Genomic DNA, 72,089 nt, shown 5'->3' with positions numbered 1-72,089 from the left:
TTACTGTCTCCTTAATAATCGACTCCAAAATTTTACCCACCACAGATGTTAGGCTAGCTGGCCTATAATTTCCAGCCTTCTGCCGACTACCCTTTTTAAATAACCGTGTTACATTAGCAGTTTTCCAATCTGCCGGGACGTCTCCTGAGTCCAGGGAATTTTGGAAAACTATCACCAAAGCATCCACAATCCCTACTGCCACTTCCCTCAAGATCCTAGGATGTAAGCCATCAGGTCCAGGGGATTTATCCGCTTTGAGTCCCATTATTTTACTGAGTACCATCACCTGAGTGACTTTAATCGTATTTAGCTCCTCCCCCCGTAGAGCCCCCTGTTTATCCAGTGTTGGGATATTCTTAGTGTCCTCTACCGTAAAGACTGAAACAAAATATTTGTTCAGCATTTTTGCCATCTCCATGTTTCCCACCATTAATTTCCCGGTCTCATCCTCTAAGGGACCTACGTTTGCCTTCGCCACCCTTTTTCTTTTTATATAACTGTATAAACTCTTGCTATCTGTTTTTATATTTTTTGCTAATTTCTTTTCATAATCTAACTTCCCTTTCTTAATCAATCCTTCAGTTACTTTTTGCTGTCTTTTGAAGACTTCCCAATCTTCTATCCTCCCACTAAGTTTGGCTACCTTATATGTCCTTGTTTTTAGTCGGATACTATCCTTGATTTCTTTACTTAGCCACGGATGGCTGTCATTTCTTTTACACCCTTTTTTCCTCAGTGGAATATATTTATTTTGAAAGTTGTAAAATAACTCCTTAAATGAACACCACTGCTCATGTACCGTCTTACCCTTTAATCTATTTTCCCAGTCCACTTTAATCAATTCCGCTCTCATACCATCATAGTCTCCTTTATTCAAGCTCAGTACGCTTGTTTGAGAATCAACCTTCTCACCCTCTAATTGGATATGGAATTCAACCATGTTGCGGTCACTCATTCCAAGGGGATCCTTAACGAGGACATTATTAATTAATTCCGACACATTACACAGGACCAGGTCCAAGGTTGCCTGCCCCCTTGTAGGATCACTGACATACTGCTCAAGAAATCCATCCCTGATGCACTCAATGAACTCTTCCTCAAGGCTGCTCTGCCCAATTTGGATGGAATACTCTCCACTTGCTTGGATGAGTGCAGCTCCAACAACACTCAAGAAGCTCGACACCATCCAAGATAAAGCAGCCCGCTTGATTGGCACCCCATCCACCACCGTAAACATTCACTCCCTTCACCACCGGCGCACTGTGGCTGCAGTGTGTACCATTCACAGGATGCACTGCAGCAACTCGCCAAGGCTTCTTCGACAGCACCTCCCAAACCCGCGACCTCTACCACCTAGAAGGACAAGAGCAGCAGGCGCATGGGAACAACACCACCTGCACGTTCCCCTCCAAGTCACACACCATCCCGACTTGGAAATATATCTCCGTTCCTTCATTGCCGCTGGGTCAAAATCCACGAACTCCCTTCCTAACAGCACTGTGGGAGAACCGTCACCACACGGACTGCAGCGGTTCAAGATGGCGCTCACCACCACCTTCTTGAGGGCAATTAGGGATGGGCAATAAATGCTGGCCTCGCCAGCGACGCCCACATCCCGTGAACGAATAAAAAAAAGGTGTTGGGGATGAACCGGGATGGATACCAATGCATCTCTCTCCATGCCTTCTGGGTGAATGGGGCAGTCCATCGGGAGGTGGATGATAGTCTCGCCATGCTGCAGTCTCGAGGTCAGCTAGCGGTGGTGCTCAGATCCGTGCATGTTGGAAGGACTGCACTGGTAGGACTTTCTCACCACCGTCCAGGACACACCCTGGCGCCTTTTGGTCAGTTCCGGCGATGAGACGTTCTGCCAAATGGCATCGGCCGTCTGGTGGAGGAACTTCCCGTTCGGATCCACCCCCTCCTTTCCCTGCAGGATACCGAGAACGTTCCGTCCCGATCACTGTGTGAGGGCTTTGTGGTCAAAGTGGCTCCTCCTCAGAGACTTATCCACCTGGGACAGGTGGTGGGGGATGGTCTGGCTGGACGGGACATCCTGCTTCCGGTCGGCCAGTGTAGAAACTGAGAACGGTGATTTTTCCGCAGGCTCGGCCTCTTCTCAGCATCATTCCTGATTCCTGAAACTTCCCGTTCTGCTGTTCTGGGGAATGAGGTGGGTCAAGCAGAGCAAGTTTCAATGGGGAAACATTTAGGGAATGGCAATCATAGCATCATGAGGTTTCGATTAGTTATGGACAAGGACACGGAGCAATCTAAATACATTCATTGCAGGATTGACAATTTCAGTGGGTTGAGATCGGATCTGGCCCGAGTAAATTGGATTCAAAGGTTGGCAGGCAAAACTGTAATCGAACAATGGGTGGACTTGAAAGAGGAGATGGCATGGGTACAGTCGAGGTACATTCTCACGGGTAGGAAAGTTAGGTCAATTAAAGCCAGATCTCCCTGAATGAGGAAGGAGATAGACACTCGTTCCAGGCACTCACCACTCAAAGGGTGGTGAGTGTCTGGAACGAGCTGCCAGAGGCAGTTGTAGAGGCAGGTACAATTTTGTCTTTTAAAAAGCATTTGGACAGTTACATGGGTAAGATGGGTATAGAGGGATATGGGACAAGTGCAGGCAATTGGGACTAGCTTAGAGGTATAAACTGGGCGACATGGACATGTTGGGCCGAAGGGCCTGTTTCCATGTTGCAAACTTCTCTGATTCTATGATTCTATAGACAGTAAGTTGAAGCAGAGAAAGTGGGCGTATGACTGATTTTGGTTGATAATACAAGTGAAAACCAGGCTAAATATAGAAAGCTCAGAGGGGAAGTGAAAAAGGAAATAAGGGGGGCAAAGAGAGAATATGAGAGTGGACGAACACAAAATGGAATCCAAAAGTCTTCTGCAAGCTTGTAAAAGTAAACGGGAAATAAGAAGAGGGGTGGGGTCAGTTCGGGACGAAAAAGGAGATCTCCGCATGGCGGCAGACGGGATGGCTCAGGCGCTAAATGAGTACTTTGTATCATTCATTATCAAAGAAGAAGATGCTGCCAAAGTCACAGTTAAAGGGAAGGTAGTTGATACACTGGATGGGCTAAAATTTGACAAAGAAGAGGTAATAAAAAGGCTGGCTATGCTTAAAGTACATAAGTCATCCGGTCCAGATGCGATGCATCCGAGGTTACTGAAGGAAGTCAGGATGGAAATTGCTGAGGTGCTGGCCATAATCTTCCAATTATCCTTAGATACGGAGGTGCTGCCAGATGACTGGAGAATTGCAAATGTTACAGCCTGTTCAAAAAAGGGTGTCAGGATAAACCCATCAACTACAGGCCAGTCAGTTTAACCTCGGTGGTGGGGAATCTTTTAGAAAAATAATCAGGGACATAATTAATAGCCACTTGGACAAGTGTGGATTAATAAAGGGACTAATTGGACAGCCCTTTCAAAGAGCTGGCGTAGGCACAGTGGGCTGAATGGCCTCCTCTTGTGCCGTACCTACTATGAAAATATGAAACTGTGAACAACAACTTGAACGCCATAATCCTGAAACTAAATGGCAGCCAGTAAGGCAGCAATCTCACTGAGGGGCAAGCTGGACATCTTACCGAGGGGCAAGGTGGCCATCTTACTGAGGGGAAAGGCAACAATCTTACTGAGGGGCATGGCAACCGACCTACAGGCGGGCAAGTGGGCAATGTCAAACAAATTGTCCGCCATGAAGCTTAAACAAAATGCTCCCCCTAATCCTGAAACAAAAAGGCCAACGGTAAGGCAGCCATGAGGGGCAAGGTGGAGCTTGTTATGGTGAGAGACAAGGAGAGGGTTCATTTGCTGTTCCTGTTAAATCACTTTTGCACTCTAGTTAAAGATAGAAACTGAGTGAGTTTGGCATTAGCTGGTGTTTAACACAAAGACAGCGGTGCAGTGATGGAATTAAAGACCAAAATATGAACTTCTGCAAAAAAAATGGATCAACATTTGGTTATTCGGACATAATGGTTACCGAGAAGGAGAGACCAGACATTCGGATGAAAGGTCAAATGCGCCATTTTGTGTAGCGAATGCAATTCTAATTGTATTAAAGAAATGAGAATAAAATTGGACTCAATCTGAATGTAGTTCTGATCTGGGATTTGGTTAATTTCTCCATTATTCATATTTTTCTGTAATCTGAAACAATAACAGTATTTGTAACAGTAACAGATCAGGAGAGTGCTGCGGGACCCTGTCCAGTTTAGTAACACAGCAGAAGGGGTAAGAATACAAAGCGATTTATTACGGAAAACAGCAGATCACTGGGAAAGTGACACATGGTACAGATGGAGGAGCAAAAAGGTGCAAAGTGATTTTACACTTTAATTTGGGGCAATGACTTTTTATCTCCACGAGGTTTGATTTTATTATTAACTTAATGAGCTCTTTTTACTAAAGAAACTTCAGGCACAAAATAACGGCGTCATAAAGTAAACAATCATTTATTATTATTAATACACTAGAAAAATTGACATGAGAATTTAAACAACATCTTGGGTTTATGTCCGATTTAGAATTGCTTTAACACCAATAAAACAACAGAGTCTGAATTCCGAAACTGTATAACCGCTTGGAAATCAAATGTCGATCTTAGACTAAGCCGATAACAATAGTTACATCCTTATGATTAGCTCAAGCCTGCCGGGAAGATTCCAGGTATTTTGATGGATACCATTGTAGTTATCTGCTTCACAGGCAATCAAAAAACCAGCATCGAGGCATCAAGCTATGATTTGGCGAGCAGTCATGAAGGTTCCAGGTGAGGTGGTGCTGCCAGGAAGCGAAAGGTTGGAGCAGATGTTGTGGATCTGTGTCTCTCTCCATTTAACTTCTGCCCAGCTGCTAAATACCCTTTTAACACAGAATCACACCTCTGGGACGGTGGCTTATCAACAATAGGTTCCTACAAATACAACTCACGATTGATTGACACTTCACTTGCTTTCTCTCAGTGTCCACAAAATAACCGAGTTAAGTCGGCAGGTGTTCAAACCACCTCTAGCCCTTCTGGAATCGTTCTTGTTGCTATGGTGATCTATCCTCTGCGATGTGATGTTTTACAATGTGTCATTAACAATCCTTTTAACAGCCCTTCCTCCTCTTAAGAGTCCTTTTTCTTCAGACACACTGAAGCCGATTTAGTCTCAGCCTTTCGTTTTGCAAATGAATATTTACTCCACAGAGCAGCTGGGAAACTCCTGCAGTAAGTAATGGTCAGGGTCAGGTACACAAGACTGAGTGACTTTATTGTGTAGTCTCCAAACATCACCTCTCTCTTTGTTTTCCACTGTGGACCTACCTTTTCCCCTTTCCTTCTCTATATCTGTCTCGTCCTCCTTCACCTTTCAACTATTTTTGTTCTATTCTGTTTGTTTCTCACTCTCTTCAGCTGTGCTTCTGTCCACTCCTTTTTCTACGTTCCTATTTGACTTCTCGATCTCTTCTTTGCATCTGTTTCTGTATTTCATTCCATCTCTCTCAGTCTCTGTTTTAATCTTTGTAGGTCTCCCTCTCTCCTGTTCTCTATTATTCTCCCTGCTTTCTGTTCCTCTTTCTCTCTTTCTCTTACTGTCTTATTAGGTCTGACACTCTCCTGCTCTGACTGTCTCTCTCAGTCTCTAGTTATTTTGAATTGATTTCTTCTGTCTATTTACCTCTCCGCTCCTATCACTTTGTAATTATCTGTCAGTGTCTCCCTCTCATTCCATCCATGTCTGTGTCGTCTCTCTCTCGTTTTATATATATGTATATATATATATATACACATAAATACAGATACTTTCTTTCTCTCTTTATTTTTCTCTCCTGTCTTATTAACCTACTCTTTATTTCTCTCCGTCTCCGAGTAACTCTGTCTCTGCCCCTCTTTCTTTCTGCACTTTTGTAATTGGGTACATCTATTTTTTCCTTGTGTTCTCTCTCCCACTGTCTCTTTCTCTGTCACTCTTTCTGTCTCTCTCATTCACTCTCTCCCCCGCTCTCTATCTCCCTCTCTGTCTCTCTGTCTCTGTTTCTCTCTCTCCCTCACTCTCTCTCCCCCTTTCTCTCCCTATCTCGCCCTCTCCCCCTCTGTCTATCTTTCTCTGTCTCTCTCTCTGCCACTCTCAATCTCCCTCTTTGTCTTTGTTTCTCCCTGTCTCATTCTCTCTCTCTCCCTCTTTCTCTCCCTCTTTCTCTCTCTCTCTCTCTGTCTGGCCCTCCCCCTCTCTCTCTCTGTCACTCTCTCTGTCTCTCACGCGCTTTCTCTCTCTCTGTCTCCCCCTCTCTCTCTCCCTCTCTCTCATCATTTATGTGGAGCAAACACATTCTGATCAGGTCCACAGAAGTGACTTTGATTTCCAGCTTTGCGGTCAGTTAATTAAAGTCCAGCTGAGCTCTTTAGTGCCGCCATTTTGAGCAACAATTCACGTGCCATCTGCAAAGCAAACCCTGCCTCAATCGGTCAGATTATCAATAAAATATCATCTCAGAATCAGACTTAAGATCATGTCAGGACTCTGTGCAGCGAATATAAAATGCAGTGTCCATCCGCGGGAATTGTAGTGGATGGAATATGAAATGGGATGTCGTTCTAGTGCTTGAAACCCTTCAGCTGATTCTATGATTTCAATGATTTAACAATTAGATTGAGTGGGTATTTCACCGCGTTCTTCAGCTCTTCTCTGAATTTATTCTGGGTCAGGACATAAATACACGTGTTTGTGCAGGAACTGAGAAGCTGTAGCATCTTTGATATTTGTTGTGTGATATAATTTGGGTCAGTGTAGGAGTAATAAAACCGAATGCCTGCAATTCGCAGATAAATGTAAAATACAGCCTGTGTCAGCCACAACAGTATAAAACTGCCCGATATACTGAAGAGTAAAATGATGGATTTCTTTCGGTTCTCCATTTCTGGATCACTCTGATTCTCTCCATTGCTGCGGCCCCGGAGTCCCCTGCGGACTCGACTGGACATTAAAATACGCCTGACCGTCAGAACATTGAACAGTAAGATCAGACAGAACGGGATAAAAGGGGTTAAAATGAGGTGAAACATGTCAAATGCGGCCCATGCGGGGGAAGTACGGAAGCTCAGCATCGTCTCACAACCCCAGGGAACATTATCAATTATATGTATAGGTGTAAATGTAAAGCACCAGGGCACACATTCTAAACAGCCCAGCACACTCACTGTTCCCAATACCACAGCCGCCGTTCTCTCGGTGCAATATTTAGATTTCAGCTTCTCACAACAAATGGCCACAAATCGATCAAAAGTGAAAGCGACTGTGAACCAGACAGAAACACCCGTGGCTGCAGAACCCAAGAAGGTAATAAAACTACACACAGGAGTAATATACAGGAATGGCCATGGATTATACATCGAATTAATCCACACCAATATCACACTAATGATAACGACCATGAGATCGGCCACTGCCATTCCCACCAGGTAGACACTGATACATTTGGAGAGACCGCACTTTCCTCGGGACAGGACCACAATCGCCACCAAGTTAACTGTAAGAGAGAGAAAAGGAAGCAGAGAAATTACTGATCAGACCTGGAGCCAAAGCAGTAGATTGAGAGGGTCTGGGGTGAAATTTCCAGCATTGTACCTGCATCGAAGAGTTGAAAGTGATTCATTGACCTGGGCGGCGCTTTCGGACAGAGAGATGTTTTGAAACACAATGATCAATAATGAATTGGGAGATGGACACAGAAAATGAATAATGTGAGCACCGGATCCACTGGAAGGCCTGAGTGAGGGCACAGTGCCGGTGGGGAAGGGAGAAGGGGTTTTACATACCGGGAATCCAGCGGATTAAAGCAGGATTTGGGCTCCAGACTGACGGGAAAGAGAGGGTCAGGAAGGTGAGGGGACAGGAGGAGGTGCAGCTGGTTTGTTGCTCTGGGTTAAGAGGGTCGACAGGGTCTGGCACTAATCGGGAAAGGCAGCTGGAGACCGAGCAAGTGAGTGGGATTGGGAGGGACACAAGAAAAATGACATGTAGGAGCTGGAGGGGAATCAGGAGTAGATGGTTTGGGAAAGCGTATGAACTGAAGCAAGGGATGAGGAGACAGAGGATTCAATGCAGTGGGAGGAGAGGCTGGGATTCACAGGGAGAGACTGCAGCAGAGTGTGAGAGGAAATCTAATCTATAGGTCCCACGAACACAATCCAAATAATACATTCAAAAGTTCATTCCTGTGGTTAATGATATCAGGGAACCTGTATGGTTATAAAATGTGTTCAATAAATTTACTTTGTGCATTCAAATAAAATTAAATTGATATGTATTAATTAAATCAACCTCATTGTTTACTGAATTCAGCCGAGCTTTAAAAATACAGCATCCGAATAATTCATTACGATCAAAAAATTTCTGATTCTATTCTTGAAGTAAATTGTAATTATATTTAGTGTTAAGTTGGAAAACAAGGAACATTCACAAAACAGACTGAGGACCTGACAGGGATATAAACACGAGGAGCGAGTCCCACAATAAAAACTCACCCAATCTGACCACATCATAATAACACCTTCAAATCACATTTTCCCTGTTTAATTGTACTGGGAGTTTCAGCAGTTCATTCTGATGAATTATTCACACCACAGCCTTTCGCTTTCCCTCTCAGTCGCCCTCTCTATCACTCACTCTACTCTCTTTCTCAAGTCCATTTTCGTATCCGATTAAATCCTATCATCCTGTGCCTGCATTCTGTTCACCAGTCCCGTGTTCTACCGATCCTATTCTCAGTGTTAGTTTGTTCAATAGTGAAGCCTCTGTGGAATAGTTTAATGTTTCCACAGATCATTCAATTCTTCCCCAGTTCATCTACACTGTTCATTTCATCTACAAATCATGGAATAAACACAATCTAATGCCTCTTCCAGACAGATCTCATTATAATTGAGATTATTCTCCTGTAATTATAAAGTAAAGGGAGAGATGGCGGGATTGTTCTTTTAACAAAACGCCAATATCATACTTGTAATCTACAGATAAATATAAGGGATCCTGATTACAACAGGAACAGTGGAAACTGATACATCATATCATCAAAACATTTCATTTTCCAATCAAGTCCAGGAAGAGAACGTGAATTCATCCACAGTGAAGCAGAGAAGGAGATGTGAAAGAGTCAGCAGTAAACTCAGTTCAGTAACCAGACATCTGAAGCGGCGTCAGATACACACACAATGAAATAATATTTCTCAACAGTGATCACCAATAAATACATTGAAATCCCAGTTAAGCTGAAGCATGTTATTGGGGAGGGGAACACTGCACTGCCTCCTTGTAACACTGAGACTGTGAGGTGTCTCATTATCAATCACTAAAAACACATTGATGAAAACATATTCTATTGCAGGTTCGTTCCACAACATGAAACTATTAACAGTTCCTGATGGTCTGATACTAACTCTTAACCCAGACACCTGATTCCAATGCATTCAGTGCAGAGAATAATTCAGTAACAATGCCAGTGTTGGATATAGAAAGATCACGACAGTTATAATGTAACTGCTTCAGACCGAGCTTTTAGAAGTTAAGGACATGCCATTATTCAACAATACATTCAGTGCAGAGAATAATCCAGTAACAATGGCAGGGTTGGATATACAAAAATCATTACGGATATATTGCAGCAGCTGCAGTGCTGAAAGAGCAGAGACTTAACACATTCCATCACTCAACCGATAGTACAGTACAGGCGACTGCGTGGAACACGCAGGGAGAAAATATAATTTGCCAAGCACAGCAGCAAAGTTAACAGCGATTTACACAATTAACAGATGAGATAACGGCTCACCCGGAACTCCAACGGCTGCAAGAACAGGATAATAAATGCGTTGTATCTGACCAAGCATTAAATCATGCATTTCTGTGAGAAGCACTGACTTCTGGCAGATGTAAACCACGGCTCTAGCAGGCACTCTGAGCTGATCCATTCCAACAAGCCCTGATTTATACAGGGGATAAGTCTCCACTGACACGGTTTTACCCCTGACCATTGCTATTAGTTACAGGCAGTTTAACAAACATATTACATCAGCAGCTTTGACTTCGATGTAAATAATGTGGTGAATAAAACACTAACATCTCAAAGTCCAGGTCATTATCTTAATCAGATCTCTCCAATGAATAAAGTTTAAATCTGTTCTCATACAGGACTGATCCAATAATAATGAGCAGCTCCATTTACAGTTTTTATATCATTGTATTGACCATGTTCACTCCTGGTGATTTATTTATAAATGTTACCGATTCTCTGCAGTGTCGACTGAATCCAGCAACACAAGCAGACGCGTTTAAATCTGTTCCTGCAGTTTCCCAGTTAAAACATGAATTGTGAGTCTCTGACACGAGGACAGGTAAAGGGCAGGTTGAGGATTGCAGCCTAGAAATGACTGTGGGTGATATTAGGGGACGGACACTGAACGTGTCCCATTGACATTCCTCTCTCCGCTATTTTACTGCAGATGTTTACCCGTTTATTCTACATTGGTTAACGGCTCAAGTAAAATTGGTCCCGTGTAAAACCGAGCTGAGATCGTGACCCGATTTGACCTCCATCACAAAGGCCCCGTGATTCCCTCACCCAACTCCATTTCTTCCTCAGCCCATTGCCCATTCAAACCCTCATCAATGCCTCTGTCCTCTCCAGACTCCATCACTCCAATGCACTCCTGGCCGGCCACCCAACCTCCATCTTACATAAACGTGAGCTCGCCCAAAACTATATAGTCCGTGTACAACCAGCACCAGGTCCTGCTCGGCCTCACTGACCCTCACTGGCTCCCAGTTCCATATCACTTAAATTTAAAATTCTCATCCTTGGGTTTAAATCCATCCATGACCCACCCCTCCCCATCTCCATACCTACAGACAATCCACCCATCACCTCCTCATTCACCGGACAATGGCCTCTTTTGCTGGGACTACCCTCGCTTGGTTCCACTCACCTATCTGATCAGAGCCAGGAGAAGCTTCTCTTCCCACCCTATCACCGTTATCTCTGATCTTTCTAATGGTTCAATCCTTGGCTCCCTCCTCTTCCTCATCCACATGCTGCCCCTTGGTGACACAGTCCGCAGACATGGACCAGCTTTCAGATGGGCGCTGACCAAACCACCGCCTCGCTTGACCCTTCCAATCTCTTTGTGTTGTCAGACCCACATTCTGTTTTAGATGAGCCACAATTCCCTCCAGTTAAAAAGTGCGCAGTCATGACCTTTTCCCCCAAAATCTCCACATCCTGGCCACAGAATCCATCCCCACCGCTGTTTTTTTGATTGGTGAGTTGCTCACCAATCACCAAAGCCCTTTCTGACCTGCACTTGATTCCAGTATCCAAAGCCTGTAGTTTATTTTTGTTCTTTCTTACACTTCAATCAATCAGGGCCTCACCCCTCCCTATCTCTGTAACCTCCTTCATTCTGACACCCCCTCCCAAACACTTTGCTCCTCCACCTGTGGTCGCTTGTGTATCCGTAGTCCATTTGCCCTACTTTTCACAGCCGTGCCTTCAGCCATATCCACGTTCCAGAAAGCACAACCTGAGCCCCTCCATCTCCCTCTCCCACTTTGAGGTTTCAGACGTGGCTCAATGATAGCAGTCTCGCCTCTGAGTGAGAAGGTTGTGAATTCAAGTCTAACTCCAGAGACTGAACACATAATCCGGGCAGATAACACAGTGCAATTCTGAGGGAGCTCTGTACTGTCGGAGGGTCAGTACTGAGGGAGTGCTGCACTGTCGGAGGGGCAGTACTGATGGAGTGCTGGACTGAGGGAACACAGTACCGATGGAGGATCAGTACTGAGGGAGCGCAGTACTGTCGGAGGCTCAGTACTGAGTGGGTGTTGCACTGTTGCAGGGTCAGTACAAAGGGAGGGCTGCATTGTCGGAGGGGCTGTATGGACGGAGTGCTGCACTGTCAGAGGGGCAGTACTGCAGGAGTGCGACACTGTCATAGGGTCAGTAGTGAGGGAGTGCTGCACTGCCGCAGGGGCAGTACTTAGGCAACGCTGCACTGTCAGAGGGTCAGTGCTGAGGGAGCACTGCACTGTCCTAGGATCAGTACGCAAGGATCGCTGTACTGTCGAAGGGGCAGGATTGAGGGTGTGCTGCACTGTCGGACGGACTGTACTGAGGGAGTGCTGCACTGTCGGTGGGGCAGTACTGAGGCAAAGCAGCACTGTCAGATGGTCAGTACTGAGGGAGCGCTGCACTGTCGAAGGGACAGTATCGAGGAAGTGCTTCACTGTCAGAGGGTCAGTAGTGAAGGAACGCTGTACTGTCGAAGGGGTAACATTGAGGAAGTGCTGCACTGTTGGAGGGTCAGTGGTGAAGGAGCGCTGCACTGTCGAAGGGGTAACATTGAGGAAGTGCTGCACTGTTGTGGATGCCGCCTTGCAGACGAGACGTTAAACCGAAGCCCCATCTGCCTTCCCAGGTAGATGTAAAAGATCCCACGGCATTATTCGAGAAAGTGCAAGCGAGTTCTCCCCGGTGTCCTGGGCAATATTTATCCCTCAACGAACATCACTAAGACCGACTTTCTGGTCATTCATCTCATTGCAGTATGTGGGGCCTTGCTGTGTACAAATTGGCTGCAGCATTTACTACATTACCACAGTGACTACACTTCAAAATCAGAGAATCATAGAATGGTTACAGCACAGGAGGAGGCCATTCGGCCTATCGAGCACGTGCTGGCTTTATGTAAGAGCAATCCAGTTAGTCCCAATCCCCTGCTCTACCCCGTAGCCCTGCAAAATTTTTCACTTCAAGTATTTCTCCAATTCCTTTTTGAAGGCCATGATTGAATCTGCTTCCACCAACCTTTCAGGCAGCGCATTCCAGATTATAAAAAATTGCTGCGTAAAAAAAGTTTTTCCTCATGTCGCCGTTTGTTATTTTGCCAATCACTGAAATGATTTTGAACGCTTTTATCAAATCACCTCTTAACCTTCTCTGCTCTAAGGAGAACAATCTCAGCTTCTCCAGACTCTCCACGCAACTGAAGCCCCTCATCCCCGGTACCATTGTAGTAAATATTTTCTACATCCTCTCTATCTACTTCACATCCTTCCTAAAGTGTGGTGCCCAGAATTGGAAACAATACTCCAGTTGTGGTCGAACCAGTGTTTTATAAAGGTTCCACATAACTTCCTTGCTTTTGTACTCCATGTCTGTATTTGTAAAGCCCTTGACGCCACATGCTTTTTTAACCGATTTCTCAAACTATCCTGCCACCTTCAAAGATTGGTGCACATATACCCCCAGGTCTCTGTGTTCCTGCAAACCCTTTAGAATTGTACCATTTAGTTTGTATTGCTTTTCCTCTTTCTTCCTGCCACAATCGATCACTTCACACTTCTCTGCGTTAAATTTCATCTGCCACGTGTCCGCCCATTCCACCAGCCTGTCTATGTCTTCTTGAAATCTATCACTGTCCTAATCACTGTTCACTACATTTCCTATTTTTGAGCCATCTGCAAATTTTGAAATTGTGCACTGTACACCAATTCTAATTCATTAATCTATACCAAGAAAAACAGTGGTCCCAGCACCGACCCCCGGGGAACACTTCCTCCAGTCAGAAAAACAGCCGCTCACTACTACTCTCTGTTTACTGTCACTTAGCCAATTTTAAATCGATGCTCCCACTGCACCTCTAATTCCATGGGCTTCAATTCTGCTGACAAGCCGACTATGTGGAACATTATAAAGCAACTTTTAAAAGTCCATATACACATCAACTGCATTGCCCTCATCAACCCTCTGTTATCTCATCAAAAAACTCAGTCAAGTTAGTTAAACACGATTTGCCTTTACAAATTCATGCTGACATTCCTTTATTAATCAACACTTGTCCAAGTGTCTGTTAATGTTTTCCCGGATTATCGTTTCTAAAAGCTTCCCCAACACCGAGGTTAAACTGACTGGCCAGTAGTTGCCGGGTTTATCCTTACAAACTTCTTTGAACAAGGGTGTAACATTTGCAATTCTCCGGATCTCGGGCACCACCCCCATATCTAAGGATGATTGGAAGATTATGGCCAGAACCTCTGAAATTTCCACCCTTACTTCCCTCAGCATTCTTGGATGCATCCCAGCCGGACGGGGTGACTTATTTATTTAAATACAGCCAGCCTTTCCAGTAGTTCCTCTATCAATTTTTTAGCCTATCCAGTATCTCAACTACCTCCTTTTTTCTGTGACTTGGCAGCATCTTCTTCCTTGGTAGCGACAGATGCAAAGAACTCATTTAGTACCTCAGCTAGGACGCGGGGACATAGCCTAACAATGAGAGCCAGGACTTGCAGGATTGAAGTTAGAAAATGCTTCTACGCACAAATGGTGGGTTAAGTTTGGAACGCTCTTCTGCAAATGGCAGTTGATGTTAGCTCAATCGAGAATTCAAAATCTGAGATTGATGGATTTCTGTGAACCAAGGGTACTAAGGGATGTGGGGCTAAGTCGGATATATGGAGTTAGCTCACAGGTCCACCCTGATCTGATCGAATGGTGGAAAAGGCTCGAAGGGCAAAATGCCACCGCCACTTGCTGCCTCATGATATGTGCCAGCTTCTCCTGCAAGAAAGCGGGACGTGTGTCTGGGTGATGTTCCTATCATGTTTGAATAGCTGCCAGTGTGTGTGGCCTGTGAGTTGTGGGTGGGCGGCTTGCAACGGTGGTAGTGGGTAAGGGTGAGAAGGTTGAGTACTGATGGAAATAGTTTGTTGGTATGTGGGTGATGGGGGGTGTAGTGCGTGGAGCAATGGGTGCAGCTATACATGTAGTTGGTAGGAGACGCCACTTGACAGTTGACCTCACTCATCTTGACCACTCATGTCAAAGCATTTAACTTCTTCCTGTACTGCATCCATGTTCATGATGCTGTGCGCCTGACATTGACCTCATCCCCTCGTGCCTCCCACTACCTTTTGGATGTATGTCTGGAGGATATCTTGCCCTCCGCTGATACAGGATGTCCCTCCTTCAGTCCACCTCTTGCACCAAGGCCTCTGGTGAATCAGCAGAGAACCTTGGTGCACGGACTCTCAGACCGGCGGATTGGTGAGGTCTAGCATGCAGATTTGGAGGATGTGGGATTTAGTGGTGCACAACCTTTATTCAACATTTTAAATTAACTCATCAGTATGTAAAAATAGGGATGGGACCTGCATCTGTGCTTTCCGTGTGCGATGTCTGATCTCTGTTCAGACTCTGTGCAGATATATTCGGCATAAGCTGCACAGAGAGACGTCTGGTGATCAGCAGCCTGAAGGAGGAAGAGGGCTCGGTGCCATCTTCACAGACCAACATGCTGAGGATCAGCAAGTCCTTTTATGCCGGGCTGTGTGACGCGAAGCCCAGAGACAACACGGCCTCCCAATCCTTCTTGTCCTCTCTCTCTTGGAGGAGAGCGAGCGGGAGAGCCTGGATTGGTCACTGACCTTGGACGAGCTAACAAAGGCCGTTTGGTCCTTCGAGAAGAGTAGATCTCCCAGGAGCGAAGGTTTACCCGTTGACTTGTACTCGGCTCTGAGGAACTTGATAGACCCAGACCTGCTGGAAGTGTACAGCGGTACGCTTCTGGCAGGCAGCATGTCAGAATCCATGTGGAAAGGCATCATCACCCACATCTACAAGCGGAAGGGAGAGGGGAAAGAAATCAGAAATTGGCGAACCATTTCCTTGCTAAATGCTGACTACAAGATTCTGTCGAAGGCCATCGCCGACAGGCTCGAATCTGTTCTGGAGCTGGTGATCCACCCAGATCAGACCTGCACTGTACCCGGCAGGAAGATCTCTGATAGCCTTGCGCTGCTCAGGGAAACGATCGCCTACGTGCAGGGCAGAGGGGTGAACACCTGCCTCATCACCCTGGACCAGGAGAAGGCCTTCGACAGAATATCCCACGCATACATGATTAACGTGCTATCCAAAATGGGGTTTGGGGAGTGAATCAGCGATTGGATCCGACTGCTCTACATGGACATCCATTGCACAGTCCTAATCAATGGGCGGGAGTCGGAGAGTTTTCCGATCAGATCTGGAGTCAGACTGGGTTGTCCTCTCTCTCCGGTCTTGTTTATGTGTTGTGTCGAGCTGTTTGCTGCGTCCATCAGAAAGGAAACAGTAATCAGGTAGGGTGACGATCCCAGGCAACGGAGGCTCTCAGGTTAAGGCCTCCCTGTACATGGATGATGTCACCGTCTTTTGATCCGATCAGCAGTCGATCCACAGACTGATGGACATCTGCGATCGTATCGAGCTGGCCTCGGGGTCCAGAGTGAACTGCAGTAAGAGTGAGGCCATGTTCTGTGGCAGGTGGGAGACCCGATCCTTTGTTCCTTTCACCGTCACGTCCGACTACCTGATGGTGTTGGGGATCGGGTTCGGGGGCCCCAGGACTCCACCAATAAATGGGAAGAGCGCGTCGCCATGGCCAAACAGAAGCTTGGTATGGTGGGAGGGGGCGCTCCCTCTCCATAACCAACAGGAGCCAGGTGATAAAGTGTGAGGTTCTCGGGGTCTTGTTGTACGTGGCCCAGGTCTGGCCCATTCACCACAGCTCCGTCACCACAGTCACCCGAGCTTTCATCCACTTTGTCTGGAGGTCCGATGTAGAATGCGTCCACAGGGACACCATGTACAATACACTGAGAAAACTGTGTGTGGCCAACCGAGCAGAACAGGAGGTCCCGTTCAGCTGGACTGTCCCCCACCACCTGTCCCAGGTGTAGAAGTTCCTGAGTTGGAACCACATCGACCACATGACCGTCAGACATTGTAACGTTCAGCGGGCTCTGCAGGAAAAGGAGAGGGTGGATCCGATCGACCAGTTCCCCGACCAGATGGTTGATGCCATTTGGCAGAACATCTCGTCGCCAGAACTGACCAACAGGCACCAGGATGTGGCCTGGATGGTGGTGAGAAGGGCCCTCCCAGTGCGGTCCTTCCAACACACATGGAATCTCAGCATCACCTCGAGCTGCCTTCAAGGCTGCGGGAATGGGACCGTCGTCTGTTTCCTGGTGGACTGGACCTTCATGCAGAATGTGTGGGGAGAGATGCGTTGGTATCTGTCCCAGTTCATCCCCAGCACCTCGGTAACACAGGACGCTGTGCTCTATGGACTGTTCCCCGGGAGGCACACCGAAACAGATATCAACTGCTGCTTGAAGACCATCAACTCGGTGAAGGAGGCCCTTTGGTCCGCCCGAACCTGCTGGTCTTCCAGCTGAAGGAGCTGTCCACGACCGAGTGTTGCCGACTGGCACACTCCAAGGTCCAGGAGAACGTGCTGCAGGACCCACTGAGGCGCGTTGCGACCTACGCAAGGGCCCTATGGGAAAGAGCACCGTGTAAAGCCATCCTACCTTTTATTATACAGAATGTACTCTGACACATGTACTGTGTTTTGTATTGAAATAATGGGATCATAGTGTGTACGATTTGTTTTGTATTGTTTTGAATTGAAATTGTGAACTTCAACCGTGAACTGTATGTATCATTAAATATTATGAAATAAAGTATATTTTGAAAATAAAATTCGCGCTCAACGGCACTCTTTTGAGCAGCGAGAGACCTGTCCGAAAGACTGACAGAAGTCTTTTTTGCCTGAAAGTGAGTCCGGTTTGACGTGTTGTTGCACAAAGGCGCTCCCTGCTGGTGAGCAGAGGCAAATGCTCGAGCAAAACAGCCGTGTTCGGACAGACACAGAAAGCTTTCAGGTTTGAGAAAGGACAAGTGCCAACATTTTGAGCAGTAAGCAGTCTGTAACGTTAAGAAAGCGGCCTTGAGCTCAAGACTGCTTACTCCAAAAGCACGTTCATTATTTTGAGCCAGAATTAAACCAACGATTTAAGAGTGATTGTGCTTTCAAGTTTGAATCTCTCCAAGTTTTCCACACTACCAGCTGAGCTATCGAAGGGAAGCAGCAAAGGTCTCTCTCTTTGGTGATTGTTCACCGTGCGCCTTTTGACACTCCCGGACTCGTGGAGTCGCGTGGGCATGACCGAGACTGACTCGGTACCTGCTCATACCGCAGCGCTGTGAGCGTGTGAGCTCCGACTTACTCGACACACCTTTGGCCAGTCGAGCAATGGGGAACGTGTCTGACCAAAATTCAGAACATTGTTGGTTCGATTTCCACCTGGATGGAGAGTTTTTGCAAACTGCCGATTAGTTCATGATTTTACACCTTGCAAACTGTCCTACTTGATAGAGCTGCCTGGAGATTTATACATCAAGTGCCTTCTTAGCGCAGTTGGCAGCGCGTCAGTCTCATAATCTGAAGGTCCTGAGTTCAATCCTCAGAGAAGGCATCATTAAGCTTTTTTTTTCAATCTTTGCCGAAGACCAAAATCATGAATTTTTGCTTCCTGCAGCACACCAAAAGATTTGCTGCCCCTTGACCTCTCTGTACCGCAGCACGCAGTGAAGCTTAAGAAGTACATGGACCATGGGCTCGCTGAAAACTGACGCCACTTTTGTTTCTGGACAATTGACCCAAGTCAAAAGGTGAGTGGAGAATGCAAGAATCTATCTTGCTATCTCTCACCTGCTCAGCGAGCATTCGACTTGAATCATAGAAACATTCCAGCACGGAAGGAGGCCATTCGGCCCATCGAGACCACACCAGCTCTGTGCAAGAGCAATCCAGCTGGTCCCACTCCACCGCCCCATCGTTTTTCCTGATGTCATCTATGGTGCTTTTGCCAATCATGTTACATCTATGCCCTCTGCTCCTTCACCCTTCTGCAAATGGGAACGATTTCTCTCTATACACTCTGTCTAATCCCTTCATGGTTTTGACAATCTCTATCAAATCTCCAGCTTCTCCAGTCTATCCACGTAACTAAAGTCCCTCATCCCTGGAATCATTCTAGTAATTCTCTTCTGCACCCTCTTTAACGCCTTCATATCTTTCCTAAAGTGCGGCGCCCAGAAGTGGACATAATACTCCAGTTGTGGCTGAACCAGTGTTTTCTAATGACTTCCATACTTTAGTGCTCTCTGCCTCTATTTATAAAGCCCAGGATCCCGTATGCTTTTTGAACCACTTTCTCAACCTGCCCTGCCAATTTCAATGATATGTGCACATATACCCGCAGATCTCTCTGTTCCTGTATCACTGTTAGAATTGAGCCCTCTAGTTTATATTGCCTCTCCTCGTTCTTCCTACCGAAATGCATCAATTCGAATTTTTCTTCTTTAACTTTCATTTGCCATGATTCCGCCCATGCAGCCAGTCTGTATATATTCTCCTGAAGTCTATCACTATCCTCCTCACTGTTTTTAACCCTTACAAGTTTTGTGTCATCTGCAAATTTGGAGATTGTGCCCTGTACACACAAGTTCAAGTTATTAACATATATAAAGGAAAGCAGTGGTCAAAGCACCGACCCCTGGGGAACATCACTGTCCTCCTCCCTCCAGTCCCAAAAACAACCGTTCACCACTACTCTGTTTCCTGTCCCTTAGCCGATTCTGTATCTATGTTGCTACTGCCACCTTTATTCAATGCCCTTCACAGTAGTTGTTTCGCACTCGCCTCCAAGCAGCTCCACGATCAGCAGAGAAATCTTGCCTTGGGTTGGCCCCCTCCCTGACGACAATCAATACTTTGTTCCAATCGGTGGTTTCGAGCATAAACAAGTGAGCAACAGCAGAACGGGAAGCCACAGTAATCGTGAATGATGCTGAGAAGAGCCCGAGCATGCGGAAGGTAGATGAGATCACAGGAAAGGAACAGCGGCCCCGAGCTTGAGGGAGCAGCGAGAGCCCTGTCTGTCTGCCTGATCGAAGACAATTTTGCCTGAAAGCGGTTTGAAGTGTTGTTGCTCAAAGGCACTCCCTGCTGGTGAGCAGAGGCAAATGCTCGAACAAAACAGCCGTGTTCTGACAGACACAGAAAGCTTTAAGGTTTGACAAAGGAAAAGTGCTCTCCTGTGCCTCAGCGCCAACATGTTAAGCCGTAGGCTGCCTGTAAAGTTAAGAGAATGGCCTAGAGCTACTTACTCCAAAAGCACGTTTATTACTTCGAACCAGCAAACTTTGATCTGTTAATTGTACTATAGTTCTCCGCTCGACAAGCTGAGCGATCGAAAGGAAGCAGCTCATGTCTCTCTCTTTGGTGATTGTTCACCGTGCACCTTTTGACACTTCCGGACTCGTGGAATCGCGTGGGCATGACCGAGACTGACTCGGTAACTGCTCATTCTCCAGCATTGTGGAAGTGTGAGTTACTGCATGCTTTTTGAAAACTAGGCCAGTGGAGCAATGGATAACGTGTGGAGGTTCAATTCCCGTTTGATTCGAAAGTTTCTGCGATTTTTTTTTTGTTACAAAACATACATTACTGCATAAAATTTAAGAATACAGAGTTAAAACTAAATTTCACAATTTCGAAGCAATACAGTACAATACAGACCGTATCTCACGGTATGAAGCGTCCAGTTAAAGGGGCCTCATGCTGTGATCTCACGGTGTGAACCGTCCAGTTCAGGGGGCCTCATCCTGTGATCTCATGCTGTGAACCGTCCAGTTAAAGGGGCCTCACCTTGTGATCTCACGGTGTGATCCATCCAGTTAAAGGGGCCTCAAAGATTATCTTTCATTCCAGAGTCCGCTCCGTGGAGCAGGACGAGAAGTGCTCGCGCTTCTTCTTCCAGAAGCTGCTCAGGGAGACTTCTGTGATCAGCAGCCTGAAGAAGGAAGAGGGCTCGGTGACGTCTTCACAGACCGACATACTGAGTCCACCCCACCTTGTAATTTGCTAATTTACCTCATGCTCATGCTTTAATATTGCATTTTTTTGATAAAGATTAGAAAGCTATTTGATAAACTTGAGTAATGAAGAAGGAGAGACAGAAAGCGATAGAGAAACAACAACAGAGCAATAAACAGGTGGAGGGAGAAACAGATAAAGAGACTTCGGGTGATAAAGGTAAACAGATAGATAGCTATATAGATAGATAGATGGATAGATAGAGATAGATCGATAGGTAAGTAGATATATCGATAGATGGCGAGAGAGATGTATCGATAGAGAGAGTTGGATAGAGAGATATATAGATAGATGGATGGATAGATAGATGAATAGAGAGATATATAGATAGATAGATGGATGGATAGATAGATGGATGGATAGATAGATGGATGGATAGATAGATGGATAGTTAAATAGATGGATGGATAGACAGAGAGATATATAGATCGATAGATGGATGAATAGATAGATGGATGGATAGATAGATTGATAGACAGATAGATAGATAGGTAGGTAGTTAAATAGATGGATGGATAGATAGATGGATAGAGAGATATATAGATAGAAAGATAGATAGATAGGCAGATGGATAGAGAGATAGATGGATAGAGAGATATATAGATAGAGAGATAGATGAATGGAGAGGTAGATGGATAGAAAGATAGATAGATAGAAAAATACATTTAAAGCAGTGGAGAGACAATGATACATTCGAATCGGTCGAAGGAGATTGATATTGATTTTTAATAAGGTGAAAATAACAATGGATATAGTTGAAAGAGATAAAGAAACATAAAATTAGTAGAAAGAGAGCACGATGGACAGATTCATAATTAGAGACAGAGTTAGAGATTGGCAGAAGCAGCGATGGAGAAATGGAATAAGTTGGAACATTGGTGATGGCGGGGGTGGGGGCCGGCGGGGAGTGGGTGCAGGAATAGTCCGTCTTTTTGTGATAGTTTAATTGAAATGTATTGTGTCAATTGAAGATCAATTAGCAATGGACAGCTACAAATTGCCCGGGACAAACTCAAATACCCCTCGCCCCAATGAAGCTGTGCTGGTAAAGAAACAACTCAATTCAAACCCAAAATGAACTGCAACAAATCAGCAAAGGTTACTTGAAAGGCATTGAGTGATGAGTTTCAGACGAAATGTTCTGGGGATGTTGCACTGAATTAGGCCGACAATGGACGGCCCTGCGGTGATATTACGCACCACGTGTTTCTCTGCTCTAATGTTGAGAAAAGACTCGAAATTAATTGAATACAATTGCAGTTCCTCAACGGGACTTTCTCCTGCAGCTTAATATCCTCTTAACAGATCCGCCGCCTATCAAGGTCAACCTGCTTCTCCTGTTCGGACTTTGACATTTCAGTTAATGGTTAGTTTTGGGGTACTGTATTAGTTTGAGGTGCTGGATTGTTTGAGGAACACAATTAGTTTGAGGTGCTGTATTAGTTTGAGGAACACTATTAGTTTGAGGTGCTGTATTAGTTTGAGGAATACTATTAGTTTGAGGTGCTGCATTTGTTTGAGGAATACTATTAGTTTGAGGTGCTGTATTTGTTTGAGGAACACTATTAGTTTGAGGTGCTGTATTAGTTTGAGGAACACTATTAGTTTGAGGTGCTGTATTAGTTTGAGGAACACTATTTGTTTGAGATGCTGTATTTGTTTGGGGAACACTATTAGTGTTAGGCCACAGCTGGAGTACTGTGTGCAGTTCTGGTCGCCACACTACAGGAAGGATGTGATCGCTTTGGAGAGGGTGCAGAGGAGATTCACCAGGATGTTACCAGGGCTGGAGCGCTTCAGCTATGAAGAGAGACTGGGAAGATTGTGTTTGTTTTCCTTGGAGCAGAGGAGGCTGAGTGGGGACATGATTGAGGTGTACAAAATTATGAGGGGCACAGATAGGATGGATACTAAGGAGCTTTTTCCCTTCGTTGAGAGTTCTACAACAAGGGGACATAGATTCAAGTTAAAAGGCGGGAGGTTTAGAGGGGATTTGAGAAAGAACTTTTTCACCCAGAGGGTGGTTGGAGTCTGGAACTCACTGCCTGAAAGGGTTGTGGAGGCAGGAACCCTCACAACATTCAAGAAGCATTTGGATGAGCACTTGAAATGCCATAGCATACAAGGCTACGGAACAAATGCTGGAATATGGGATTAGAGTAGACAGGGCTTGATGGCCGGCGCGGACACGATGGGCCGAAGGTCCTCTATCCGTGCTGTATAACTCTATGACTCTATGACTCTATTAGTTTGAGGTGCTGTATTTGTTTGAGGAACACTATTAGTTTGAGGTGCTGTATTTGTTTGAGGAACACTATTAGTTTGAGGTGCTGTATTAGTTTGAGGAACACTATTAGTTTGAGGTGCTGTATTTGTTTGAGGAACACTATTAGTTTGAGGTGCTGTATTTGTTTGAGGAACACGATTAGTTTGAGGTGCTGTATTTGTTTGAGGAACACTATTAGTTTGAGGTGCTGTATTTGTTTGAGGAACACTATTAGTTTGAGGTGCTGTATTTGTTTGAGGAACACTATTTGTTTGAGGTGCTGTATTTGTTTGAGGAACACTATTAGTTTGAGGTGCTGTATTTGTTTGAGGAACACTATTAGTTTGAGGTGCTGTATTTGTTTTAGGAACACTATTTATTTGAAGTGCTGTATTTGTTTGAGGTACAGTATTATTTTGAGGTACAGTATTATTTTGAGGTACTGTATTAGTTTGAGGTACTGTATTTGTTTGAGGCACTGTATTAATTCGAGGTACAGTATTAGTTTGAGGTGCTGCGTTAGTTTGAAGTGCTGTGTTAGTTTAAGATGCTGTACTAATTTGAGGTAATATATTAGTTCGAAGTACTGTATTAGCTTGAGGTGCTGTATCAGTTTGAGGTGTTGTATTAGTTTGAGGTGTTGTATTAGTGTGAGGTGCTCTATTAGTTTGAGGTGTTCTATTAGTGTGAGGTGCTCTATTAGTTTGAGGTGTTGTAGTAGTTTGTGGTGTTATATTATTTTCAGAATCTGTGTCATTTTGAGGTACTGTATTCGTTTGAGGTACTGTATTAGTTTGAGGTACTTTATTAATTTGAGATACTGTATTAGATTGAGATGCTGTATTAGTTTGAGGTATTCGATTAGTTTCAGGCTCTGTATCGGTTTGAGGTATTTATTAGTTTGAGATGATGTATTAGTTTGAGGTACTTTATTAATTTCAGTTTCTTTATCGTTTGAGGTACTTTATTAGTTTGAGCTACTGAATTAGATTAAGATGCTGTATTAGTTTGAGGTATTATATTAGTTTCAGGTTCTGTATCGGTTTGTATTAGTTTAAGGTGTTGTATTTGTTTGAGGTACTGTATTAGTATGAGACGACGTATTAGCTTGAGGTATTATATGAGTTTCAGATTCTCGAAACGTTTGAGGTACTGTATCAGTTTGAGGTACTATTTTAGTTTGAGAAACTCTATCAGTTTGAGGTGTTATATTAGTTTGGGATATCTGTATTATAAGGAAAGAGTTAGTGTTTATATTGAAGTAATATTAACCTTTAGCTTTTGCCTCTTAAGGAAGGAAGTATAAATCTCTGTTGGGAGAATGAAACTACAATCATAAGACGGATTTGCTTCATTTGATATGCATGCATATCTTTAACATAGAGACTAGTCGATTCTGAAGTCCAGAAACGCTTGGATTGCAGCTGATATCATAATACTCGTCAGTTAATTGTCCTTTTGATATAAACAATTCTCTGACAATCATAACAAGGCCTTTAAATCATTCAGAGCTGGTGTTTATGTGTGTCAGACAGCATTGTGTGCTATTCGTCTTACCAACTTCACAGGGAAGCAGGAGAGGTGTGACATCTGTACGATTGCTCCGTATCATTCCATACTGACGCAGCGGGAAAGGGCTGTACTGATGAGAGATAAACAACATTCTGCTTTCTGGTCAATGGGCAAGGCCATATGTTTCAACCAACAAGTTCAACAGTTATAGTTATAATTAATGCCCGAAGCAGAACACCTGGCTGTGTGGAAGGAGCCTGTTTGCACCACAAGGCTGCATCTAGTGGAGGAGTGTAGTTTGGTGATGAGGGAAGTGATACTCTGATAACATCGAAAATGCTGGAAACCCTCAGCAGGTCAGGCAACATCTGTGGAGAGAGAAACAGAGTTAATGTTTCAGGTCAATGACCTTTCATCGGAACCAAGTTGGCCAGTTGTGTTAGGTAATAGTATGAAACATCGGAATTGTTTCACTCATATGTGCTGATTTGGGGACTTTTCTGTCTTTGGACGTTCAAGATAAAAAGTAAAATAAGGGCTCGTCCGGGATCTCTCACATATTTGGACAAACAACCCCAAAGCTAGAATCATACCCCTGGACCAACGAGCCTACTGATAAGGACCAGTGCACTCAAGAGCCAGCCATCATAAAACCCTTTTTGTTGGCTATCCTTGATAAGCAATTATGAGGACAGGTTGCATGGACCAGACTTGCATTCCCTTCAGTATAGAATATTAAGGGGTGATCTAATTGAGGTGTTTAAGAAGATAAAAGGATTTGACAGGGCAGATAGAGACTATTTCCTCTGGTGGGGAGAGTCCAGAACAAGGGGGCATAACCTTAAAATTAGAGCTTGGCCGTTCAGGATTGATGTCAGGAAGCACTTCTTCACACAAAGGGGAGTGGAAATTTGGAACTCTCTCCCCCAAAAAGCTACAGAGGCTGGGGGTCAATTGAAAATTTCAAAACTAAGATTGATCGATTTTGGTGCGAATTCGGGAGTTTAATAACTTTGACATTTTTTCCCTGTGACTTGTATCGTTTCGATCGATGAAATGATGGCGAAAAGAGTCAGTGTAAATAGAGTCAGCAGTTCATGTTTTCCCGAGACACTTCCTTCAGACCGGAGATCGAAAAGTTTGTCGTTTCCACAGTATAGCGGTTATCACGCAGAAAGTCCCCAATTCGACCTCGGAGGGATGCATTTTGTTGGGACTTGCTCCCCACAAACCTCCAGGGTCGAGTTTCTTCAAGCGTGAAAGGGGCGACAAATCTTTTTAAATTTAACAGCGGATGCACCAGATTCATGGTATAATAAGCACGAAACATTTTTAAGCAGACTCCTAAAATAAAGTATGTAAAATGGGAAGGGAGAAAAGTTCATAACATGCAAAGCACAAAGATTTATTGACGTTTTAATTGTCACTTGGCAAACAAGTTAGCATTTCCTTCAGTGTGCAACAGAACGTATTAATGGTGATTAAAGAAAACATTAAATGTCTCACAGACTTCAATTATTTTTGTGCAATGAACTATTCCCAACCACAAGGGAAAACCGCATCAAACATATATATTTAAGTATATAATAAGTATATATACATATATAATCCATGTCGTGAGTGGAGCTCGTGACGCAACTGTAGTGCATCTGATTCCCCATCAGAAGACTGTATATCAAAATCACTATTTATCTTATCATTCATAGGAGCCTGGATAATTTCGGAATTAATGCTTTTTAACAATAAACGGAACATTGGTCACCAGTTCTGCGGTGTCAGGGAGGGACGCGTCATTTAAAAATAAACGACTGGTAGCGGTGAGCAAGTTAAGGCACAGCAGGTGTTGGGACAAGTGAGTGAACCGCCTTAGTTCAGTTGGTTGTTGCTTAAATGCCCGGGTGCTTGATTCTGACAAATTGATGGGCCCGAGGGAATTTTACAAGTGATGGTCATTGCTCCCTGTCATTGATAATTGAAATGAAATGTTAATCTGGCAAAGCCGGCGAACAAAATATTAAACTAGCGAAACAAATGCTGAGCAAAATTAATTGCAATGTTTGGGGGGAAGTGCAGCTGAAAAGCAGAAGATCTGAATGGAATGATCAATGATTGAGCGGAATACATTGCTCGACTTGTTACTCGATTGCCTTCTACACCATGGAATTCAGGAGAACCTGTTTCATGGTTTGTACTGAACCCTTGGAGCGGAGCCAACAGCCGGCTCGCTGCAACAACAGACAAGGAACTAACAGTTTCCTCAGGCTTGGCTAGCTCAGTCGGTCGAGGCATTCACCTCCTGATCGTGTGTGCGAGTTTCAACTTTTACGCTACACGTTTACGGACCCCAGCGCTCCATTTTCGCTGAAATGGAGAATTACGACGCCACCTTTTTCTTGATATCACAATTGCTGGCGTGCACGGAAGGGGTCCGTGTGATGTTCCAGTCAAACCCCCCGTCCGGGAACGCAACGATTTTAAAATACTCATCCTTGCTTTCAAATCCCACCATGGCCCTCGCCGCCTCCCTATCTCTGTAACCTCCTCCAGCCCGACAACCCTTCGAGATCATGTGGCTACAAGAGTAGGTCAGAGGCTGGGTGTTCTGCGGCGAGTGACTCACCTCCTGACTCCCCAAAGCCTTTCCACCATCTACAAGGCACAAGTCAGGAGTGTGATGGAAGACTCTGCACTTGCTTGCTTGGATGAGTGCAGCTCCAACAACACTCAAGAAGCTCGACACCATCCAGGACAAAGCAGCCCGCTTGATTGGCACCCCATCCACCACCCTAAACATTCACTCCCTTCACCACTGGCGCACTGTGGCTGCAGTGTGTACCATCCACAGGATGCACTGCAGCTGCAGCAACTCGCCAAAACTTCTTCGACAGCACCTCCCAAACACGCGACCTCGACCACCAAGAAGGACAAGGGCAGCAGGCACATGGGAACAACACCACCAGCACGTACCCCTCCAAGTCACACACCATCCAGACTTGGAAATATATCGGCCGTTCCTTCATCGTCGCTGGGTCAAAATCCTTGGAGCTCCCTTCCTAACAGCACTGTGGGAGAACCTTCACCACACGGACTGCAGCGGTTCAAGAAGGCGGCTCACCACCACCTTCCCAAGGGCAATAAATTCTGGCCTTGCCAACGACGCCCAAATCCCATGAACGAAAAAATAATCTCTGTGCTCCTCCAATTCTGGCCTGTTGCGCATCCCCGATTTTAAACGCTCCACCATTGGCGGCTGTGCCTTCAGCTGCCTCGGCCCTAAGCTCTGGAATTCCCTCCTTAAACCTCTCCACCTCTCTCTCCTTTAACACATACCTTAAAACCTAACTCTCCGACTAAGCTTTCGGTCACCTGTCCCAATATCTCCTTATGTGGCTTAGTGTCACGTTTTTTTTAATAACGCTCCTGTGAAGCACCTTGTGACGTTTTACCACATTAAAGGCGCGATATAAATGCAGGTTGTGTCCTCTGGTTATCGACCCTCCTGCCAATGGAAACAGCGTCTCCCCATCGATTCTATCAAAATCCACTCATAATTTTGAACACCTCTATTAAATCTCACCATAACCTTTTTTTGCTCCAAGAACAATCCCGGCTTCTCCAGTCTCTCCACATAACCCATCCCTGGACACGATGCAAGGCGGAGGGTTGCAAACAGGTTTGCAAATTATTGCCATTCGGGAGCTGGACAAATCGAAAGGAACCGAAATGACAAACAGCTTTGTGAATCTGTAGATACGCTTTGGGAAACGCTATTGGAGGCGAGTAAAGGACTGACCAGACAGGCGGCCAAGACGCATCTGAGTCGGCATGTCCCCCTGGAACAGTTACTCTGATGTTATGAGTGAAATTAAGAGGTCGGAGCCATTGAAAGCGCTCCCAGTTACTGCAGATCAGGGATCAAAACCTGACATCAGCGTCAGGACGCTCAGAATACTTTTTTTTATTCGATCATGGGATGTGGGCGTCGCTGGCGAGGCCGGCATTTATTGCCCATCCCCAATTGCCCTTGAGAAGGTGGTGGTGAACCGCCTTTTCAACCGCTGCAGTCAGTGTGGTGAATGTTCTCCCACAGTGCAACTAACTAACAGACAAAGCACCGGTGGTCGCGCCGGTTGCAGGAGAGCTGGTTGGCGGTGATATCGATGCTGTGAGCGAGACCAGACCGTTTCCATGTTTCCACAAACAATGTCCCATCCTTTATTTCTGGAGAAGGAACACTGATAGTGGTCAATTGCATTTCTGTGGCTGCAACATGTAACTTTGGCTAGGTGACACGCTGCTTTAGTGTATCTTGCAAATCAAAACACCGGATGGTCTCTGTGGCGCAATCGGTTAGCGCGTTCGTCTGTTGATTGAAAGGTTGGTGGTTTAAACCCACCCAAGGACGAAAATTCCACCTTTTTTCCACACTTTCTGGTTCATTGCTTCATTCTGATAGCCCTGAAGCCGGTGCCAGGTTTTAATTTCTGATTTGTAGTAACTGGGAGCACTTTAAATGGCTCCGATCTCTCAATCTCATTTCAAGTTTTCTAATGTGTGATTTGGCTGCAAGAAAACACTCTGTGAACAATGTCATCTGAGCATGCCTGATTCGCCATAATTTACACTGCGGTCGGATATCAGGCACATGAAAAAAACAGTGAAATGTTTGTGTGGGCGCGATGCTCTGGGATTCCCTGCCTGACCATCTCCACCGATCCTTCTCTGCAGCCTTCCGAAATACAGCGCAGGAAATGTATCCCTGGGAAATGAGCTCCTGGACAGTAATACGGAAATTAGTTTGGCTGAGGGTTTATGTCCCTAACACGGCGACTGAGCCATCAGGTTTCTGTAGTGTAGTGGTTATCACGTTCGCCTCACACGCGAAAAGTCACTGGCTTGAAACCAGGCAGAAACATTTTGAAACCTTGTTCCCATAAAAAATGAGTAAATATTTTACGATTCACACTGCTGATTAAGTGTGAACAAAGTCCATATCTCCCAACCCTGTTATTGCAGTCCGCTGGGAGCAGGCGGTGAAAGCCAGCGTGATATTGGTCTCACACCCCGTGGAACCTGGTGGAGATTTGATCAGCCCTATCTATTCAACCAATAAATGAAATGGTGTTTGAGAAACATTCATATATATAATAACATCCAGTATCCTGTTATCAGAGTGCGTGGCGCAAAAGTCTGACTCCAGATCAAAAGGCTGCGTGTTCACATCACATCGGGGTCACTGTTTCTTTCACCGCTCATATGAGACTGGATAATTCCCGAATTAAGGTTTTAATTGCCTTTTCACAAAAAAACAGATGTTTGGTCTGAACCTCGACTCAGTGCCTACCCAGTGGCAGGGAGGGGAACGCCTGATACCCTCATTTATTTCATGCAACAAACTGACAAGAAAACTAGTATTGATTCAAAATCGACCTGCAGATGGACACACACAGAAAAAAGACAACCACAGAAACAGACAGCAATTACTTGCATATATACATATATATATATATATATATATCGCCTTTAACGTGGTCAGACGATTTAAGCTCGGTGAACTTGCTTCAGCTTTCTGAAATGTCCTTGTCCATCCTTCAGAGATCACGGGAAATATATTTTTTGCCTTTCGAAAAAAGACGCAAAAAGCAGAGACATGATATGTTTTCAATACGGCTGGTGAAATGGCCGGGCTATTATAAATTAGTAGTCGCATTTGAAACATTTAAAGGCGACTACCTAAAAATCACTTAGTGGAAATTTGAAATCACGGTTAATATTTATTTAGGTCTGAAAGAAATAACAATAAACATATCAGTCAGTGCCCGCGGTGAGACGGTGATGAACTTGTTTGCTGCGAAGTTCACCGCTGGGCTAAAGTTGACGCCATTTAAAAGACGCGAACCCACTCAATGTAAAGGATGAGCTCATAACCAACAGGTCCCGTCAACGTCAAACACCTTCTTTCTTGTTCAATAGAGGGAGCAGAGGCGTGTACATCATCAGACGCCAGCAACTTGAAGCAATGGAACAGATAAAGGCACAGATGCAAGTTCCACATCTTTTCAATGCAAAGTTATTTCACTTTATTTAAAGTGCCGTGTGGCTGAAAACGGGTCCCAGATGATTTGCGTTCACTCGTGACTTGTTTTCCAGTGTTTGTCCGTCAGGTTTGCAATTCAATTTGTATTGGATGTTGAAGATATTTCAGGATGATTGCACAACATACCATGTGTAAAGCAACCATCTTGATAACTTCAATCATCACACACTCTACATCGACGCTGCAGAGGCCCCAGCACCCCTTTCAATATTGTTTTTCTTAACTCACAGTTTTCAAAAGGGAATTGGATAAACGCTTGGATGGAAACATTTTCAGGGTTATGGGGAAACAGCAGGCGAGTGGGACTAACTGGACAGCTCTTTCAGAAAGCTGGCACAGGCACGTTGGGCCGAATGGCATCCGAATTGCGCTGTCTTATTCTATGATTCTATAAATAGATCAATTTCCGCCTTTCACTGAGCCTCACTAAATGGAGCGCAGTAATCGTGTCCTTGTGAAATGAGCTCCTGAACAGTAATACGGAAATTAGCGTGGCTGAGCGGTTTGAAACTCTGGTCAAGCACCTTACAGGAAATTTCCTCTCTGAGTTTGAGTAGTTTATCAATTATCTCCCCACCTTTCCATCTTAAATGTCTTTACATATTTTTTTGATCTCTTCTTCTCCTGTCATGCCCACAATATTAGTCTCCCTGGTGAATACTGAAGCAAAGTGATTATTTAATATTTCTGCCATTTTCCTGTCATTGCCTGTGAGTTTGTCGTGTGTATCCCTTAGTGGCCCGATTCCAATCCTAAACTTTCTTTGGCTGTTGATGTGTCTAGAATACTTTGCTTTTTATGATATTCCTTTTTGCCTTTCTAATAGTTCTTTAGACTTCTTTCCCAGCCTTTTCAAATTCCCCTCTCTCCTTTATTGTCTCGTCTGTGCCTTTTTCTTTAGTTTCAATTTTACCCTTATTTCTTTATTCATCCCTGGTGTGTCATTTCTGGCTCGTTTGTTCTTGCTTTTCAGTGGGATGTATTTCTCCTGGACTCTATTGATCATCGTTTTAAATGTTTCCCACTGCTGTTCTATTTCTTTGTCCAGGTCATTAATATGTCAAACATTTCACCGTTGGAAACTTCTCAAGTCACATATGCATGACAAAGCCAGTTACTTTTGTGGGAGGAGCAAATCAACTTGGCAGAAAAATCAGCTGCAGCCCAATTCACAAATAAAATATTTCCACGTCTTCGTAAAAGTAAGGAATGTCAGAAGTGGAATTCGAACCCACGCCTCCAGAAGAGACTGCGACCTGAACGCAGCGCCTCAGACCGCTCGGCCATCCTGACCACCAAGCTCAGGTTTAATTCTGCATTATTTCTGCACTGTTGGCCAGTGAAAGCAGCATAAAAGTTTAAAATGGCACTCGCCCAACGTGGGCTCGAACCCACGATTCTGAGATTAAGAATCTCATGCTCTACCGACTGAGCTGGCTGGGCCGAAAGGCTTTTAACCGCCCTATCTATTATTGCAGCAAGCAGGAGAAAGACTCCATTTCAAATTATTGGAATTAATTCTGAGGGACAGGATAAACTGTCACTTCGAGAGGCACGGACGAATCAAGGACAGTCAGCATGGATTTGTTAAGGGGAGGTAGTGTTTGACTAACCTGATTGAATTTTTCGAGGAGGTGACAAGAAGGATCGATGAGGGTAGTGCAATTGATGTAGTCCATATGGATTTTCGCAAGGCTTTTGAAAAGTTCCCACATGGTAGATTGGTCAAATAAGTAAAGGCCCATGGGATACAAGGGAATGTGGCTTGTTGGATCCAAAATTGGCTCAGTGGCAGGAAGCAAAGGGTAATGATGTTTTTGCGGCTGGAAAGCTGTTTCCAGTGGGGTGCCGTAGGGCTCGGTACTTGGTCATTTGCTTTTTGTGGTATACATTAACGATTTGGACTTAAACGTAGGGGACATGATAGCGAGGAGGAAAGCTGTAGACTGTGGGGGGTTCAGGCAATTTTCTGATAACAAAGCAATCAATCTATCTCTGAACGAATTTTGAACGAATATGTGTGTTTGACCCGGCACAGGCACGATGGGCCGAATGATCTCCTCTTGTGGACTAACATAATACGATGATACTAATTGTTGTCAGATGGAAAAGCAACACATTCCAAATAAGAGCAGAGACAGGAAACTCGTCTAACCGCAGAACAGCACGGTGAGATATTGTATTTGAGAAGGATGAGGAGGGATAGTTTATCATGGTGGTCGTCACATAGGGTATCATTTGTGACTTTGATAAGGACCATTTCATGCTGCGACAGGGGTGGAAAACTAATCGGAGAGATTCATCCCGGGTGCGGCCCCATCGTGCGCGGTGAGACGGAGGGGGGTGGGGGAAGTCTCAGAGCTGGGGCTCACCGGCGGAAGCAGCATAAAAGATTAAAACGGTACTCGCCCAACGTGGGGCTCAAACCCACTACACTGAGAGTTTTTAAAGAAAAGGGGGAGCAGCCACTGTCGGCATCTCTTGCTGTACTTGAAACAACACATTCCACGTACGAGCAGAGAGAGGACACCATTCAATTGCCCATTGTGTTAAACAAAATGCCATCGTTTTCCGTGGTTTGGTGGTTCCCGGTTCGATTCAGGGGAGGAGCATTATTTTGGAACTTGGTCTCCATAAACATCCCGATCGATTTTCTTCTCCTGCCAAAACGGGAGAAAGTGGCTGCTCCCTTATTCTTTGAAAGCTGCATCTTTTACTTCATTAAACAGATAACTTTGAGTGAGAGAAAACTGATCCACAATGACGCTCATTTCAAGTTTATTCCCTTTTAAACTGGAAGGATATATTGGCTTTGAACAGAGTGGCTTTTGAAAGGATCTAGTCGGGTGGGATCGACAAACCATTTCTGCTGGTGGGGGACAAGGGAACCGAACCAACCATCTACCAAGTTCTCCTGAATTCTGAGGTGCAATGGGGAACCGACCAACAAAAGCCCTTTCATTGACCGTGGAGGTTCATACAATTTTCTGATAACAAAGCGCTCAATCTATTTCTCTTGTCTATTTCCCGATGTTTCCGGATACTGTCTGCATCTCTGCCCTGTGTTTATCTCACGATGTGTCCACATGCAGGGTGGTTTTTGAATGAAGACGTGTGATTGTCTTCTGTTTGTTACATTAAATAAATAGAGGGCATCAGTTGCTTCACTCCCTGACACTGGGGAAACAGAGGCAGACTTTAAAGCAGGGTTCTTTTACTTGTGAAGACGCAAAGAAAACATTTATTGCAGAATTATACAAACCAATTTCAAGGGAAAAAACGGTGACCCCGACGTGGTTTAAACACACAACCTTCTGATCTGGAGTCAGACGCGCTACCGTTGCGCCACGAGGCCTGGGTGCGGCAATGGGTGTTTGTTTTTCTCAATGTTTGCCAAGCACCGCTTTATAGCTCCGATATCGATGGAATGGGTTGGCTTTCAAATTCCCGCCCACTCCCACCAGATGTCAGGAAGCATCAGAAGTCGCCTTCACCTGTCAGCGGCAGCATGGCGCTCGCTTCCATCGCCTGCTGTCAGCGGACTGCAGCAAATCCAATTACATTCATCCTGCACCCAGAATTATCACATCACATGAAAAGGATGTGGGAAACTGCTCAAGATACATAACAGGAGGGGAACCTTCTGAAAAACACTTAGACTTTCGGTGTTTAGACTTCGATTCGAACTGCGAAAAAGAACGTGTGAAAATATAAACTATGGGTGTGATGTTTGTATATCAAGTGAATGTTTGTAACGGATTTCTCCCGTTACTCTGACAACTAAGGGTTGTTAATCCATCAACAATGAGTTCCGCTTGATTTTAGCACGAGTGGTTACAAAATAGCAAGTTTAATAGATTGACTTACAACAGAGTTGCACTACAGCTGTCTTCAACATTATATTCAACAGTATTATTATTATTATACAACTGTCGACAGATTACATTAATGACAAGCAATTAACACAACCTGACCTGTCTACGAATCCAGGTGTATCAGACCTGACCTTTGCGGACAGCCTGTGGCAATGAACTTCTGACTGTCCCCGATTGAGAGCTCCAACATTTGAGAAGGGAGCATGCCCTCTCTTTATACGATTCGGCTGCATTGTTCTGTACGGAAGCACCACTGATCTTAACTCATGGTCGTAAACCATCCGACTTTGCTGACTCTCAGAATCCACCAAGGATTGTTTCATGTCTTAGTGCTTATTTAGCATTTCTCCGTCATCAGGTTTTGGATGTTTATACTCGGTTAGCACAACCTGGAGTTCAGGTGTCCAGGACACCCAAGTTTCTCTGGACATCAATATTTAATAGTTTCTCACCATTTCAAAAATATTCTGTTTTTCTGTTCTTCCCACCAAAGTGAATGATCTCACATTTCCCCACATTATACTCCATCTGCCACCTTCTTGCCCACACATTTAACCTGTCTATATCCCTTTGCAGACTCTTTGTGTCCTCTTCATAGCTTACTTTCCCACCTAGCTTTGTATCATCTGCAAACTTGGATACATTACACTCGATCCCTTCATCAAGTCATTAAAAGTCTTCGACAGGTATATAAATAGTAAACGGGTAGTAAGAGGAGGGTTAAGACCGATTAGAGACCAAAAAGGAGATCTATGCATGAGGTACTAAATGAGTATTTTGCATCTGTCTTTACCGAGGAAGAAAATGCTGCCTAAATCACAGTAAAAGGGGAGGTAGTTGAGATACTGGATGGGGTGAAAATTGCTAAAGACGAGATAATATAAAGGCTGGCTGTACTTAAAGTCACCTGGTCCGAATGGGATGCATCCTCAGTTGCTGAGGGAAGTAAGGGTGCAAATTGCAGAGGTACTGGCCATAATCTTTCACTCCTCCTTCGATACAGGGTTTGGTGTCAGAGAACTGGAGAATTGCAGATGTTACACCCTTGTTCAAAATAGGGTGTAAGGATAAACCCAGCAATTACAGGCCAGTCAGTTTAACCAAGGTGGTGGGAAGCTTTGAGAAATGATAATCTGGGACAAAATTAATAGTCATTTGGACAAGTGTGGATTGATAATAGAACGCCACTGTGGATTTGTTAAAGGCAAATCGTGATTGAGTTTTGTGATGAGTTAACAGAGAGGGCTGATGAGGGCAATGTGGTTGATGTTGTGTTTCTGGCCATTCAAAAGGCTTTTGAAAAAGTGCCACAAAGTGGGCTTGTCAAAAGGGGCGATAGTGGCTGCTTCCTTATTCTTTAAAAGCGCATTATCTTATTTCAATCAACAGATAACTCTGAGTGAGCGAAAACTGATCCACAGTGGCGCTTATTTCAAGTTTATACCCGTTTAATCTGAAAGGATATATTGGCCTTGGAAGGAGTGCAGCACAGATTCACCAGGTCAGATGGAAGTGTTAAGGGAGAAAGTGAACTGCTGACTCCCACTTCTGGGGGATATCCCAAAGCGCTTCATAGAGGTTTAATCAAAAACATAAAATCATAGAATCGCAGGGGGCCATTCGGCCCATCGTGCCTGTGCCAGCTCTTTAAACTAAATGGTGCAATTTTAAAGGGGGTGCAGGAACAGAGAGACATGGGGGTATACGTGCACAAATCTTTGAAGGTGACAGGACAAGTTGAATGGATTGTAAAAAAAAATATCCGGAATCGTTGACTTTATTAATAGTGGCATAGAGTACAAAAGCAAGGAACTTATGCCAAACCTTCATAAATCACTGGTTAGGCCCCAGCTGGCCACCACACAATTCTGCCCACCACACTTTAGGATGGATGTCAAGGCCTTGGAGAAGGTGCAAAGGTGATTTACTAGAATGGTGCCAGGGATGAGGGACTTCAGTGAGGTGGAGAGACTGGATAAGCTGGGGTTGTTTTCCTTTGAGCAGAGACGGTTAAGGGGAGATTTAACAGAGGTGTTCAAAATCATGAACGGTTTTGATAGAATCAATCAGGAGAAACTATTTCCAGTGCCAGAAAGGATGGTAACCAGAGGACACAGATTTAAGGTAATTGGCAACAGAGGTGAGATGAGGAGAATGTTTTTACGCAGCGAGTTGACATGATCTGGAATGCACTGCCTGAAAGGGTGGTGGAAAAAGATTCAATAATAACATTCAAAGGGGAATTGGATAAATACTTGAAGGGGAAAATGTTGCAGGGCGATGGGGAAAGGGAAGGGGAGCGGGTCTAATTGGATAGCTCTTTCAAAGAGTTGGCACGGGCACGATGGGCCGAATGGCCTCCTTCTATGATGTTTCCATGCTGTGATTCTATGTTACGGAGCATTTTCTGATGTAGTGGATATTCGGGGCAGAGGACCAAGTGGGGATTGAGCTCGACGGCAAGTGTATACAGTTCGTTCAAAGGACTGAAGCCGATGGTTTCATTCTTCCCGTCGTTTAGCAGCAGGAAATTACTCGGCCATGCAGGCGACTTTTTTTGTCTTCATTCATGGGATGTGGGTGTCAATGGCAAGGTCAGCATTTATTGCCCATCCCTAATTGCTCTTGAGAAGGTGCTGGTGAGCCGCCTTCGTGAACTGCACCTTTCATTGACTGTGTCATTGACGTTTTCTGGATAGAGAGAAACTATTTCCTCTGGTTGGGGATTCTAGGACTCGGGGGCACAGTCCAAAAATTAGAGCCAGACCTTTCAGGAGTGAGATTAGAAAACACTTCTACACACAAAGGATGGTAGAAGTTTAGAGCTCTCTTCCGCAAAGGGCAATTGATGCTAGCTTAATTGTTAATTTTAAATCTGAGATAGACAGCTTTTTGGCAACCAAAGGTATTAAGGAATATGGGCCAAATGCAGGGATATGGAGTTAGATCACAGATCAGCCATGATCTCATCAAATGGAGGAGCGAGCTCGAGGGGCTGAATGGCCGACTCCTGTTCCTATGGTACATTTCCCCAAGTTTCTGTTCTCTCCACAGTTGTTGAATGACCGCCTTGTGCTTCCAGCATACTTTCGTTTGAAGCTCGGTTCAGGGACGAGCCGGTGGGCGTCAAAACGTGCCGTGGACGGAGACCGGGTTGGTGATTGCGGGAAGAGCAAATCAACTGGGCCGAAAAATCAACCGCAGCTCAAGCGGCAAATAAAATAGCAAATGTCAGAAGTGGGATTGGAACCCACGCCTCCAAATGAGATTGCGATCTGAACGCAGCGCCTTAGTCCGCTCGGCCACCCTCACTGACAAATGATTCCCTCATTCGCCACCCTTTCCACATTGAGACCCCCCGCCAGGAGACAGTTTCACTCACTCCAGTGCTTGGTGAGATAAATGCTGCTGGAAAGGCTCGGTGAGCGGGATGCCACCTCCCTGGGTTTTCCTGAGCCTATTGCACTTTATTCCTATTGAAACACGGGAATATCCGCAATCAGGAGCTAAAAAGAATTAAAAGTTGAATCACAGAGAAAGGGAATTCCATGTTAAATCTGATAATACAACCAGCAGAGTTCCCTGGTGGTCTAGTGGTTAGGATTTGGCGCTGTTACCTTCGTAGCCTCGGTGCGATTCCTGGTCAGGGAAGCAACTTTTGAACACTTGTTATATTAATCGCATGGAAGAGAAAAAAAAAGACAATCATTGTTTTAATCACCATTAATTAACCGATAAGGTTATTTTGCAGAATGAAAGGCCACTGAGGGAATTTGGAAAACTTTAATAATTTATTTTATGCGATGAACTTTTTATCCCTTCTCATTTTACACACTGTATTTTTAAGGGCTCGGTTTAAAATGTTCAATGCTAGTGAGACCACGAATTTGTGTTAAATTTAACAGGACCGGCTATTTCACAATGAGAAAATAAATTTGCCCCAACATAATGTTTCTGCCCGGGATTGAGCCAGGGACCTTTCGCGTGTAAAGCAAACGTGATAACCACTACACTACAGAAACCTCTGTTCAATCATCAGCCAGAAGTTAGAATGACTGCATTGATTCTCATTCATAACAATTCAATTGATCGAAGTTGCACAAGTCACAAAAGAAAAATGTTCATTTCAAAGTTATTAAACTCCCAAATGTGGCCTGCCTTGTTTGGACAGGGGATGACCCTGACGTCACAGCCTCAACAAAGCATATTCTCAACATTTCCATTGGGAACAGGAGGAGGCCATTCAGCCCCTTGAACCTGTTCCGCCCTTCAATGAGATCAGAGATGATCTGAACCTCAAATCCATTTTCCTGCCTTTGCTCCCTATCCCTCGATACCCTGACCCAACAAAAATCGATCGATCTCAGTCTTGAAAGCTTCAATTGGCCCCAGCATCCACAGGCTTTTGGGGGACAGAGTTCCCGACTTCTACTGCCCATTGTGTAAAAAAGTGCTTCCTGATTTCGAACCTGAATGGCATGGTTCTAATTTTAAGGTTATGTCCCCCTCGTTCTTGATTCCCCAGAGGAAATTGATTCTCTCTCTCTATTCTATCGAATCATTTAAAGATGTGAAACACCTCGCTCAGACTGCCCCTCAATCTTCTATACTCGGGGGAATACGAGCCGAGTCCATGCAGCCTGTCCTCATAATTTAACCTTTTCAGCCCCGGTAACATTCTGGTGAATCTGCTCTGCACCCCCTCCAAGGTCAATCTATCCTTCCTGAGGTGCAGTGTCCAAAACTGAACGCAGTTACTCCAGACGCAGTCTAACCAGAGCTTTATATAACTGGAACATAACTTCCACTTCTTTATATTCCAGCCCCTGAGATAAAGGCTCACACTCCGTTAGCCTTTTCAATTATTTTTGGACCCATCCGTTAGCTTTTACTGATTTATGGAAATGAACCGTTAATTCTGTCTGCTTCTCCACAGTTCCTAGCTTCTTACCTTGTGGAAAATACCCTGACCATAGGTCCAAAGTGGATTACCCCACATTGAACTCCATCTGCCATTGTTTTGCCCACTCACTTAATCTATCAATGTCCCTTTGCAACTTTCCAATCGCATTCCACACTACTCACTGTACCACCTGATTTAGTTTCATCAGCAAACTTGGATAGACGACTCTCTCTTCCTTCATCTAAGTCATTGATAAATATGGTGACAAGCTGAGAACCCCGTTACAGATCCCTGGGGGACACCACTCATCCCATGCTGCCCATTGGAGGATGTATCCATTATCCCGACTCGCTGTCTCCAATCTCCGAACCAATTCTCTACCCATGTCAATGCATTGCCTCAAGTTTCATGGACTTTCATTTTTGCCAACAGTCTCTTGTGTGGAACCTTAACAAATTCCTGTCGGAATTCTATGTAAATAATATCATAGGAACATAGGAACAGGAGTCGGCCAATCACGCCCCTCGTTCCTGCTCCGCCATTTGATGAGATCATGGCTGATCTGTGATCTAACTCCACATACCCGCCTTTGGCCCATATTCCTTAATACATTTGATTGCCAAAAAGCTATCTGTCTCAGATCTAAATTTAGCAATTGAGCTAGTATCAATTGCCGTTTGTGGAAGAGAGTTCCAAACTTGCACCACCCTTTATGTGTCGAAATGTTTTCCAATCTCGCTCCTGAAAGGTCCGGCTCTAATTTTTAGACAAAATGGTGGCAAGTTCGCCGGACATCTTGGACAAAATGTCTGTAAGTACGGTGGCCATCTTGGACAAAATGACGGCAAGTCCTTCACGGCTGTTCGACAGGAACAGAAGGAGGCCATTGAGCTCCTCAAGCCTCTTATATGGGAACTGAAGGCCATTCAGCCTCTGAAGGCTGTTACACAGGAAAAGGAGGAGGCCATTCAGCCCCTCAAGCCCGGTACATCGTTACTGGAGGCCGATCATCCCCTCAAGCCTGTTACATGGAATCAGGAGGAGGCCATTCAGCCCTTCGAGCATGTTATACAGGAACCTGAGGCCAATCAACCCCTCAAGCCTGTCAAATAGCAAAAGGAGGAGTTCATTCAGCCCCTCGAGCCTGTTATCTGAGAACTGAAGGCCATTCTGCCCATCGAGCCGGTTATACAGGAACTAGACGCCAATCAACCCTTCAAGCCTCTCAGGTAGCAACAGGAGGCGGCCATTCAGCCACTCGAGCAACTTACACCAGATCTGGTGGCCAATCAGCCCCTCAAGCCTGTAAAATAGGAACAAGAGGAGGCCACTCAGCCCCTCGAGCCTATTATATGGGAACTGAAGGCAATTCAGCCCCTCGAGCCCGTTACACCACACCTGGAGGCCAATCAGCCCCTCAAGCCTGTTACATAGGAACAGCAGCAGGCCATTCAGCCCCTCGAGCGTGTTATACGGGAACTGAAGGCCATTCAGCACCGCGAGCCTATTACACTGGAATAGGATTCGGCCATTAAGCCCCTCGAGCTTGTTGCACTGGAACAGGAGGAGGCCATTCAGCCCTTCGAGACTGTTATAAAGGATCTGGATGCCATTCAGCCCCTCGCGCATGTTACATAGGAACAAGAGGAGTCCATTCAGCCCCTCGAGCATGTTAATGCAGGAACAAGATGAGTCCATTCAGCCACACGAGCCTGTTACACAGGAACAGGATTAGACAATTCAGCTCCTCAACCTGTTCCGCCATTCAATTCGATCATGGCTGATCTGTATCTTAACTCCATCTACCCGCCTTGTTTCCTGAATTATTAATACCCATGCCTAACAAAAATCTGCAATCTTCGTTTTGAAATTTCGTATTCACCCCAGGCCTCAACAGAATGAAGTGCTTCCTGACATCAACCCTGAACGGCCGAGCTCTAATTTTAAGGTTATTCCCCCTTGTTCTGGATTCCACACCAGAGGAAGTAGTTTCTCTCCATCGACCCTATCAACTCCTTTAATCATCTTAAACATCTCAATTAGATCACCCCTTAATCTTCTATATTCGGGGGAATAAAGCCTAGTCTATTCAACCTGTCCTCATAATATAACCCTTCTAGCCCGCCTATAATTCTGGTGAATCTGTGCTGCATTCCTTCCAAGGCCAATATATCCTTCCTGAGGTGCAGTGCCCAGAACTGAATGCAGTTCTCCAGATGGGCTCTAACCAGAGCTCTGAACAGCTGGAACATAACTTCCACCCCTTTATTTTCCAGCCCTCGAGAAATAAAGGCCAACATTCTATTAGCCTTTTTAATTATTTTTGTAACTGTCCACTAGCTTTTAATGATTTCTGTACTTGGACCCTAAATCTCTCTGCTCCTCCACAGTTCCGAGCTCCTCACCATTTAGAAAATTCTCTGATCTATCTTTCTTAGATCCGAAGTGGATGACCTCACATATCCCCACATTGAACTCCATTTACCATAGTTTTACCCACTCACATAATCTCCCAATATCCTGGGAATGCTTGGTGATTTTGTTTGGTTGGAGAATGCTTGAAATCAGATTGTTATTTTTAAAAGATTCGAAATGATTTTTAACTTGTACAGTTTGAACAAGATCATTATTCCCCGATCAATAAAATGTCTGTGTTTTTCAGATAGCGGCGACAGTTCAGAGATAGTTGCCTTTTTGTCTACTTTAATGAAGTGAAATTTTGCTGATTTAAAATCAGCTGTATTTCTTAGCTTGAAAAAGCAGCTCCTCTGTTGGTGAGGCTTCATTCCCAATGTATCAGTGTTTCCGCTTATCCTGATATCAGTGCAACATTTGAAGGGTTCCAGCCCACTCGTTCGATCCAGTGCTGAATAGTGCTTGCTCTTCAGAGGGTGCCGCGGCTCCGGTTCGATTCCCGGTCAGAAAAGCAACTTTTGAACACTTGTTATATTAGTCGCATGAACTAATTGAAAGGCTGTGGCAAGAAAAAAAAACGATCATTGTTTTCATCACCATTAATTAACCGATAACGTTATTTTGCAGAAAGGCGACTGAGGGAAGTTTGAAATCATTTCTTTTGTGCGATGAACTTTTTATCCCTTCTCATTTTACACACTGTATTTTGAAGGGCTCGGTTGAAAATGTTCAGTGCTCGTGAGACCACGAATTTGTGTTAAATTTAACAGGACCGGCTCTTTCACAGATGAAAAAAACATCTGCCCCAACATAATGTTTCCACCCGGGATCAAACCGGGGACCTTTCGCGTGTGAGGCGAACGTGATAACCACTACACTACAGAAACCTTTGCTTTGGTGGTCAGCCAGAAATTAGAATGACGGCATTGATTCTCTTTCATAACTATTCAATTGATCGAAGTTGCACAAGTCACAAAAGAAAAATGTTCATTTCAAAGTTATTAAACTCCCAAATGTGGCCTTGTTTTGACAGGTGTGGGACCTGGCATCACAGCATCAATAAAGCATATTCTCAACATTTCCATTGGGAACAGGAGGAGGCCATTTCGCCCCTTGAACCTGTTCCACCCTTCAATTCGATCAGAGATCATCTGAACCGCAAATCCATTTACCCGTCTTTGCTCCCTATCTCTCGATACCCTCACCCAACAAAAATCTATCGATCTCAGTCTTGAAAGCTTCAATTGAACATCCACAGTCTTTTGGGGGACAGAGTTCCAGACTTCTACTGCCCATTGTGTAAAAAAGTGCTTCCTGATTTCGAACCTGAATGGCATGGTTCTAATTTTAAGGTTCTGTCCCCCTCGTTCTTGATTCCCCAGAGGAAATTGATTCTCTCTCTCTTTATTCTATCGACTCATTTAAACATGTTAAACACCTCGCTCAGACTGCCCCTCAATCTTCGGTACTCGAGGGAATACGAGCCCAGTCCATGCAGCCTGTCCTCATAGTTTAACCTTTTTAACCGCGGTAACATTCTGGTGAATCTGCTCTGCACTCCCTCCAAGGCCAATCTATCCTTCCTGAGGTGCAGTGTCCAAAACTGAACGCAGTTACTCCAGACGCAGTCTAACCAGAGCTTTATATAACTGGAACATAACTTCCACTTCTTTATATTCCAGCCCCCTGAGATAAGGGCTAACACTCCGTTAGCCTTTTAAATTATTTTTGGACCCGTCCGTTAGCTTTTACTGATTTATGTAAATGAACCGTTAATTCTCTCTGCTTCTCCACAGTTCCGAGCTTCTTACCATTTGGAAAATACCCTGACCATAGGTCCAAATTGGATTAGCCCACATTGAACTCCATCTGCCATAGTTTTGCCCACTCACTAAATTTAACAATGTCCCTTTGCAACTTTCCACTCGCATCCACACTACTCACTGTACCACCTAACTGAGTCTCATCAGCAAACTTGGATATACGACTCTCTGTTCCTTCATCTAAGTCATTGATAAATATGGTGACAAGCTGAGACCCCAGTTACAGATCCCTGGGAGACACCACTAGTCGCATCCTGCCAATTGGAGTATGTACCCATTATCCCCACTCTCTGACTACTATCTCCTAACCAATTCTCTACCCATGCCAATACATTGCCTCAAGTTCCATGCGCTTTCATTTTTGCCAACAGTCTCTTGTGTGGAACCTTATCAAATGCCTGTCGGAATTCCATATAAATAATATCATAGGAACATAGGAACAGGAGTAGGACGTTCAGCCCCTCGTTCCTGCTCCGCCATTTGATAAGATCATGGCTGATCTGTGATCTAACTCCATAAACCCGCCTTTGGCCCATATCCCTTAATACCTTTGATTGCCAAAAAGCTATCAATCTCACATCTAAATTTAGCAATTGAGCTGGTATCAATTGCCATTTGCGGAAGAGAGTTCCAAACTTCTACCACCCTTTGTGTGTAGAAATGTTTTCTAATCTCGCTCCTGAAAGGTTCGGCTCTAATTTTTAGACAAAATGGTGGCAAGTTCGCCCGACATCTTGGACAAAATGGCAGCAAGTCTGGCAATCATCTTGGACAAATTGGCCGCAAGTCCTTCACGGCTGTTCGACAGGAACAGAAGGAAGCCATTGAGCTCCTCAAGCCTTTAATATGGGAACTGAAGGCCATTCAGCCTCTGAAGGCTGTTACACAGGAAAAGGAGGAGGCCATTCAGCCCCTCAAGCCCGTTACATCGTTACTGGAGGCCGATCATCCCCTCAAGCCTGTTACATAGAATCAGGAGGAGGCCATTCAGCCATCTGAGCCTGTTATACAGGAACTTGAGGCCAATCAACCCCTCAAGCCTGTCAAATATCAAAAGGAGGAGGCCATTTAGCCTTTCGAGCCTGTTATCTGGGAACTGAAGGCCATTCAGCCCTTCGAGCCTGTTATATAGGATCTAGACGCCAATCAGCCCTTCAAGCCTGTAAGATAGCAACAGGAGGAGGCCATTCAGCCCCTCGAGCACCTTAGACTATATCTGTTAGCCAATCAGCACCTCAAGCCTGTTACACAGGAACAGCAGCAGACCATTCAGCCCCTCGAGCGTGTTATACGGGAATTGAAGGCAATTCAGCCCCTCGAGCCCGAAACATCAGACCTGGAGGCCAATCAGCCTCTCAAGCCTGTTAGATAGGAACAGCAGCAGGCCATTCAGCCCCACGAGCGTGTTCCACGGGAACTGAAGGCCATTCAGCACCTCGAGCCGATTACACTGGAATAGGACTCGGCCATTAAGCCCCTCGAGCTCGTTGCACTTGAACAGAGGAAGCCATTCAGCCCTTCGAGACTGTTATACAGGATCTGGACGCTATTCAGCCTGTCGCGCATGTTACATAGGAACAAGAGGAGTCCATTCAGCCCCTCGAGCATGATAATATAGGAAGAAGATGAGAACATTCAGCCCCTCGAGCATGTTACAGAGGAACAAGAGAAGTCCATTCAGCCACACGAGCCTGTTACATAGGAACAGGAGTAGACAATTCAGCTCCTCAACCTGTTCTGCCATTCAATTAGATCATGGCTGATCAGTATGTTAACTCCATCTACCCGCCTTGGTTCCTTAATCATCAATACCCTTGACTAATAAAAATCTATCAATCTCCGTTTTGAAATTTCGGATTGACCCCCAGCCTCAACAGACTTTTGTGGGAGAGAGTTCCAGATTTCTACGACCCTTTGTGTGAAGAAGTGCTTCCTGACATCACCCCTGGACGGCCGAGCTCCAATTTTAAGGTTATGGCCTTTTGTTCTGGACTCCCCCAACAGAGGAAGTAGTTTCTCTCTATCTACCCTATCAAATCCTTTCATCATCTTAAACACCTCAATTCAATCACGCCTTAATCTTCTTTATTCAGGGGAATACAAGGCTAGTCTATTCAACCTGTCCTCATAATTTAACCCCTTTTAGCCACGAGATCATTCTGGTGAATCTGCGCTGCAGCCCTTCCATTGGCAATATATCCTTCCTGAGGTGCAGTGCCCAGAACTGAATGCGGTCCTCCAGATGTGGTCTAACCAGAGCTCTGTACAGCTGGAACATAACTTCCACCCCTTTATATTCCAGCCCTCTTGAAATAAAGGCCGACATTCCATTAGCCTTTTTAATTATTTTTGTAACTGTCCACTAGCTTTTAATGATTTCTGTACTTGGACCCCTAAATCTCTCTGCTCCTCCACAGTTCCGAGCTCCTCACCATTTAGAAAATTCTCTGATCTATCTTTCTTAGATCCGAAGTGGATGACCTCACATTTCCCCACATTGAACTCCATTTGCCACAGTTTTGCCCACTCATAATCTCTCAATGTCCTGGGAATTCTTGGTGCCTTTGTTTGGTTGGATAATGCTTTAAATCAGTTCATTATTTTAAAAAGATCACAATTGATTTTTATTTTGTACAGTTTGAACAAGACCATTATTCCCCGATCAGTAAAATATCTATGTTTTTGAGAGAGTGGCGACAGTTCAGAGATAGTTGCCTTTTTGTCTACTTTAATGAAGTGAATGTTTGCTGATTTAAAATCAGCTGTATTTCTAAGCTTGAAAAAGCAGCTCCTCTGTTAGGTGAGGCTTCACTCCCAATGTCTCAGTGTTTCCGCTTGTCCTGATATCAATGTAACATTTGAAGGGCGCCAGGTAATGAACAGTGAAACCCCTTCAGATTATCTCAGCCCACTCGTTCTATCCAGTGCCTAATAGTGCCTGCTCTTCAGAGGGAGACAGATTCACACTACACTAGAGCTTGTTTTAGACTTTAACTGCCAAACAAATTGATGAAACAATAAGAGAACAAACAAAATAGTAGCAGTAAGACAACAGTTTTACTGTAAAGCTCAACCAGATCCTTAATGGAAAAGAAAATAATAAATAATTCACAAATACTATACGAAACTGTGACCGAACTTTCGAACATCCTGGTTCTTTGTTGTCTTTTTATCACAAACTATGGAAGCTGTCGACTTGATTAACATTCTCAGAGATTCCAAACAGACTCACCAGTTTGAAAAAGACAAGGTGAAAAATGGCTTCAAAACAGTGACTGGGAGCCAGTCATTTTAAGCAATGGTTTGTTTAATTCAAAAGAAGCTGCCAATCAAAACTGTACGAGAGGAAATGACCCCGGAGGTTTGAATCTGAATCAAATGTTTGACTTTGTGAGATCCAGCCTGACTTTAATCGGTGCAGCCTGCCTTTAAGAGGTGCAGCCTGCCTTTCAGAGGTTCAGCCTGCCTTTAAGAGGTGCAGCCTGCCTTTCAGATGTTCAGCCTGCCTTTGAGAGGTATGGGCTGCCTTTGAGAGGTGCGGGCTGCCTTTCAGAGGTTCAGCCTGCCTTTAAGAGGTACGGGCTGCCTTTCAGAGGTTCAACCTGCCTTTAAGAGGTGCAGCCTGACTTTAATCGGTGCAGCCTGCCTTTAATCGGTGCAGCCTGCCGTTAAGAGGTGCAGCCTGACTTTAATCGGTACAGGCTGCCTTTAATCGGTGCAGCCTGCCTTTAAGAGGTGCAACCTGCCTTTATGAGGTGCAGCCTGCCTTTAAGAGGTGCCGGCTGCCTTTCAGAGGTGCAGCCTGCCTTTAAGAGGTGCGGGCTGCTTTAAGAGGTGCGGCCTGCCTTTCAGAGGTGCGGCCTGCCTTGAAGAGGTGCGGGCTGCCTTTTCGAGGCGCTCACCACTCACGCAATATCAGGGCCCCCCTGCTGGTGAGAAGCCGCTCAACAGCACAGCCAGGCCTGACTGCTCGCAGGAATCAGGTAAATCACCAGGCAGCACCAATCTCACGGACTGTCTGCATCTCAACGACCGGGTGCAGGTTAATCACTCGGGGGTTAATCGCCCCCCGCGCCCGGATTCGGGGGTTATCGAATTTAACCCCGTACATTTCTTTATATATATTTTACATAGAATACAGCACGGCACAGAAACAGGCCATTCAGCCCATCTGGGTAAAGAAATTCCCCTGAATTTCTCATTTGACAACAACAACAAATTGTTGAAAATATGGTATAATATAATATATAATAGAATTATACAGTTACATATATTTTACATTGAATGTACAGTACAACAGAGTATAGTACAGAGGCCATTCAGCCCGATTTCTATTTCTATTTTACAACATTTGCTTGTATATATAAAATATTTATCTTTTGAGATATATATATATATATAGCATTGAATACTGCACGGCACAGAAAGAGGCCATTCGGCCCATCTGTGTAAGGAAGTCTCTCCGGGATTCCCTGTTTTCCCACAACATCATAACAACATTATCTATATTTGTATACTACATAAAATTACATCGAATGTACAGCAGAGAAACAGAGGTCATTCGGCCCAACTGGGTAAATAAATATCCCATAGAGTCCCCACAGTGATTATTGATCCCACAGTGCACCCAGTGATAGTGCCCCATTGATCCACAGTGTCACAGTGATCCACAGTGCACCCAGTGATCGCAGAGTGACCCAGTGACCCCCACAGTGCACCCAGTGTTACTGCCCCAGTCTTGCACAGCGTCCCAGTGATCCACATTGTCCCAGTAATCCGCAGAGAACCCAGTGATCGCACAGTGATCGCAGAGTGACCCAGTGATCCCACAGTACACCCAGTGATAGTGCCCCATTGATCCACAGTGTCCCAGTGATCCACAGTGCACCCAGTGATCGCACAGTGATCGCAGAGTGACCCAGTGACCCCCACAGTACACCCAGTGTTATGCCACAGTCATGCACAGTATCCCAGTGATCCACATTGTCCCAGTGATCCACATTGAACCCAGTGATCCCACAGTGATCGCAGAGTGACCCAGTGATCCTCCTGCACACCCAGTGATAATGTCACAGTGCTCCCAAAGTGATCCCAGTGATCCCACAATGCACCCAGAGGTCCCAGTATCCAAACTTAAATTGTGCAAACGTTTGAGAGACTTTCATGTGTATATAAAATAAGATATATATATATGTATATATATATATATGTATATAATATTTCTATATTACATAGAATGGGTAAAGTAGTTTCTCCTGTCACCCCATGAAGCTGAAACAAAATGGCCGCCAGTGCCCCAGTGAACCTGCAGTATCCCAGTGATCCCACAGCAACCCGTGATCCCACAGTGCTCCCACCGATCCCACAGTGACCCAGGCAAAACTCACGTGAGCCACATTGAGTGCAGCCTGGGATGAAGGCCTCGGTCAGTCCCCTGTGGAGAGAAAGCTTCTTGTCCAAGGATTCCTCCTCCTCCCAAAAATTCTCTTTCCACATCTTCATGTTACAGCATTTCCACAAAAAAAAATCCTCTGTAGGGAGAGAGAGGTGCTGAAAAGGAATTGATTAAAAACAAAGCAAGTGATTGAAAGGGCAGAGCAAGAGCCCAGAGCTCCCTCACACTCACTCACTCACACACATTCACACTCACTCACTCACTCACTCACTCCATTACATAGGCAGGCAATCTCTCACCAAACACCACTGACAAAGAAACTCCCCAGTTACAAATCAGAGAATCTAAAGAAAAGAGAGAAAAGTTGGGAGAGAGAGAGAGACAGAAAGACACTCAGGGCAGGCTGAAGAGCACAAGTTGCTTCTCTCTCTCTCTCTAATACAAGTTTGCAGGGTTTTCTCTACTGCTTTGAAATTCACTCCCTCACTCACCCACTCCCTCTCACCTCTCCCCTAAAAGGTTCTGGTCTGTCTGTCTGCCCTGGTTAGTGTTTTCTGCATGGTCCACATTACCCCTGTGCTCATTTTCTCTTCTGTTCCTGGAGCAGGCGACAAAACCCTGGTCATTTTTTGCTAATTCACCCTTTATGTTGCAGTTTGCAAAGGTGAACGAACTTTACCTTTGTTCTTTTCTCTTGTTTTAATTAGCAATAGACGAAAAGCCTGTAGTTTGTGGTCAACTTACAGTTAGTGGCTTTTTCCAATCTGCCAAAGAGTTCAAACAAATTCATGACGTATAAAAGAGCCAAAGCAAAAAAGTGTTTTAAAAAAAAACTAATACAGCATGATCCCTCACTCAGTTACAGGGACAATCTCTCAGCAACATTCATGTACGCACAAGCAAAGCCCAGTTCATAAAGGAGAAGAATCTAAAGAGTAAAAGATTGAGAGACAATCATTTGCAACTAAATTTGCACATACACATATATATGTATTTCCATTATACACCTACTATTACAAAGCCTCCAAAAGGGCTGTGGGGGAAAAGCAGAACGGGAAATGGGACTAATTGGATAGCGCTTTCAAAGAGCTGGCACAAGCATGGTGGGCTGAATGGACTCCCTCTTGCATTGTACCCATAATGAAACCATGAATCGATGAACAATAATTTCAACGCCGTGAACGTGAAACAAAATGGACATGATTAAGGCGGCAATCTTACTGAGGGGTAAGGCGGCCAACTTACTGGGGGTGCAAGATGGTCATATTGAACAAATTCGCCGCCATGAAGCTTAAAGAAAATGGCCGCGCTGATCCTGAAACTGAATGGCCATCAATAAGGCAGCCATCTTACTGAGGGGCAAGGCGGCGATGAATTTTAATCAAAATGGCCGTTCTAAACCTGAAGCTAAATGGCCACCAGTAAGGCATCCATCTTACTGAGGGGCAAGGTGGAGCTTGTTCTGGTGAGAGATACGGAAAGGGTTTATTTCGTGTTCTTGTTAAATCACAGTTGCACTATCGTTAAAGATACAAACTGAGTGAGACTGGTACTAGCTGGTGTTTAACACAAAGATAGCGTGCAGTGAGGGAATTAAACACAAAAATGTGAACTTCTGCAAAAAAGTGGATTAACATTTGGTTATTTGGACGTAATGGTGACCGAGAAGGAGAGACCAGACATTCGGAGGAAAGGTCCAATTAGCCATTTTGTGTAGAGAATGTAATTCTAGCTTCTGTTAAATAAATCAGAGTAAAATTGGACTCAATCTGAATGTAGTTCTGATCTGGGATTTAATTCATTTCTCCATTATTAATACTTTTCTTTAATCTGAAACAATAACAGTATTTGTAACAGTAACAGAGCAGGAGAGTGCTGCGGGACCCTGTCCAGTTTAGTAACACAGCAGAAGGGGTAAGAGTACATTGTGATTTATTACGGAATCCAGCAGCTCACTGGGAAAGTTACACATGGTCCAGATGGAGGAGCAAAAAGGTGCAAAGTGATTTTACACTTTAATTTGGGATCAATGACTTTTTGTCTCCACGATGTTTAATTTTATATTGAAATAATGGGCTCTTTATCGTAAAGAAACTTCAGGCACAAACCATGGCTTTATGAACAAAACAATCATTTATTATTATTATTAATTTACTAGAAAAATTGAGATTACAATTTAATCAACATCTTTGGTTTATGCCAGATTTAGAATTGCTTCAACAACAATAAAACAACACACTCTGAATTCCCAAAATACGTAACTGTTTGGAAATCAAATATCTATCTTAGACTGATCCCATAACAACAGTTATATCCTCATGGTTGGTTCAATCTTGCCGCGAAGATTCCAGGTATTTTGATGGAGACCGTTGTAGTGTAGTGTGACTTTCTCTTGTATCCAGGCCATCTGCTTCACAGGCAATCTGTAAACCAGCATCGAGGCATCAAGCTGGGAGGTAGCGAGCAGTCATGAAGATTCCAGGTGAGGTGGTGCTGCCAAGAAGTGAAAGGTGAGGTTGGAGCAGTCGTGGTGGATCTGTGTCTCTCTCCAATCAACGTCTGCCCAGATTTTAAAGACCTTTTTAACAAAGAATCACACCTCTGGGACGGTGGGTTATCAACAATTGGTTCAGACAAATATAACCCACGATTGATTGACACTTCACTTGTTGTCTCTCAGTGTCCACAACGTAACCAAGTTAAGTCGGCAGGTGTTCAAACGACCTCTAGCCCTCCTTGAATCGTTCTTGTTGCTATGGTGATCTATCCTCTGCTGTGTGATCTTTTACAATGTGTCATTAACAATTCTTTTAACAGTCCTTCCTCCTTTTAATCATCCTTTTCCTTCAGACATGCTGAAGCTGATTTAATCTCAGCCTTTCGTTTATCAGATGAATTGTTACTGCACAGAGCAGCTGGGAAACTCCTGCAGTAAGTAATGGTCAGGGTCAGGTACACAAGGCTGAGTGGCTTTATTGTGGGGCATCCCGGCATCACCTCTTTCTTTGTTTATCTCTGTGGATCTACTTTTCCCTTTTCACCTGTCTTTGTTCTATTCTGTTTGTTTCTCACTCTCTCCAGCTCTACTTCTGTCTCCTTCTTTCTCTCCGGTTCCATTTGACTTCTCGATCTCTTCTTTCCATCTGTTTCAGTATTTCATTCCATCTCTCTCAGTCTCCGTTTTAATATTTGTATTTCTCCCATCTCTCCTGTTTTCTATTATTCTCCTTGCTTTCTGTTCCTATTTCTCTCTTTCTCTTACTGTCTTTTTATGTCTGACACTCTCCTGCTCTGCCTCACTCTCAGTCTCTAGTTATTTTGAATTGATTTCTTCCATCTAATTACCTCTCCGCTCCTATCACTATATAATCATTTGTCAGTGTTTCACTCTCGTTCCATCCATATCTGTGTTGTCTCTCTCTCATTATAATATATGCTTTTTTTCTCTCTTTATTTTTATCTCCAATCTAAATAACCTACTCCTTGTTTCTCTTCGTCTCCGAGTAACTCTGTCTCTGCCCCTCTTTGTTTCTGCACTTTTGTAATTGGTACATTTCTTTTGTCCTTGTGTTCTCTCTCCCTCCGTCTCCCTCTCTCTGTCTCTCTCTCTCTCTCTCTGCCCTCCCTGTCTCTCCCTCTCTCTTTCTCTCTGTCTCTCTCTCTCTGTCCTCCCTCTCTCTTTCTCTCTGTCTCTCTCTCCCTGCCTCTCTCTTTGTGTCTCTCTCTGTCACATTCTCTGTCTCTCTCTCCCTCTCTCCCCCTCTGTCTCTCTTTCTCTGTCTTCCTCTCTCTGTCTCTCTCTAATTGCCTATCCCTCTCTTTCCCTCTTTCGAGCACCCTCTCTCCCTCTTTCACTCTCTCCCTCTCTCTGTCCCTCTCTAATTGCCTCTCCCTTTCTCTCCCTCCTTCTAGCTCCTTCTCTCTTTCTTTCACTCTCTCTCTCTCTCTCCCGCTCTCCCCCTCCACACTATCTCTGTCCCTCTTTCTCTGTCTCTCACGCTCTCTCTCTCTGTCTCCCGTCTCTCTCTCCGTCTCTCCCTTCCTCTCTCCCTCTCTCTCACAATTTATGTGGAGTACACACATTCTGAACAGGGCCACAGAAGTGACTTTGATTTCCAGCTTTGCCCATTTTGCCTTGCGGTCAGTTAATTAAAGTCCAGCTGAGCTCTTTGGTGCCGCTATTTTGAGCAACAATTCACGTGTTGTCTGCAAAGCAAATGCTGCCTCAATAGGTCAGATTATCAATCAAATATAATCTTCGAATCAGATTTAAGATCATTTAATGGCTCTGTGCTGCTAATATAAAATGTACTTTCCATCCCCTGGGAAGTGTAGGGGATGGAGAATGAAATGGGATTTAGTTCTAGTGCTTGAAACCCTTCTGTTCTTTCTATGATTTCACTAATTTAATAATTAGATTGAGTGGGTATTTCACCGCGTTCTTCAGCTCCTCTCTGAATTTAGTCTGGGTCAGGACATAAATACACGTGTTTGTGCAGGAACTGAGAAGCTGCAGCAACTTTGCTGTCTGTTGTGTGAGATAAACAGGGTCAGTGTAGGAGTAAAAATTCCGAATGTCTGCAATTCGCACATAAATGAAAAATACAACCCATGTCAGCCACAACAGTATAAAACTGCCCGATATACTGAAGAGTAAAATGATGGATTTCTTTCGGTTCTCCATCTCTGGATCACTCTGATTCCCTCCATTGCTGCGGCCCCGGAGTCCCCTGCGGACTCGACTGGACACTAAAATACGCCTGACCGTCAGAACATTGAACAGTAAAATCAGACAGAACGGGATAAAAGGGGTTAAAATGAGGTGAAACATGTCAAATGCTGCCCATGCTGGGGAAGTACGGAAGCTCGGTTTAACCACACAAAACCAGGGAATATTATCAATTATATATACAGGTTCATATATAAAGTACCAGGGGACACTCTCCAAACAGCCCAGCACACTCACTGTTCCCAGAACCACAGCCGCCGTTTTCTCGGTGCAATATTTAGTTTTCAGCTTCTCACAACAAATGGCCACAAATCGATCAAAGGTGAAAGCGACCGTGAACCAGACAGAAACACCCGTGGTTACATAACACAAGAATATAACAAAACTACACACGGGAGTGATGTGCAGGAATGACCATGAGAGATACAGCTCATTAATCCATCTCAATATCGGATCAGCGATAACGACCATGAGATCGGCCACTGCCATTCCCACCAGGTAGACACTGATACATTTGGAGAGACCGCACTTTCCTCGGGACAGGATCACAATCGCCACCAAGTTAACTGTAAGAGAGAGAAAAGGAAGCTGAGAAATTACTGATCAGACCTGGAGACAAAGCAGCAGATTGAGAGGATCTGGGGTGAAATTTCCAGCTTTGTTGCTGCATCGAAGGGTGGAAAGTGATTGATTGACCTGGGCAGCGCTTTCGGGCAGAGAGATGTTTTTAAACACAATGATCAATAATGAATTGGGAGATGGATACAGAAAGTGAATAATGTGAGCACCGGATCTAGTGGAAGGGCTGAGTGAGGGCGCAGTGCCGGTGGGGAAGGGAGAAGGGGTTTTACACACCGGGAATACAGTGGATTAAACCGGGTTTGGGCTCCAGACGGACGAGGAAAGAGAGGGGAAAGGCCGTGAAGGTGAGGGGACAGGGGGAGGTGCAGCTGCTTTGTTGTTCTGGGTGAAGAGAGCCGTCAGGGGCTGGCACTAAATGGGAAAGGCAGTTGGAGACCGAGCCAGTGAGTGAGATTGGGAGGGAGACAAGGAAAAGGATATGTAAGAGCTGGAGGGGAGTCAGGAGCAGATGGTTTGGGAAAGTGGACAAACTGAAGTAAGGGATGAGGAGACAGAGGATAAAATGCAGTGGGAGGAGAGGCTGGGATTCGGAGAGAGAGAGACTGCAGCAGAGTGTTAGAGGCAATCAAATATATAGCTCCAACTTACACAATCCAACTAATACATTCAACAGTTCATTTCTGTGATTATTGATGTCAGAGAACCTGTGTTGGGTGTAAAATATGTTCATTAAATTTACTTTGTACCTTCAATTGAAATTAAATAGATATTTATTAATTAAATCAACCCAGTTGTTTATTGAATTCAGCCGAGCTTTAAAAACAGAGTATCCGAATAATTCATTACGATCAAGAAATTACTGATTGTGTTCTTGAAGTAAGTTTTCATTATGTTTAATTTTAAGTTGGAAAACAAGGAACATTCACAAAAACAGACTGAGGACCTAACAGGGATATAAACATGAGGAGCGAGTCCCACAATAAAAACTCACCCAATCTGACCACTTCATAATAACACCTTCAAATCACATTTTCGATGTTTAATTGTACTGGAAGTTTCAGCAGTTCATTCTGATGAATTATTCACACCACAGCCTCTCGCTTTCCCTCTCAGTCACCCTCTCTATCACTCACTCTACTCCCTATCTCAAGTCCATTTTCATATCCGATTAAATCCTATCATCCTGTGCCTGCATTCTGTTCACCAGCCCCGTGTTCCACCGATCCTATTATCAGTGTTAGTTTGTTCAATAGTGAAGCCTCTGTGGAATAGTTTAATATTTCCACAGATCACCCAATCCTCCACCTGTTCACCAACACTGTTCACTTCATCCACAAATCATGGAATAAACAGAATCGAATCCCTCTACCAGGCAGATCTCACAATAATTGGGATTCCTTCTCCAGTAATTATAGGGTACAGGGATAGATGGCGGGATTGTTCAATTTACAAAACACCAACATCACACTTATAACCTACAGGTACATAGAAGGGCTGCTGATTCCAACAGGGACAGTGCAAATTGAGACCACAAAACATCAAAACATTTCATTTTACAGTGAAGTCCAGTGACAGTCAGTGACTTCATCCACAGTGAAGCAGAGAAGGAGATGTGAAAGAGTCAGCAGAAAACTCAGTTCAGTAACCAGACATCTGAAGCGGCGTCAGATACACACATAATGAAATAATATTTCATAACAGTGATCACCAATAAATACATTGAAATCCCAGTTAAACTGAAGCATGTTATTGGGGAGGGAGGACATTGCACTGCCTCCTTGTAACACTGAGACCTTGAGCTGTCTCATTATCAATCACTGAAAACACATTGATGAAAACATATTCCAGGACAGGTTAGTTCCACAACAAGAAACTGTTATCATCTCCTGATGGTCTGATACCAACTCTTAGCCCAATACATTCAGTACAGAGAATAATCCAGTAACAATGCCATGGTTGTATAGACAAATTCATGACAGATATAATGCAGCGCCTCAATACCGAAAGAGCAGAGACTTAACACATTCCATCATTCAACCAATACAACAGAACAGTGACTGTGTAAAATATGTCGGGACAAAAAACAATTTTCCAAGTACAGCAGCAGAGTTAACACCGATTTACACCATTAACAGCTGAGATAACGGCTTACCTGAAACTCCAATGGCTGCAAGAACTGGATAATAAATACGTTGTATCCGAATTATTACTGGATATCCCATTTCTGTGAGAAGCACTGACTTCTGTTACCCTGGAAACCACAGCTCCAGCAGGCACTCTGAGCTGATCCATTCCAACAAGCCCTGATTTATACAGGGGATAAGTCTCCACTGACACGGTTATACTCCTGACCATTGCTATTAGTAACAGTCAGTTTAACAAACACATTATATCTGCAGCTTTGACTCCGCTGTAAATAATGTGGTGAATAAAACAAAAACATCTCAAAGTCCAGGTTATTACTTAATCAGACCTCTCTCAGGAATAAAGTTTAAATCTGTTCTCATACAGGACTGATCCAACAATAATAAACGGCTTCATTTACAGCTTTTATATAACTATATTGACCATGTTCACTCCTGGTGTTTCATTTATAATTTAGACAGATGTCTCTGCAGTGTGCACTGAATCCAGGGACACAGCAGACCCGTTTCACTCTGTTCCTGCAGTTTCCCAGTTAAAATATGAATTGTGAGTCTCTGAGAGGAGGACAGTTCAAGGGCAGGTTGAGGATTGCAGCCTAGAAATGACTGTGGGTGATATTCGGGGACGGACATTGAACGTGTCCCATTGACATTCCTCTCTCCGCTATTTTACTGCGGATGTTTACCCGTTTATTCTACATTGGTTAACGGCTCCAGTAAAATTGGTCCCGTGTAACACCGAGCTGAGCTCATGACCCTTTTTCACCTCCATCACAAGGCCCGGTGATTCCCTCACCCGCCTCCATTCCTTCCTCAGCCCATTGCCATTGAAACCCTCATCAATGCCTCTGTCCCCTCCAGACTCCATTCCTCCAATGCACTCCTGACCGGCCACCCAACCCCCACCTTCTATAAACGTGAGCTCGTCCAAAACTCTTGTCCGTGTCCAACCAGCACCAGGTCCTGCTCGGACTCACTGACCCTCACTGGCTCCCAGTTACATATCCATTAAATTTAAAATTCTCATCCTTGGGTTTAAAACCCTCCCCATTTCCATACCTACAGACAACCCACCGGTCACCATCTCATTCATCGGACACTGGCCTCTTTTGCTGGGAGTCCCCTCACTTGGTTCCACTCACCTATCTGATCAGAGCCAGGAGAAGCTTCTCTTCCCACCCTATCACCGTTGTCTCTGATGTTTCTAAAGATTCAATCCTTGGCTCCCTCCTCTTCCTCATCTACATGCTGCCCTTTGGTGACACAGTCCACAGACATGGACCAGCTTTCAGATGGACGCTGACAAAACCACCGCCTCTCTTGACCCTTCCAATATCTTTGTGTTGTCAGACCCACATTCTGTTTTAGATCAGCCACCAGTTCCTCCAGTTAAAAATTGGGAAGTCATGATCTTTGGCCCCAAAATCTCCACATCCTGGCCAGGGATTCCATCCTCACCACTGGTTTTTTGATTGGTGAGTCACTCACCAATCACTCAAGCTCTTACTGACTTGTGTTTATAATATAGATATATTACCTGTATATTTATGATGTATTTGTATATTTGGAAGTGTATTTGCACAGGGGCAGCACGGGCTTGGACCGAATGGAGGCCAGCGGGGAGTCCGTCCCGGACAAAATGGGGGCGAGCGCGACCAACATTTTTTAAAAAGTCGCCGCTCACGCGGCTCCCATGCCGTACAAAATGAGGCCCGCGTCGCCACCACCTTGGACCAAATGGAGGCCAGCTTGGCTACCTCATTGGACAAAATGGAAGACAGACAGGCCAACATTTTGGAAAAATGGCGGCTGCGCCAGCCGGCATCTTGCTCAGATGGCGGCAAGTAGCCAACCGAGTGTCCCCAGTGATCCCGCAGTCAACCCACAATGATGCCAGGGTGCAGCCAGGGTTCCCAGCTTGCACCCAGTCATGCCAGAGTGATGCCAGAGTGGCGGTCTTGATGTTCAGACCATCACCACAACAATAAGAACTACCACAACAATGTCCCAGTGACCCCCCCCCCATTGTCCCCTGAATGTCCCAGTGACCCCCCCAGTGTCCCCTGAATATCCCAGTGATTCCAGTGTGCACCCAGTGACCCCAGAGTAACCCAGACATTACTCACGTGCTCCCCATCGGGTCCAGGCTGTGGTGAAGGTCTCAGTCAGTCCGTCCCCAGCGGAGAGAACGATGCTTGGCCCAGGATATCTCCCACTCCTCCTCCTCCTCACAAAATGTCTCTTTCTGGATCATCTCCTTGCAGCATTTCATCAAAAAGATTCCTGAGGGGAGAGAGAGGGAATTGATTAAAATACAAAAGCAAGGGATTAAAAAGGCACAGCAAGAGGCCAGAACTCCCTCCCTCCCACTCCCTCTCTCCCTCTCTCTTTTTCTCCCCCCTCACTCTCACTCTCTCTCCCTCTCTCACTCTCTCTCACTCTCCCTCCCTCCCACTCTCCGTCTCTCCCTCCCTCCCTCTCCCTCTCATTCTCTCTCTCTCCCTCCCTCTCCCTCTCATTCTCTCTCTCTCTCCCTCTCTCTACCCCTCTCCCTCTCCCTCTCTCCCTCTCCCCCAGTTGCACAGAATCTCTCCCTAATCCAAGTCTGCAGCTTGTTTCTCCCCTGCCTTTCCTCTGAATGCCTCTAACCGGTGCCGCACTGCCTGTCTGAGCTGCTCAGTGTTTGCTGCAGGGTCCAACCCTCCCCCTGGGTGTGTTTTCTCTTCTGTCCCTGGGCCTCGCCCACACCTGCTCTGGACATTGTTGCAACTTTAATTCTGGCAGTTGCTGTCAGCGAAAGGTCAACAGCTTTTCCCTCAACTGTTTTCTCCTGTTTGAATTAGAAGCTCGCCCCTCCCTGTTCAATCTCGACCTCGACCTCACCTTGTATTGTCCAGAATGTAATATAAGATATGGACTGAGTCCACCTCACCTTGTAATATACAGAATGTAATATAAGATATTTACTGGGTCCACCCAACCTTGTAATGTGCAGAATGTAATATAAGATATGGAGTGAGTACAACACATCTTGTATTGTACAGAATGTAATATAAGATATGGACTGAGTCCAACCCACTGTGTATTGTCCAGAATGTAATATAAGATATGGAGTGAGTACAACCCATCTTGTAATATACAGAATGTAATATAAGATATTTACTGGGTCCACCCAACCTTGTAATGTGCAGAATGTAATATAAGATGCACGTTGCTCTCACTGTTTAAAATGCACGTTGCTCTCACTGTTTAAAATGCACGTTGCTCTCACTGTTTAAAATGCACGGTGCTCTCACCGTTTAAAATGCACGGTGCTCTCACCGTTTAAAATACAAGGTGCTCTCACTGTTTAAAATACAAGGTGCTCTCACTGTTTAAAATACAAGGTGCTCTCACTGTTTAAAATGCACGGTGCTCTCACCGTTTAAAATACAAGGTGCTCTCACTGTTTAAAATACAAGGTGCTCTCACCGTTTAAAATACAAGGTGCTCTCACCGTTTAAAATGCACGGTGCTCTCACCGTTTAAAATACAAGGTGCTCTCACTGTTTAAAATACAAGGTGCTCTCACCGTTTAAAATGCACGGTGCTCTCACTGTTTAAAATACAAGGTGCTCTCACTGTTTAAAATACAAGGTGCTCTCACTGTTTAAAATGCACGGTGCTCTCACAGTTTAAAATACAAGGTGCTCTCACTGTTTCAAATACAAGGTGCTCTCACTGTTTAAAATACAAGGTGCTCTCACCGTTTAAAATGCACGGTGCTCTCACTGTTTAAAATACAAGGTGCTCTCACTGTTTAAAATACAAGGTGCTCTCACTGTTTAAAATGCACGGTGCTCTCACTGTTTAAAATACAAGGTGCTCTCACAGTTTAAAATACAAGGTGCACTCACTGTTTAAAATACAAGGTGCTCTCTCCCCCTATCCCTCCTCTCTCTATCCCTCCCTCTCCCCTCTCTCTCATTCTCTCCCTCACACTCCCCAGGTTGCACAGAATCTCTCCCTAATCCAAGTCTGCAGCTTGTTTCTCCCCTGCCTTTCCTCTGAATGCCTCAAACCGGTTCCGCGCTGCCTGTCTGAGCTGCTCAGTGTTTGCTGCAGGGTCCAACCCTCCCCCTGGGTGTGTTTTCTCTTCTCACCCTGGGCCTCGCCCACACCTGCTCTGGACATTGTTGCAACTTTATAATGCACGGTGCACTCACTGTTTAAAAAGCACGGTGCTCTCACTGTTTCAAATACAAGGTGCTCTCACTGTTTAAAATGCACGGTGCACTCAATGTTTATAATGAACGGTGCTCTCACTGTTTAAAATGCACGGTGCACTTACTGAAAAAAATGCACGTTGCTCTCACTGTTTAAAATACAAGGTGCTCTCACTGATCAAAATACAAGGTGCAATTGCTGTTTAAAATACAAGGTGCTCTCATTGTTTAAAATGCACGGCGCTCTCATTGTTTCTAATGCACGGTTTTCTCACAGTTTAAAATGCACGGTGCTCTCACAGTTTAAAATGCACGGTGCTCCCACTGTTTAAAATGCACGGTGCACTCACTGTTTAAAATGCACGTTGCTCTCACTGTTTAAAATACAAGGTGCTCTCACAGTTTAAAATGCACGGTGCTCTCACAGTTTAAAATACAAGGTGCTCTCACTGTTTAAAATGCACGGTGCTCTCACAGTTTAAAATACAAGGTGCACTCACAGTTTAAAATGCACGGTGCTCTCACAGTTTAAAATGCACGGTGCTCTCACAGTTTAAAATACAAGGTGCTCTCACTGTTTAAAATGCACGGTGCATTAATGTTTATAATGAACGGTGCTCTCACTGTTTAAAATACAAGGTGCTCTCACTGTTTAAAATGCACGGTGCTCTCACAGTTTAAAATACAAGGTGCACTCACGGTTTAAAATACAAGGTGCTCTCACTGTTTAAAATGCACGGTGCACTCACAGTTTAAAATACAAGGTGCTCTCACTGTTTAAAATGCACGGTGCACTTACTGATAAAAATGCACGTTGCTCTCACTGTTTAAAATGCACGGTGCTCTCACAGTTTAAAATGCACGGTGCTCTCACAGTTTAAAATACAAGGTGCTCTCACTGTTTAAAATGCACGGTGCATTAATATTTATAATGAACGGTGCTCTCACTGTTTAAAATACAAGGTGCTCTCACAGTTTAAAATACAAGGTGCTCTCACAGTTTAAAATACAAGGTGCTCTCACTGTTTAAAATGAACGGTGCACTCACAGTTTAAAATACAAGGTGCTCTCACTGTTTAAAATCCACGGTGCACTTACTGATAAAAAAGCACGTTGCTCTCACTGTTTAAAATGCACGGTGCACTTCCTGATAAAAATGCACGTTGCTCTCACTGTTTAAAATGCACGGTGCTCTCATTGTTTAAAATGCACGGTGCTCCCACTGTTTAAAATGTATGGTGCTCTCATTGTTTAAAATGCACGGTGCTCTCACTGTTTAAAATGCACGGTGCTCTCATTGTTTAAAATGCACGGTGCATTAATGTTTATAATGAACGGTGCTCTCACTGTTTAAAATACAAGGTGCTCTCACTGTTTAAAATACAAGGTGCTCTCACAGTTTGAAATACAAGGTGCTCTCACTGTTTAAAATGAACGGTGCACTCACTGTTTAAAATACAAGGTGCTCTCACTGTTTAAAATGCACGGTGCACTTACTGATAAAAATGCACGTTGCTCTCACTGTTTAAAATGCACGGTGCTCTCACTGTTTAAAATGCACGGTGCTCTCACTGTTTAAAATGTACGGTGCTCTCACTGTTTAAAATGCACGGTGCTCTCATTGTTTAAAATGCACGGTGCTCTCACTGTTTAAAATGCACGGTGCTCTCACTGTTTAAAATGCACGTTGCTCTCACTGTTTAAAATGCACGGTGCTCTCACTGTTTAAAATGCACGGTGCTCTCACTGTTTAAAATGCACGGTGCTCCCACTGTTTAAAATGTATGGTGCTCTCATTGTTTAAAATGCACGGTGCTCTCACAGTTTAAAATACAAGGTGCTCTCACTGTTTAAAATGCACGGTGCTCTCACAGTTTAAAATACAAGGTGCTCTCACTGTTTAAAATGCACGGTGCACTTACTGATAAAAATGCACGGTGCTCTCACTGTTTAAAACACAAGGTGCTCTCACTGTTTAAAATGCACGGTGCTCTCACTGTTTAAAATGCACGGTGCACTTACTGATAAAAATGCACGGTGCTCTCACTGTTTAAAATGCACGGTGCTCTCACTGTTTAAAATACAAGGTGCTCTCACTGTTTAAAATGCACGGTGCTCTCACAGTTTAAAATGCACGGTGCTCTCACTGTTTAAAATACAAGGTGCTCTCACAGTTTAAAATACAAGGTGCACTCACTGTTTAAAATACAAGGTGCTCTCTCCCCCTATCCCTCCTCTCTCTCTCTCCTCCGCTCTCTCCCAATCCCTCTCTCACTCTCTCCCTCCCTCCCACTCTCCCTCTCTCTCTCCCCCTATCCCTCCTCTCTCTCTCCCTCCCTCTCTCCCTCTCCCCTCTCTCTCCCTCACACTCCCCCAGTTGCACAGAATCTCGCCCGAATCCAAGTCTGCAGCTTGTTTCTCCCCTGCCTTTCCTCTGAATGCCTCCAACCGGTTCCGTTCTGCCTGTCTGAGCTGCTCAGTGTTTGCTGCAGCGTCCAACCCTCCCCCTGGGTGTGTTTTCTCTTCTCTCCCTGGGCTTCACACACACCTGCTCTGGACATTGTTGCAACTTTATAATGCACGGTGCACTCACTGTTTAAAATACAAGGTGCTCTCACTGTTTAAAATACAAGGTGCTCTCACTGTTTAAAATGCACGGTGCACTCAATGTTTATAATGAACGGTGCTCTCACTGTTTAAAATGCACGGTGCACTTACTGAAAAAAATGCACGTTGCTCTCACTGTTTATAATGCACGGTGCTCTCAGATTAAAATACAAGGTGCTCTCATTGTTTACAATGCATGGTGCTCTCACTGTTTAAAATGCACGGTGCTCTCACTGATCAAAATACAAGGTGCAATTGCTGTTTAAAATACAAGGTGCTCTCATTGTTTAAAATGCACGGCGCTCTCACTGTTTATCATGCACGGCGCTCTCACTGTTTATAATGCACCGTGCTCTGACAGTTTAAAATGCACGGTGCTCTCACAGTTTAAAATACAAGGCGCACTCACAGTTTAAAATGCACGGTGCTCTCACAGTTTAAAATACAAGGCGCACTCACAGTTTAAAATGCACGGTGCACTCACTTTTTAAAATACAAGGCGCACTCACAGTTTAAAATATAAGGTGCACTCACAGTTTAAAATACAAGGTGCACTCACAGTTTAAAATACAAGGTGCACTCACAGTTTAAAATGCACGGTGCACTGACAGTTTAAAATGCACGGTGCTCTCACAGTTTAAAATACAAGGTGCTCTCACTGTTTAAAATGCACGGTGCATTAATGTTTATAATGAACGGTGCTCTCACTGTTTAAAATACAAGGTGCTCTCACAGTTTAAAATACAAGGTGCTCTCACTGTTTAAAATACAAGGTGCTCTCACTGTTTAAAATGAACGGTGCACTCACAGTTTAAAATACAAGGTGCTCTCACAGTTTAAAATGCACGGTGCTCTCACAGTTTAAAATACAAGGTGCTCTCACTGTTTAAAATACAAGGTGCTCTCACTGTTTAAAATACAAGGTGCTCTCATTGTTTAAAATGCACGGTGCTCTCATTGTTTAAAATGCACGGTGCTCTCACTGTTTAAAATGCACGGTGCTCTCATTGTTTAAAATGCACGGTGCATTAATGTTTATAATGAACGGTGCTCTCACTGTTTAAAATACAAGGTGCTCTCACTGTTTGAAATACAAGGTGCTCTCACTGTTTGAAATACAAGGTGCTCTCACTGTTTGAAACACAAGGTGCTCTCACAGTTTGAAATACAAGGTGCTCTCACAGTTTGAAATACAAGGTGCTCTCACTGTTTAAAATGAACGGTGCACTCACAGTTTAAAATACAAGGTGCTCTCACTGTTTAAAATGCACGGTGCACTTACTGATAAAAATGCACGTTGCTCTCACTGTTTAAAATGCACGGTGCTCTCACTGTTTAAAATGCACGGTGCTCTCACTGTTTAAAATGCACGGTGCTCTCATTGTTTAAAATGCACGGTGCTCTCACTGTTTAAAATGCACTGTGCTCTCACTGTTTAAAATGTATGGTGCTCTCATTGTTTAAAATGCACGGTGCTCTCACAGTTTAAAATACAAGGTGCTCTCACTGTTTAAAATGAACGGTGCACTCACAGTTTAAAATACAAGGTGCTCTCACAGTTTAAAATACAAGGTGCTCTCACTGTTTAAAATGAACGGTGCACTCACAGTTTAAAATACAAGGTGCTCTCACTGTTTAAAATGCACGGTGCACTTACTGATAAAAATGCACGTTGCTCTCACTGTTTAAAATGCACGGTGCTCTCACTGTTTAAAATGCACGGTGCTCTCACTGTTTAAAATGTATGGTGCTCTCATTGTTTAAAATGCACGGTGCTCTCATTGTTTAAAATGCACGGTGCTCTCACTGTTTAAAATGCACGGTGCTCTCACTGTTTAAAATGCACGGTGCTCTCACTGTTTAAAATGCATTGTGCTCTCACAGTTTAAAATGCACGTTGCTCTCACAGTTTAAAATACAAGGTGCACTCACAGTTTAAAATGCACGGTGCACTCACAGTTTGAAATACAAGGTGCTCTCACTGTTTAAAATACAAGGTGCTCTCACTGTTTAAAATGCACGGTGCACTTACTGATAAAAATACACGTTGCTCTCACTGTTTAAAATGCACGGTGCTCTCACTGTTTAAAATACAAGGTGCACTCACAGTTTAAAATACAAGGTGCTCTCACTGTTTAAAATGCACGGTGCACTCAATGTTTATAATGAACGGTGCTCTCACTGTTTAAAATGCGCGGTGCTCTCACTGTTTAAAATGCACGGTGCTCTCATTGTTTAAAATGCACGGTGCTCTCCTTGTTTAAAATGCACGGTGCTCTCACAGTTTAAAATAGAAGTTGCTCTCACAGTTTAAAATACAAGGTGCTCTCACTGTTTAAAATGCACGGTGCACTCAATGTTTATAATGCACGGTGCTCTCATTGTTTAAAATGCACGGTGCTCTCATTGTTTAAAATGCACGGTGCATTAATGTTTATAATGCACGGTGCTCTCATTGTTTAAAATGCACGGTGCTCTCACTGTTAAAAATGCACGGTGCTCTCACAGTTTAAAATGCACGGTGCTCTCCAGTTTAAAATACAAAGTGCACTCACTGTTTAAAATGCACGGTGCTCTCACTGTTTAAAATACAAGGTGCTCTCACTGTTTAAAATGCACGGTGCTCTCATTGTTTAAAATGCACGGTGCTCTCACTGTTTAAAATGCACGGTGCTCTCACTGTTTAAAATGCACGGTGCTCTCACTGTTCAAAATACAAGGTGCAATTGCTGTTTAAAATGCTCGGTGCTCTCACTGTTTTAAATGCACGGTGCTCTCACTGTTCATAATGCATGGTGCTCTCACTGTTTAAAATGCACGTTGCTCTCACTGTTTAAAATACAAGGTGCTCTCACTGTTTAAAATGCACGGTGCTCTCACTGTTTTTAATGCACGGTGCTCTCACTGTTTATAATGCACGGTGCTCTTACTGTTTGAAATGCATGGTGCTCTCACTGTTTAAAATGCATGGTGCTCTCTCTGCCCATAATGCATGGTGCTCTCACTGTTTAAAATGCATGGTGCTCTCACTGTTTTAAATGCATGGTGCTCTCACGTTTGATAATGCATGGTGCTCTCACTGCTTATAAAGCATGGTGCTCCCACAGTTTGTCATGCAGTGTGCTCTCATTGTTTAAAATGCATGGTGCTCTCACTGTATATAATGCTTGGTATCTCACTGTTTACAATGCATGGTGCTCTCACTGTTTTTAATGCATGGTGCTCTCACAATTTATAATGCATGGTGCTCTCACAGTTTAAAATACAAGGTGCACTGTTTAAAATGCACGGTGCTCTCACAGTTCAAAATACAAGGTGCACTCACAGTTTAAAATACAAGGTGCACTCACAGTTTAAAATACAAGGTGCTCTCACTGTTTAAAATGCACGGTGCTCTCACTGTTTATAATGCACGGTGCTCTCACTGTTTAAAATGCACGGTGCTCTCACTGTTTAAAATGCATGGGGCTCTCACTCTTTATAATGCATGGTGCTCACACTGTTTTAAATGCATGGTGTTCTCACTGCTTACAATGCATGGTGCTCTCAATGTTTATAATGCATGTTGCTCTCACTCTTTATAATGCATGGTGCTCCCACTGTTTCTAATGCAAGGTGCTCTCACTGTTTATAATGCATATTGGTCTCACTGTTCATAATCAATGCTCCTCTCACTGTTTGTAATGCATGGTGCTCTCACTGTTTAAAATGCATTGGTCTCTCACTGTTGATAATGCATGGTCCTCTCACTGTTTAAAATGCATGGTGCTCTCACTGCTTATAATGCATGGCGCTCTCACTGTTTATAATGCATGGCGCTCTCACTGTTTATAATGCATGGCGCTCTCACTGTTTATAATGCATGGCGCTCTCACTGTTTAAAATGCATCGTGCTCTCACTGTCTATAATGCTTGGTATCTCACTGTTTATAATGCATGGTGCTCTCACTGTTTAATGTGCATAGTGCTCTCACTGCTTATAAGGCATGGTGCACTCACTGTATATAATGCATGGTGCTCTCACTGTTTATAATGCATGGTGCTCTCACTGTTTATAATGCACGTTGCTCTCACTGTTTATAATGCATGGTGCTCTCACTGTTTATAATACACGTTGCTCTCACTGTTTATCATGCATGTTGCTCTCACTGCATTCAATGCATTGTGCTCTCACTGTTTATCATGCATGTTGCTCTCACTGCTTATAATGCATGGTGCTCTCACTGTTTATAATGCATGGTGCTCTCACTGTTTATAATGCATTGTGCTCCTACTGTTTATAATGCATGGTGTTCTGACAGTTTATAATGCATGGTGCTCTCACTGTTTAATGTGCATAGTGCTCTCACTGCTTGTAATGCATGGTGCACTCACTGTATATAATGCATCGTGCTCTCACTGTTTATAATGCATGGTGCGCTCACTGTTTATCATGCATGGTGCTTTCACTGTTTATAATGCATCGTGCTCTCACTGTATATAATGCTTGGTATCTCTCTGTGTATAATGCATGGTTCTCTCACTGTTTATAATGCATGGTGCTCTTACTGTTTATAATGCATGGTGCTCTCACTGTTTATAATGCATATTGGTCTCACTGTTCATAATCAATGCTGCTCTCACTGATTATAATGCATGGTGCTCTCACTGGTTATAATGCATGGTGCTCTCACTGTTTATAATGCATGTTGCTCTCACTGTTTATAATGCATGGTGCTCTCACTGTTTATAATGCACGTTGCTCTCATTGTTTATAATGCATGGTGCTCTCACTGTTTATAATACACGTTGCTCTCACTGTTTATCATGCATGTTGCTCTCACTACATTCAATGCATTGTGCTCTCACTGTTTATAATGCTTTGTGCTCTCACTGCTTATAATGCACAGTGCTCTCACTGTTTATAATGCATGGTGCTCTCACTGTTTATAATGCATTGTGCTCCTACTGTTTATAATGCATGGTGTTCTGACAGTTTATAATGCATGGTGCTCTCACTGTTTAATGTGCATGGTGCTCTCACTGTTTATAATGCACGTTGCTCTCATTGTTTATAATGCATGGTGCTCTCACTGTTTATAATACACGTTGCTCTCACTGTTTATCATGCATGTTGCTCTCACTGTTTTAAATGCATCGTGGTCTCACTGTTCATAATGAATGCTGCTCTCACTGTTTGCAATGCATGGTTCTCTCACTGTTTATAATGCATGGTGCTCTCACTGTTTATAATGCATTGTGCTCCTACTGTTTATAATGCATGGTGTTCTGACAGTTTATAATGCATGGTGCTCTCACTGTTTAATGTGCATAGTGCTCTCACTGCTTGTAATGCATGGTGCACTCACTGTATATAATGCATGGTGCTCTCACTGTTTATCGTGCACGGTGCTCTCACTGTTTATCGTGCACGGTGCTCTCACTGTTTATCATGCGTGGTGCTCTCACTGTTTAAAATGCATGGTGCTCTCACTGTTTACAATGCATGGTGCTCTCTCTGCTTATAATGCACGGTGCTCTCACTGTTTTAAATGCATCGTGGTCTCACTGTTCATAATCAATGCTGCTCTCACTGTTTGCAATGCATGGTTCTCTCACTGTTTATAGTGCATGGTGCTCTCACTGTTTATAATGCACGGTGCTCTTACTGTTTATAATGCCTGGTGCTCTCACTGTTTATAATGCATATTGGTCTCACTGTTCATAATCAATGCTGCTCTCACTGATTATAATGCATGGTGCTCTCACTGGTTATAATGCATGGTGCTCTCACTGTTTATAATGCATGTTGCTCTCACTGTTTATAATGCACGGTGCTCTCACTGTTTATAATGCACGGTGCTCTAACTGTTTAAAATGCATATTGGTCTCACTGTTCATAATCAATGCTGCTCTCACTGTTTGTCATGCATGGTGCTCTCACTTTTTTAAATGCATGGTGCTCTCACTGATAACAATCCATGGTGCTCTCACTTTTATAATGCATGGTGCTCTCACTGTTTATAATGCATGGTCGTCCAACTCTTTATAATGCATGTTGCTCTCTTAAAATCTATCGATCTCAGCTTTGAATATAACTCAACGACTGAGCATCCACAGCCCTCTGGGGTGCAGAGAATTCCAAAGATTCACAATCCTTTGAGTGAAGAAATGTTTCCTCATGTCGGTCCTCAATGGCCGACCCCTTATCTTGAGACTATGAGCTCTAGTTCTTGACTCTCCAGCCAGGGGAATCAGACTCTCAGCATCTACCCTGTCAAGCCGTCTAAGAATTTTATACATTTCAATGCGATCACCTCTCATTCTTCTAAACTCCACCGGATATTGGCCAATTTTACACAATATTTCCTCATACTACAATTGCAGTACGACCTCCTTACTCTTACATTCCAACACCCTTACAATAAAGGCGAACATATCATGTCCCTTCCTCACTCTCATGAGACCCTTGGTAAATCAATATTTCCAGCATGTTTTTCCTCTTTTCCTTCTGTCGGGAAAAGAAATGAAGGTTGAAAATATTTTACTATAATTACACCCGATTATGTTTTGGAAACAATATCCAACTGAACTGCATCAAATTCAATTATAAACTTAAGAGTTTCTGATGGAAATAAACTAATAAAAACACTTAATTGCGACAGCCAGGAATCGAACCCGGGTCAACTGCTTGGAAGGCAGCTATGCTCACCACTATACCACCATCGCTGAAAATAATCAACAATAAAATAGTTCCCAAACATCAGACCCTGAACAGACACTGCAGGCTGTTGGATTTTGTTCTTCATTTGAACTGGTTTCTGACGGATCCTTTCTCGCTCTGTTGCAGTTCCTGTTTCCGCCCAGTAGATTTCACCAACCCCCAATCAATGGAAATTCCACACCAGCCAGTAATTCTTCACCTGATATCGGACTGAAGAGACAGTCGATACCTGCAATACTTGACCAGCTGGAAATACATTTTACCACAGCTCACATCAGCCTTTGAGTAAAGTTAAATAATTACATTAAATCATTACAGAGACCTGACTACCAAGTGGGCAGGAATGGCAGCTTAATATTCAAGTCTTTCAGATCTTTAGAAAGGACAGGGAAATAGGGAAAGGAGGAGGAGCAGCAATATTACTAAAGGTCAATATTACAGCAGTTCAAAGATAGAATATCAGTGAGGGTGAGCGGGCAGTGTAAACACTCTGAGAGAGACCCATCACAAGTGCCCCCACTGTACTCCTCCAGAAGGTATAAGAAGGGCGAGTGCGGGAGGATTTCTTCATTCGTTGTGAAAGTGTTTGTGAGATTGTGGAAATGTCTGGAAGAGGAAAAACCGGCGGTAAAGCTCTGTCGAAGGCCAAGTCTCGCTCATCCCGGGCCGGACTGCAGTTCCCTGTTACCCGTGTTCACAGGCTCCTGCGAAAGGGGAACTATGCTGAACGTGTGGGTGCCGGAGCCCCGGTCTATCTGGCTGCTGTGCATCGAGTATCTGACGGCTGAAATCCTCGAGCTGCCCGGGACAAACAAGAAGACCAGCATCATCCCCAGACACCTGCAGCTGGCCATCCGCAACGACGAGGAGCTCAACAAGCTGCTGGGACGGGTGACCATCGCTCAGGGTGTTGTCTGATATCCAGGCCGTGCTGCTGCCGAAGAAAACCAGCATTGTGAGCTCCAAGAGCAAGTAAACCGGCCAAGGCTTAATCTGATAACCCAAAGCACAGGACCAACCTGATTGAAATCTTTGAAGAAGGAACAGAAAGTGCAGACAAGTTTAATGCAGTAGATGTGATATATTTGGATTTTCCGAAGGCCTTCTATAATGTACCACATTGTAGACTCATGGCTAAGTTCAGAGCCCGTGGAGTCAGGGTCAGGTGGCAGAATGGAGAGTAAGTTGGCTACAAAACTGAAACCCGAGAATAGAGGTTAAGGGTCGCTACTCAGACTGGCAAAAGGTGGGAAGTGGAGTTCCAGTTGCTGGGACCACTGTTCTTCACAATTTACATTAACGATTTGGATTCGGGAATCGGAAGTACAATTCCAAAATTTGTGGACGACACCAAATTGGGGGATTTAGTTAATACAAAGGAAAAATGCATCAAAATGCAAGAGGGAATTAATAAACTTGCAGAATGAAGAATCAGGAGGTCACACACTGCTTGGATAATAAGAGTCTAAACGGGATAGAGGAGCAAAGGGATCTCGTGGTACAGATACACAAATTACTAAAAGTAGCGAACCAGGTTAATCAGGTCATAAAAAGACAAATCAAACACTAGGATTCATTTCTAGAGGGATAGAGTTGAAAAGCAAAGAAGTTATGTTAAACTTGTATAGAACATTGTTTAGACCAGACTTGAAATACTGCGAACAGGTCTCGTCTCCATATTATAGACATAGGGGCATTGGAGAAGGTGCAGACAAGATTCACAAGGATGATACCAGAAATGAGAGGATATTCTTATCAGGAAAGACTGAACAGACTGGGTCTCCTTTCAGTAGAAAAGAGAAGGCTGAGGGTTGATCTGATCGAGGTTTTTAAGATAATAATAGGGTTTGTTAGGATAGATGTGGAGAAAATGTTTCCACTTGTGGGGAGTCCAAAACTTCAGGTAATAAACATAAAATAGTCGCTAATAAATCAAATAGGGAATTCAGGAGAAATTGCTTTACCCAGAGAGTGGTTAGAATGTGGAACTT

At 44.2% G+C, this 72,089-nt stretch overlaps 8 non-coding genes across 8 annotated transcripts; 2 read left to right on the top strand and 6 right to left on the bottom strand.

Annotated features, from left to right (window-relative positions):
- The first annotated feature begins 18,304 nt into the window (after positions 1-18,304).
- trnam-cau (transfer RNA methionine (anticodon CAU)) lies at positions 18,305-18,377 on the top strand. Its single transcript has one exon. It is a non-coding gene; the product is annotated as a tRNA-Met (tRNA).
- A 10,574-nt stretch (positions 18,378-28,951) lies between these two features.
- Positions 28,952-29,025, top strand: trnan-guu (transfer RNA asparagine (anticodon GUU)). Its single transcript has one exon. It is a non-coding gene; the product is annotated as a tRNA-Asn (tRNA).
- A 2,902-nt stretch (positions 29,026-31,927) lies between these two features.
- Positions 31,928-32,010, bottom strand: trnal-cag (transfer RNA leucine (anticodon CAG)). The gene has a single exon. It is a non-coding gene; the product is annotated as a tRNA-Leu (tRNA).
- A 78-nt stretch (positions 32,011-32,088) lies between these two features.
- On the bottom strand, positions 32,089-32,160 carry trnak-cuu (transfer RNA lysine (anticodon CUU)). Its single transcript has one exon. It is a non-coding gene; the product is annotated as a tRNA-Lys (tRNA).
- Positions 32,161-34,000: 1,840 nt separating this feature from the next.
- On the bottom strand, positions 34,001-34,072 carry trnaw-cca (transfer RNA tryptophan (anticodon CCA)). Its single transcript has one exon. It is a non-coding gene; the product is annotated as a tRNA-Trp (tRNA).
- A 4,469-nt stretch (positions 34,073-38,541) lies between these two features.
- Positions 38,542-38,614, bottom strand: trnav-uac (transfer RNA valine (anticodon UAC)). Its single transcript has one exon. It is a non-coding gene; the product is annotated as a tRNA-Val (tRNA).
- A 4,110-nt stretch (positions 38,615-42,724) lies between these two features.
- trnav-cac (transfer RNA valine (anticodon CAC)) lies at positions 42,725-42,797 on the bottom strand. The gene has a single exon. It is a non-coding gene; the product is annotated as a tRNA-Val (tRNA).
- A 27,234-nt stretch (positions 42,798-70,031) lies between these two features.
- Positions 70,032-70,103, bottom strand: trnag-ucc (transfer RNA glycine (anticodon UCC)). Its single transcript has one exon. It is a non-coding gene; the product is annotated as a tRNA-Gly (tRNA).
- Between the last annotated feature and the right edge of the window lie 1,986 nt (positions 70,104-72,089).

The sequence above is a fragment of the Heptranchias perlo genome, unplaced genomic scaffold (assembly GCF_035084215.1).
Source record: "Heptranchias perlo isolate sHepPer1 unplaced genomic scaffold, sHepPer1.hap1 HAP1_SCAFFOLD_52, whole genome shotgun sequence".
Classification (NCBI taxonomy): Eukaryota; Metazoa; Chordata; class Chondrichthyes; order Hexanchiformes; family Hexanchidae; genus Heptranchias; species Heptranchias perlo.
Note: the sequence above shows the minus strand (reverse complement) of the source record. Positions and strands in the feature narration are given on the sequence as shown.